A 72,089-nucleotide genomic window follows, 5' to 3' on the forward strand; every position below is an offset into this window, starting at 1 on the left:
TGTCGATGTTGATGGCACTGCTTTGCCTTTTATCTCCTTTGGTACCTCACTAGATTTGATTCTCTCTAAATAAGTACCAATTCTCTTCTTTTTGGGTTCCAGTGGTGAAGCTAGTAGGGTTGAGGCATATCCTATCAATATATCATTTACCACCTCATAGGCCATAGGCCCAACTACATCTTTTCTGGGTTTGACTACTTCCATTATGCATTCATCTATTTTGATGGTGAAAAAGATGTCATCTTCATATTTCTTAACTAAATCACCAGATATTCTCATTCTCTGGTTCATTTTTAGTTTGAAATCATCAAAATAAATGTTCAAAGTCTCCAAATATGTAGTTCCTACTGCTTGCAGACTCTCATTTATTTGTCTGGTAATCGGTATATCAGTTGACCATTCAACATCACCAACTCTAGGAAAGTAACTTTGAAAGTAGAAAAATAGACCAATAAGTAGTTGACCAAACTTAAACCTTTGAGTTTTATCTAATTTGATCAACTTCAAATTATCTATGAGTTGCTTCTACATACAGGTACATAGATCACATTCTACATTTTCTTTCATCATTTTGTAAGCGGCATGCACCGCAACTGAAGGACCAGAATTCATTATGCTAGCATAGAATATTTTGTATCCAATTACCATACATGCATATTTTACCAAATCATCTCTAATGGTGTTGATAGTCATTGCTCGTTGGTCACTCACTGAACCTGTGAGCTCCGTTACTTTAGATTTAGGGATTTTCTGAAGAACGGGAACTTCTCCAACATTATTGAATCCAGCCACAGCATGAATTGCCTCTGATGTAATGTCATGATTTTGTTCAAGGTACATTTTGTCATCATGAACCCTGCTAAGGATGATCCTGATGTGTTCCTCGGTAAATTCTTTGAGAAAGTAAACTGCATTGTGCAATTTCTTCTTCTCTATTATGCTATATTCAGGTTTAATCTTTTTATCCTCTCCACAGAACAGACTCAACTAGGAGTGAATTACTAGGGACAATGGGTCTTCTAGTTTGCAGTCAATATATCATGTAACATTGCCTTCGACAATGACTCCAGTGGGAATTTGGGATAGGGCATTTTATCTCATCTTAAGAAGCTCAAGTGTGTCCTCAGGTTCAGTAGAACTAGAGGGGACATTAGATGCAGATGCCATATCAAATAGATTCAAAATGATAAGAATGTTTCAAAGAGAAATACCTTTATTCTCCAAGCTTAGGGTTTGCTGATGACAAGAAAAACACACTTCTCTAGATGCTAGATTACCACTTTAACGTACACTCTAATAGTATGAAGTGGTTGCAAGATTTTGTGCAAGATTCCTTTCTCAATTCTTTCAAATATGAGATGAATTGCTCTAGTTGCACTTCTCAGCTTAAACAAAGTTTCTCAGAAACTAAGTAAGTAGAAATGACAACAAAAGTCACTTTTAAACACGCTCCCACCTACCATAATAAATGCATCACTATTAGGGTTCAAGCCCTAATTTTACTTTTTACCACTTCAATTCTTTAGTCAGTTGACAAGTAACAACTATCGATAAAAGTGTTTCACTGATATACTCTGGAGGTTTCTAAATATTTATACCGATATGTTCCCCCTAAGCTTTTTGAAGCTCAGTTTAGTGATTCGGGGATTTCCACACTTGGTGCAGAAATTGGTTCATCATGCGGCTTCACTTCAGATTTCTTTTTCTAGGTTTTGTCCATATCTGCCTGCATTGTTTCAACATCAATCTTCCCTTCAATGTTGATCAGTATGTCTCCCGATGGACTCTTTCTCAGTCTACATTCTTTGGCGGTGTGTCCCGATTTGTTGCAGTGATAGCATACCATTCCAAGTGTTCTCTGTGGTCTGGTATTTACATTTCCATTTTCTTTTTTGCATGTTGCAGTAGTGTGACCACTACCATGACAGATTAGATAGGTTGCTCTCCAACTGATTGCCTCTTCACAACAATTTGATCAGTGGTCATGGTTTCTGCACTGATTTGGGTTCCGATTCATGAGAGGTTTAGGGACAGCTCCATTGGATCTTGGTGGATAATTCCCAGAGTTGTTCATAACTGACCTGCACTCAAAATCTCTATGCCCAAACTTGTTGCATGTATAACAGTGACCATTAAATCTATTAGGTCTAGCCACATTATTTTGAAAATGAGAAAAATTATTGTAAGGCTTGCTCCTACATACATTGGCAGTATGTCATTCCTTAAGACAATTAAAGCAAACAGGTTTAAACTTTTTCTTACCTTTACTTTCGTTGTTGTCCTTAGGTGTTGATTGCTTCTTCGGTGCAACATTCTTGGTTCCTGAGGTCTCACCTTCCTCGTATCCAAAGAAACCAAGTCCAGTGCTATCCTTTGATGGCTTTACTGATTCCAGCTTTTGCTCTAGCTCGATAGTACTCCGGTTGAACTTAGCAAGTATTTCTTTTGTCTCAGCAAGTTCCTTGGAAAGAGCATCATTGGTCTTCACCAAGGTTTCATTTTGAGAGATAGTTGTATTTAGTTCAGCTTGCATTTCTTCTTTCTCTTTGTTACCCTCTTGTAGATAGGCCGTAATGGTACCAACTTCTTGCTTTAATTTAAAGATCTCATGCTCCTTGTCCTTTACCAGATCTTTAGCTTTTCTTCTATTTTCCAATTCCTGACTCATCCTGATAGTCAATCCTTCTAACTCCCTCCTTAGGTTAGTTTTGGATTCATTTAATTTCTCCACTTCTCCAACTAGGACATCCATGTCTGCTTCATCAGAAGATTTGTTTTCGGTAAGTTCCATCAATTGCTCAGCAAGATCTCTTCTCTTGGCTAAAGAGGCTTTAAACTTGACCTTGAGTTTATCATGGGCTTTCTCAGATTCAGCCAGATGGTGAGTGAGTTCCCTCATACTGTATTCCCCCATATCTCCTTTCAGTTGGTTAGACTTATGGAAAGGTTGGCCCTGGTACCAATTAATGAATACTAAGAAGGGGGGTGAATTAGTATACCTAACAATCTCAATAAACACTTAAACAGTTTAACTGTTGACGAGTGAAGCGGGTTAAACAATAACTTGATTAGAATGAAAACAAGCCAGATAGAAAATAAAGCATTCACCCACAAAAGTTCAATCACCATAAAACAAGATGTTTTTGACATGGAAACAAAAAACCACGGTGAATAAAACTCACAAGTCAACTATCTGCAGAATAGTAACCAGACCAGTTATGGTCTTACAATGTTCTTCACCAGAATAGATCCTGTTAGGAATCCAAATCTCTGTTAGGAGATAAGTCCTGTTAAAGACTACCCTGTTAAAGGATTTCAAATTCACAACTGTGAATCACCTTGTTAGAGGTTTTACAAAAGGCTTGACTAGGCCTACCCAGTTAAGGGTTTCAGACTTGTCGAAGATATTAGTAATCAACAAGTAAAAGATCTAGATAGTATTATGAAATGCTTGATTAGATCCTTGACGATTCCTTGTTAATGCATTCAAGCATTACTTCAGTCTTCTATGTTTTGCACTCTCAATCTCAGTCACGAGATATCTTTTCTTGATCAGACCTAATCTCTTTACAACAACTTCGCTCACAACAACTTCTCTCACTATATTAAAACCCTAGACATGATGTCCTTATATAGGAACTTGATTTCATGTCGGTCCAATAAGATTAGACTATAATTTCCTAGGTACATTACATCTAGACACTTTTGGCAACACGGCACAAAAACATCGCCATAGTGTCGGTGGATGGTAACTCATCACACATTACATGTATATCGGTTAATTACATATACCGATCGCTGGTTAAAAGTGAAGATTGGAAATCTTGAACATAGTTGTTCTGATCAAAAAGATTAACTGTCGCTCGGGGTCTTCTTTCAGCTTGAGATCTTCATACCAGTTGGGGTCTTCGGTCATACTAAGACTAGTAAGCATTTTCTGCATAATACCGATAGTCTTCAACAAACAAAGACTATACATTCAATACAGGTTTGAACAACTACCGGTTGAGAATAATACATTCATCAAAAAAGTGTGTGTCCATCAATGACAATCACAACTAAACATTGTCAAAATACCAACATTATTATCTCATTTCTATGTTTCTTCTAGTTTTGATTTGATCACTTCTTATCATTTTTCCTCTCTTTTCCTTAGTTTTCAAATTTTGATATTGTAAAAGGCCCGAAGCTTGTTGCATCCTCAAGTTTTCTATAAGAGGATAATCAAGGCCTTGTTTTTCCCTCTTCTTCTTTGACTTCTACGTATACTACAAAAGTCCAATAGAAGTAGATATACTAATTCACCAAGGGTGAATAATATACAAAAATACCACAGTTGTTATCCATAATCTTATATGAATCAATGAAATTGAGCATTTTTTGGTTAAGGTTCATATGCCTACACTATGTTGTTGAGTTTGAATGGGTTTCAGCTTCTTCTAAAGTAGAAGATTAAAATTGCTTACTCAATTCAAAGGGATTCTATGTAGAGAATAAGTAGTAAGTTGTAATTGGGAAAATTCATCTCATGCTATGGTCAATATCAAATATTAATCATTATTTTTTGATACTAATGCAATTAATTGTCTCCATGATCATAATGTAATTACTAATGTAAAACTACAATTTTTTTATACTTGAATGTTGAATCAAAATTATCAAATAAATAAATACTAATGCAACCTTATTCTTGAACACTGAAAAAATAGTAGTACGTTAATTTATTCACTTGTAAACAAAAATTTGAAAAATGCAATTTCATATCAAAATTAAATGACATTGATAGAAACTTAAAATATCATCAAGCACAATTAGGATTTTGTAATGTGACAGATGAAATACATTATGCAATATGCAACCAAAAGTTTAATAAATATCTAGTAACTGCTAGCGTTAAATCTCTTAAATTTACCAAATCATCTCATCATCCTGATCATTAAATCAAGAGCTTCCTTGATTATTGTATGTGTTTTCTTCAGTCTACATACCTTCTCTTGAGCGCATCTCAAAACTAGTAGTACATGTGTCACTGCCACTAGCATTCATTCGGTCACTGTCAGTTGTCCCACCTTGGTTTCATGTGTTGCCCAACCCTCTTCTTTCAGTTTTGGACTTCCAAATTCCTAGTTCCCTTTCATAGGGAAAAATTCAGACATTATACCTCGATGTATACATCCACAAGCAATTTTCCAAATTCTTGTTTAGTTTGTTCCTTAACTTTGATTTTAAGAACCCCAAAGCACTGAAAACTCTCTCATCCTCCACCAAACACAATATCATGTTTTGACATAAATCAACAAGTTTGAGATACTCTGATGATGAATTAGCCAATTGTACGCTCTAACTTATCTTTGTCCAAACCTTTGTTATTGATCTCTCTTCCAAGGGGTTCTCCAGTTTTTTCAATTCATCAAAATGATGCCTCATAGTTAATGCAAAACAGATTGATTGCTCTCTAAGAATTATTTCATTTAAAATTCCTTTATAGTTTGTCCATTGATTTCAACAGATTTGCAAAAATGGTGTACCAAAGTCATTATCCTACGACGAAAATGAGATGGATTGTTGAGTTCCCAATATTGAGGAAACACAATAGACATGGCTTCAAGTAACTCATCATGAGGGAATCATTTTCTAATTTTTGAGGAAACAGAAGAGGCGATTTTCTTCAGACTAGAAGTCACAAAATCAACAATCTTGCTAAATTCTTCCCTTGTGACACTTTCTTTTTAGAGTGCTTTCCCGATTCTGTGATTGTGGCAAGGTGGTGCATTGGTATCTCAAATCCACGTACACTGACACATAACTCCCCATTTGCATTAAACTGAAAAAAAATATTAGTATTGTTCAAATTTGTCAATGCCTACCAGATAGCAAATTTTAAATCTACAAATATTTGCTTTGATTGATAGAGATTATCGAGGGTCGTGCATGTCATTTTACATAGCTTGGCATATTCAGCAATATACATAGCTCTTTCTTGGAATTTTTTCACAAGATGATTCATTCCTCTAGCATGGGGAGAAGACCTATTAAAGTTAGGATTGTCTATATATCACATAATCTATGAAGCAGGTCAAGAGCTTTGTCTACTATGTGGCGATGTTTGTACATTACTCCAATCAAGGATCGATGTTCTGAATAAACTCGATGTGTTGGACCATGTAAGGAGATCCTTTTGGTATTGGTATCCTTCAAAAGATTGTTTCCATCAATTATTCCATTAGCAAAAACTTGAAATTCCAAAAACCATTTGGGACTTTGATAGAAGTATGAGTAGAGCTCTCTGATTAAATATTTAACATTTGTTACTACAGGATACTTGCTCACAATTTTACAAGCTATATTCATTTTGTGGGGCATACAATGAATGGCATTCATGTAGGGTAAACAAGAATTTTGTATCTTTATGCAAAGACCATTCTTATGACCTTGCAAAACTAAAGCTTCATCCGCTCCTATGCATACCAACTTTTTTGCAATTGTCAAGTTATCCATACCTCCATATTCAATTAATTAATTCTTAACTAGTTGAAACAGACTTTCTACTATCGCACTCTCCTTCAATTTAGAAACACATAGTAGATGAGGTTGGTGGACATGATTCTTTATGGTATAAACATGCATACATACCAAAGACATATTATCTACTGCCATAACTTCATCCAAAGACAATGCAATAAAGTTTGACTCTCTAATTTTTTCCTTTATATCTTATTTTTCAACCTCAGCAAGACAACTTGCCCATTCCCAACCACTGTTTACTAACCAGTGACAATTAGGAAAGTTTAGAACTCCCAAAAAGGATAATAAAGTACTAATTTCTGGGTAGTTTTTTGTAGGACGCCCTCTAGTCAAAATATGAAAAAGAACACTTAACTGAATAGTTTTTCCTAGTTGTGCGATGGACATTGCCTTTCTAAAACAACTTCAAGAGAACCTCTAGATTTAATGATCTTTTCCTATCTTTTCAAATATGGGTGTGTTCACAAAGATGGTGTGCAAAAAATTGGGCATGCCCCAAAAACATGAAAAAACACAAAACGTGCATGGGGTATTTAAAATTTAAAAAACCCTGTATACGTTTAGGCTTGTTTTGTCAAGCCTAACCCACGAAGCTAAACTGTGTATGGGGTTTAAAGTATACTAACCATGTATGCGGTTTTGAAACTAAAACCCCATACGTGGTTTTAGTTTGTAAGCCATGTATGTGTTTGCCTATCAAAAAAATTTAAATTGGTAATATGGACTTGTATACAATTCATTTAGCATTCCACTAGGTTTTTCGACAGGATATATACATAAAATATAAAATTTAAGTATAAGTGCAAAGAGAAATGCCACTTATACTTTAAGTTATATTTTATGTATACATTGTCAAGATGTTTGTGAGTGGTTCCAGATCTGTAAGAGTTATAATGCAGATTCTAGTTTTTTGAGTATTCTTATAAATCTCAAACAGTCAAATTTTAGTAGTTAGCATGCTTGTATCAGCATTATCTCTCTCATCTCTTCCCTACACTCCCCCTCTCTCTTCCTTAATCCCTACCTTTTTGTCTCTTATACCTCACCCTCTCTAATTTATTCCCTCTCTCAGGTGTCTCTCCCTCTCTTTCTCATCCCCCTCACCCTCTTTCTCTCTTTTTCCTATCCCTCTCTTTCTCTCCCTCTCTCAAATATCTCTATCTCTCACTCTCTCCCCCTCTCTTTGGTGTCTCTCTCTCCCATTCTCTCCCTCTCCCTCCCCCTCCCTTTCTCTTCCTCTATCAACTATTTATTTCCCTCTAACTCTCTTTTTGTCTCCCCCTCTCGCTCCATTTATCTTTCTCTCAAGTCTCTCTCCTTCTCTCTATCAAGTCTCTGGCTATCAACCTTTATCTATCTCTCTCCTCTTCTATCATCTCTCTCTCTCTCTCTCTCTCTCTCTCTCTCTCTCTCTCTCTCTCTCTCTCTCTCTCTCTCTCTCTCACACACACACACATTCTCTTTCCCTCTCTTTCTCTCCCATTCTTTCTCTCTTAAGTCTCTCTCCATTCTTCCCCTATCTCTTTATCTCACTCTCCTCCTCTATCAAGTGTATCTATTTCTTACTCTCTCCCTACCTCCCCCCATCTCTCTCTCTCTCTCTCACTCACACAGACACACACATTTATCTCTTATCTCTCCCTCTCAGTCTCTATCTCTATATCTCACTCTCCTCCTCTTTTAGGTGTATCTCTCTCCCATTCCCTTCCTCTCCTCCCCGTCCCTCCCTCTCTAGGGTCATATGGTATTCTTAGGGGTCATATGGTATCCTAGGGATCCATGCATATGTCCTAAGGGATCATAGGACACCATATGACTCATAACAACACATAAGGGGTCATAGGGAGTCCTAAGGGGTCATAGGACACCATATGACCCCTTAGCACACCATACGACCCAGAATGACACAAAATGGTGTCCTAAGGGGTCATATAACACCATATGACCTCTTAGGACAACATACGACCCATAATGACACCATATAACCCCTTTGAACATCATACAACCCATAATGACACTAAATGGTGTCCTAATGGGTTGTAGGAGACCATATGACCCCTTAGGACACAATACAACTCCTAACAACACCATATGGTGTCTTCAGGGGTCATAGGACACCATATGACCCCTAATGACATCTAAGGGGTCATATGAAGTCCTAAGGAGACATAGGACACTATATGACCCATAACGACACCAAATGGAATCCTAAGGGGTCATAGAACACAATATGACCTCTTAGGACACCATACAACCCATAATGACACCATATGGAATCCTAAGGAGTAATATGGTGTCATAAAGGGTTGTAGGAGACCATATGACCCTAAGGACACATAAGGGGTCATATGGTGTCTGAAGGGGTCATAGGACACCATATGAACCCTTAAGACATCATATGACCCATAACAACACCATATGGTGTCCTAAGGGGTCATATAACACCACACCATATGACCCCTTAAAACACCATATGACCCATAAGGACACCATATAACGACACCAAATGGTGTCCTAAGGGGTCATGGAACACAATATGAACTCTTAGGACACCATACGACCCATAATGACACTATGTCGAATCCTAAGGGGTTGTAGGAGACCATATGACCCTAATGACACATAAGGGGTCATATGGTGTCTGAAGGGCTCATAGGACACCATATGAACCCTTAAGATACCATATGACCCATAACAACACCATATGGTGTCCTAAGGGGTCATATAACACCATATGACCCCTTACGACACCATATGACCCATAAGGACACCATATAATGATACCAAATGGTGTCCTAAGGGGTCATAAAACACCATATGACCTCTTAGGACACCATATGACCCATAAGGACACCATATAGAGTCCTAAGGGGTCATATGGTGTCCTAAGGGGTCGTAGGACACCATATGACCCTTTAGGACACCATACAACCCCTAACGACACCACATGGTGTCCTAAGGGGTCATAGGACACCATATGACCACTTAGGACACCATATGACACATAACAACACCATATGGTGTCCTAAGGGATCATATGTTGTTCTAAGGAACCATAGGACACCATATGACCCCTTAGGACATAATATGACCACTAACGACACCTAAGGGGTCATATAGTGTCCTAAGGGGTCATAGAGAACCATATGGCCCCTTAGGACACAATACAACCCATAATGACACCATATGGTGTCCTAAGGGGTCATATAGCATCTTGAGGGGTTGTAGGACACCATATGACCCCTTAGGACACCATATGGTCTCTATCTCTTTCCCTCTAACTCTTTTTACCTCTCTCCCTCCCAACCCCTTTCTCCCTCTCACCCTCTATCTTTATCTCTCTCACTCCCCCTCTCTTATGTGTCTCTCTCTCATTATCTCCCTCTCTCTCTATCTCTCTCTCTCTCCATCTCTCCCTACCCCTCTTGTTCCCTTTCTCTATCTCTCTCTCCCTCTCTCTTAGGTGTCTCTCTCTAATTAATTTTCATTCTCTCCTTTATTTCTCTCTCTCCCCTCTCTCCATCTCTCCCTCCCCTTCCTCTCTCACTCTCACTCCCCTCTCCCTCTCTCTTATGTGTCTCTCTCTCCCATTCTTTCCTCTCTCTCTCTCTCTGGTGTCTCTCTCATCCATTCTCTCCCTACCCTTCTCTCTCTCTCTCTCTCTCTCTCTCTCTCTCTCTCTCTCTCTCTCTCTCTCTCTCTCTCTCTCTCTCTCTCTCTCTCTCCCTCTTTTTTCCTCTTTCCCTCTCTCCCTCCCATTCTTTCCCTCTCTACCCTTCTCTCCCTCTACCAAGTCTCTCTCCCCCCTCTCTCTCTTAGGTGTCTCTTTCCTATTCTCCTCATCTTTCCCTCTCTCCCTCCCCCATCCTCTCTCTTCCATCTCCCTCTCTCTTCCCTCTCCCTCTCACATTCTTTCCCTCTCTCCCTCTCTCTTTCTCTCTCAAGCATCTCTCTCTTTCCCTCTAACACTTTTTTTCTCTCATATTACCTTTCTCTTTCTCTCTCACCCTCTCTTTTCCTCTATCCCTCCATCCTCTCTCTTCTCTCTCCCTCTCTCCCTCCCAAGCCTAACCTAAGAGAGAGAGGAATAAGAGAGGTAGAGAGAGAGATACTAAGTGAGAGGGAGGAATGGATGTAAAATTAGTATGAGACTAGAGAAAGAGCCCAAGTGAGAGAGAGGGGTGGAGGAAGGGAAGGGTTGAGAGAGATAGATAGGGTGATGGAAAGAGAAGAGACTAGAGATAGAGAGAGCCCATGTGAGAGAAAGGGAGGGGTTGAGAGAGAGTTGAAGGAAGGGAGGGGTTGAGGGAGGGAGAGGGGGAGAGGGGGAGAGGGGGAGAGACAGGTCTCAAGTGAGAGAGAGGGAGGGAGGAAGGTAGAGCTCTCTAATTTTGTCTTTCTCACTTTGTCCCTCCTTCCTTCCCTGACTATTTTTCTTTATCTCACTCTTAAAAATCCCTCTCCTTCTCTCTACCTACCACTCTTTTCATCCCTCACTACTTTTGACTCCCCTAACCCTTTACATCCTTCCCTTCATACTCTCTCTCTCTAAATATCACCTCCACTTCTATCTATCTAACCTATATATATCTCTCTCTCCTTCTCTTTGCACCTCTATCTCTCTATCTATCTAGGTATTTAGATAAATGTTTTAAGGGGAGGTGAAAAAAGGTAGGTAGATTATGTGGATAATAAGAGCTTAGTGATTGCTGAAATTTGATTATGTTTGAGAAATTATAATATCTAAAGCTTGGGGAGAGAGGAGAGAGGGAGATAGAGAGAGGTGAAGAGAGGATGAGAAAGATAGGAAAATAGATAGTTCTAGATCTTAGGGAAAACAAATAGCATGAGATGGAGAGATAGCAAGTGAATGATGATACAATCCTACTGATTACTGAATTTTGACTAAGTTTGAAAAATTATAGGATCTCCTAAAATCTAGAATCTACATTATGACTCCTAGAGATGTGAAACCACTCTCAAACATCCTGACAATATATCCTGATGAAAACCCTAATGGAATGCTAAATGAATTGCATACAAGTCCATATTACTAATCTAACTTAATTAATTTTAACCCCATATGTGGTTTGTCTTCTTAAAACCCCGTACGCGGTTTTGTTTATTAAAACCACATACGTGTTTCATATTGAAAATACCCTGTACGCCATTTTGTTTATTAAAACCCCATATGCACTTCATATTTGAAATACCTCGTAAACACTTTAGTTTATTTAGGCTTGTGAATAGGCCTGGATGACAAAGTTGCAAGTTGGAAGTTTGGTTTCCCTCCTTTACGTGTTTTGTTTTATCAACTTGGTTTCTCAACTTTGTCATCATCAGGTTTACACTTCATCAATTGGGTATTTCTAAAAATGCCACCATATTTTCACCCATCTTTTGAGCTTTCTAACCATTTTTTTTTTTTAAATATGAACAACAATAACATATTATTCTTGAATTTCTTTTACTAGTGTCTCCATAGTTCTTAGAGACATATGTGCACAATTTTTTTAATAACTTTTGATCTACTTATCCAAATTTTAAAAAAGTTATATATTCTTGTAGTGCACTTGATTCTTTACAAATTTTTTTAAAAAAATTGCATTTTTTATTGTTTTGGTGCAATTTATGCTTCGTACATGAATAGGTACTTGATTTTCAGGATGTTCTCGATTCAAAAAATCATAAAAATAAATAAAATAAAATAAAAAACTCAACAAAAAATTACAAAACAATACACAACTTTTAGTGCTCACTCTTAACTATCTTTCTATCAAAGGATTTGTCAAAATACTAAATCTAACTATGAGTTTTTTGATGTGCACGTCAGACACTGTGTTATGTTTTTTAGAAAAAATCAAGATCTGTTTTTTATGCATGAAGGATTTGACTCCCTTAATCCTATCCAATTTTGAAAACAAATAGTAGTTTGGAAACTATATTTAGAGTACTAAAATATTTTTTGTTTAAGTATCTTCATATCTTGAGTGGATGACTCTCAACTTTATCCTCCAAGTTCAGGTTTACCTGATTTCAAAAAAAAAAAAGTCCACTTATACCCCACTTTTTGCATACCATCTTGGTGCACTTACTCATATGCATCATATTCCTTGACATACTTAACATGTTGATATTTCTCAGGATTTGTTTTCTATTGTATCATTGATTTTTCAATTCCATCTATGATTTTCTTTTCATAAACTTTGTCAATGTTTTTTTCAATGGTGTCAAGCTTCAGCTGCAACCTCTTATCCTTTTTATATTTCCAACTACAAATCTTACACCTGCATTCTATTAGAGGGTCACCTTTGTTTGGATTCTCCATTGGTTCAATGAATGGATACTTTGACACCCAATCAATTTGAAAATGCCTCACCATATCCCACTCTTGACTTGTTTTTATTTGGATTTTCTTTTCTCCTTTCTTGCATCATTATCATCTACGACATTGTCAACCAGGTTGATTATCACGTTCCTGCTATCCTATATATCTACTAGATCTTCTTCTTTTTTGCCATTTGAGATATCGCATTCGCAACCTTCTTCAATATTCAGTGTAAGTTGTGAATGTAGTAGTTATGACGATGTACCTTCATGGTCATCTTTTTTACCACAAACATTGCTAAAGTATGAATTTAAGGTTTTGTGTTTTGTTGACCTCTATTGGCCTTCACCACATTCAGGAGTCTTACCCTTCTTCCTATTTGACATCTCCGATGAAATAAAGGTAGCAAGTGCAAAAAAAAATTTACTTGTTTAAGAAGCAATAATAGACTATAAGATTCATTGCCCCTAGGGCCTTCAATCTAGATGTCGGAGGTCTCCCTACTCAATAAGAATGATCTAAAATTTGCTAAATAGATCAAGATGAATAGTATTATAACACATCAAAGAAACAATCACTTACCTTTATATTCTCATAGAGTAGCATAGAGCACTAGTAGACAGTAATGCATCAATGATTTTTCATGTCTGTAACTTGGCTATTGATCTAAATTGAGAGCTTTGAACCAATCAAATTGTCTAAATAAAAATTTGATCTTTCATACAATCGTATACCTATCCAAATTTGGTGAATATTGTGGAAATTTTAAATGGTATACCAAAAATTTGGTGAATCCCACTGAATTCTAACACGTCTTATAAAAAACATTAAGCGAATGAAACATTGACAAAACATATACATTGTAATTTACTAGGCGATTATGGACCATCCATTGGGATGGAATTATAATAATTTTGGTAAAATCAATCCTCCTGCAACATTGAACGGTTAATGGTTTTTAGGGAGAATTAAGACACTCTTCTTGAAAATACTTGGTGAATTAGGTCCTCACTCAAATTTAATTATTCATGGATATTGGCAAATTACATCAGTGAATTGACGCACACTTCCAAAAACTCGGGCGAGAATATTAAATAGACCGTTGTGATAATGTAGACTCTATTGGCGAAATATTTAAATCATTACAAAAAATTAATACAAATGAAGACGAATTGAAATGCATTTGATTGGGAATTGATAAAGTAGGGGCAATCCAGCCACCTAGATCGGTCCAACTTATTTGCCATTTTTGAAATGCCCAATACAAAATATTCGCCACTAAAGTTTTCTCTTCTATACTCACACATTTTTAGTGAGACCAGACACTTTCAAGATGTTGAAGATGTATGCAATGTGTAGACACCTAAAAATGTCTCATTAATTCTACACTAATTATTCGTCTATTTAATTAAGTAATCCATTAATTATTTGATTAAATTAATTGTTTCTTCTGATCATCACATCCAACATTTCTAATTATCGAATTTCTATCATTTCATCATTTAATTAATTAACCCTATCTCAATTATTAATTAAATATAAATTATCTAATTAATTGTGACATTTTCCTTAGTTAAATAATCTTTATTATTTAATTAATTCAATTTCCTATGATTAAATTATTTAATTAATTAATTAAATTCTTCCAAATCCCCAAATTCAAATTTCAAATAATTCCATCTAATTTCATTTCTCTCAAATTCATATTTCCCCAAATTCGAATTTCAATCAATTACATCTAATTCCAAATCATCAAATTCACATTTCACCAAATTTGAATTTCAGTAAATTTCATGTGCATTTCAGCATTCAAATGTTCAAATTCAAATCCAACTTGAAAATTAAAACCAAATTGAAGTTCAAAATCCTACAACACATGTTGAAATTGTAACTGAATGATCAAATTAGTTGACTAATTAGTTGACTCAGTTAACTCTTCAATCACCCCTTTCCACTCCAAATCAGCTTTTTCTGACTAGTCAATCAATTTAGTCTTCTAATCAATCAATTTAGTCAACTAACTAGTCTATTTAGTCTACTGGTTAATCAATTGAGTTAACAAATCAATAAACTTTGTTAACTGGTCAATCTAAATCAATTATCTATCAATCAACACTTGATCTTTATTTCTCACTCCCTTTGTGTTGAAAATCTATAAACAACATCATTTTCTCAATCAAGCTAGAATCGCAGTCTTCAAAATAGTTGTCTAATCGATTGAGGGAGTCTTAATTAGATTCATTTGTTCATTATTCATTTGGTTTTGCATTATTCGATTGTTATTTAGGATTAATTCTAATTAGATTAGAGTTTGTGATTCACTCTTATAATTTGATTAATTATGATGATTTTAACCCTGAGTACATTTGGTGAACCTGACATGAAGCATGCTAACCTTCACCTTTTGTTTTGAATGATTTTGCAAATCCGTACATGCACAGGAATCCTGATTTCACACTTGCATATGCAGAAATTCGCAATTGCTCATAATACTTCGCAATTGTTATCATATCATTTCGCAATTGCATAGAGGATGCACCGCAATTGCTAAAAGATCTTGCAATTACCTTAAGGGGTTTCAAAATTAAATAGTCTTTTGTCATTTCTTTATTGTGTAATCTTGCGCACCTAACCCAGAAAAATCATTAAATTCTAGAGATTTCATTTTCTGTGTATAAAATGTATCTAATCCAATGGCTAGAAAGGCAACATTCAGAATTTAAGGTGCAAGAAAGGCAAAATAGCATAGGAGAGAACAAAGAACATATCAAAGACTCCTAAAGGCAAAAAGGGAGCTTTGTGAGATTAAGGAAAAAAGAGGAGATTGCCCAGTATCATAGAAATGTCCACCGCTTCTTAGCCAAGTACAAATTCTACGACGATATTGATGTGATGGCTTGGGTGGTGTGGGATAACATAATTTCCAAATAACTTCTCTATCTTCTGTCTTTTTTTGATGTTTCTTAAAAATTCAAAAAAAGTTTTTTTTACTTATGAGCAATTGATCTTATATCAATTCGCAATTGATCAGTCATCACATTGCAATTGCTACAACAGTAATTCGCATTTGATGGTATATCAATTCACAATTGATCTGATATCGATTCACATTTGCTCAATAGTTAGTTCACAATTGCAAGTTTAGGTTTTTCACATTTTGTCTTTATTTAGTTTTGGTTTTTATCAGAATTGCTCTCTGTCTATGAAAAGACAAAGCTCTGTAACTGAGAAAAATTAGGCTAGATATCCCACCATGTGTCTACTAATGTTATTTTCTCTGCAGGGTTAGAATATAAAACTTCCCTTTGGTGCTCTTATAAAGAACAAACTCAATTTCCTTTTATCTTTTCTCACACATTGCTATGAAGGATAAAACTGAACCCCATGCCTTTTTGGAGCAACATCTCCACTTAGAATAGAAAATCATTTCAATGAAAGCATAAAAAGAACTTTGTTTGTTGTGTCTTCAAAGGGATAGGTATTATGCCCTCCTCTTCAATGGGTAATCAGAAAACCAGACTCTCTTCTTTTATGCTTTCAGTAATTTTTTGTACTTACATCCTTTAGAAGGCTTGCCCTCTCGAGTTGCCCTTAGGGCACCATTAAGGCTGATGAGAGGGGAAAGACCTAAGTGGCAACAGATAAAGACAAGTAATCCAAGCCACTATAAATAAATGCGTATGTGATGAAAATGATATGCGACGAGTGTTACATGTTGTCACAACGGCGTTATGCCTCCCTCAGTGCCTATATGGTACGTTAAAATCTATAGAGCATAACCTCTACAGACTGGGAGGCCTCCCTCAATGGAGTGTAACACATTGTTGATTGTGACCACTCGAACAGAACCCTTTCTAAATACTTTAGAAATTAGAAGCCCAACTAAGTTAGTGACCAGACACTTGGATTGTCACAGTGCAAGGGAGGGGAAGAATCAGCCCCCAAGACACTCACCATACATCTCCTAGGATAACGGGACAATTGAGGAGCAATCTTCTTTGGTCTAATTTTCGAAAAAAGCAAAAAAATGGGTGCACCCTAGGGTGTGACAGGGTTGTTTGAGCTGATAGGGTATCAAGATGTGGGTTGTAGTAATACTTGTGATCTTTTGACCATTAGGAGAGTTTCTTTAATGTGCTATTGATTGACCAATTACAGCGAAAACAAAATGGGGTTTTGAAAAAGACTCCAACATTCATGAGAATTTGAAAAAGTTCTTTAAACAAGTATTATTTCTATGTTATTATTCTTTTTGATGTGTCAGTTGTATCCTTTGCTACATTTCACCAAATTCAAACATTTTAGAAAATACCCAAAACAAAGTGGAATCTCAACCGGGTGTGGTCAACAAAATCAACAAGATCAAATCCCTCAACAAAGTCAACTTTCAACATCAAAAAGATCAAACCCCTCAACAAAGTCGAGTTTCAATATCAACAAGATCAAAACCTTACAGCAAACAAGCTTGTCAAGATCAACAAATCAATCAAACATTGAAACATTCTAGAAATGGAGAAAACATCTTACATGTTGTGATCCTAGGTCCAAACCAATCAAGAAAACATCATGGATTGGTGTTATGCATTTCATAGGGAAGGTGAAGAATTCATCCCTTCCATTCCTATTCCATCACCATCCATAGAAATCTTAGCTCAACAAATCAATACTTTGCAACAACAACTGAGAGACATGACTAGTCCTAGCAACCATAAGGGTTGGTTAGAAAATATGATGAGGGAGGTGATAACCACGAGGGAATCATTATTAGGCCAACTTTATTTTTCTTGTGAGACCATTCAAACATGCTAACCTTCATTCTTCAACAAAATCATTCCTACCTCAATTCAACCAACATTAGAGTCATGTCAACCTTCTTTCAACCCAACATATCTATCATACCAATCATATCAACCCAACATTCAAAGTACCTTTTTCAACCAAAACCAAACCTTTTTCAACCAAAATCAAACCTCTTTCAACCAAAATAAAACCCAATTCAATCAAAGTCTAAATCAAAAGTCACACCAACCTCTTTCAACCAAAATCAAACCCCTTTCAACCAAATTCCAAATCAACCATATCTATCCATCATTTCATCATCCCCTGAAGTCACACAAGACCAATCCATGTCATCTCTATCTAATAACACAATCTCCCAAGGTCTATCCATAGCACAAATCCAATCTAATCCAAGTCATGATTCGGAGAGTCTCATTCAAAATCCTTTCTCATCAAGTCAAAATGTTGAAACCTTCCAAGAATCTCCCATGAATATCCAAACTCCTTCCTCATGTCAAGAGGACAATCCAAAATAAAAAGAAATCAGACATGAAATAAATCAAGATCAAGAACAAATCTTTTCATCCTACCCAATTTTGATGAAGACTCCACCTATCAAGAATTTTATGATGATCCCATCATTCTTTTCTATTCCATTCATAATAGTACCCTTGTTTCTCAAGAGCACTATGTTCTTTCAAGTTTCATCCAACATCCACCTCCTAAGCAAGATCAGGACATCCCTTCCATCCTTCCTAATAATCTCTTTCCAAGTCAAGATCGAAGTATCCCTTCACCTTCATGTCCTAAACAAGATCTCGTTATTTCTCCAGATTCTTGTCAAGATCCCTCCATCCCATCATTTTCGTGTCATGATCCTCCATGTCTCTCACAAGATTCCTTCTCACCAAATGAATCTACCATATCTCCTAGTCTCACTCATGATCTCAATGTCTCTATACAAGTTGTTCATGAACCCCTCATCAATGAAATCACCAATCCAGATCATACTACAGAGAATAATTTATCAACAATGGTATGTGCACCATCATCAAATGCCAATGTAGTGATAGAAACAAGGATAACGCCAACAAATGAGATCAACACCTGGTTGGATTCATCATGCTCTTCAAGTGCATCAATAAAAATAGGCATAACACCTGATCATCTCACAACTTCGAAACCAAAATCTATTTGCCTCATACACCCACATTTGAAAGACTAGGGGCAAGAAGGTCTACCACAGTTGGATTGATTTGAAAATAAGGAGGCTATAGTAGACATTGCACATGAAAGACTCCTAGCTAACTATCCTATTGAAAAAAACAGGTTCATCCAACTCTTCAAACAAAGACCAATGAATTATCTACACAAAGTTCATACCAACTCAATAAAAACATGCACCTAAAAAGATATTACATTTAAGGGTGGGTTCATTTCAATTTTTAGGGTTCATTTCAATTTTTAGTACTGCATTGCATATCTTCATTTCAGAGTACATCATAGTTGCTTGCATATCACCATTGCACAATATATAACTACATATCATTATTGCTTTCTCATATGGTTGCATCAATAAAAACATGATGATGAAGTCTTTAGGAGGTCTCTAGTCGTTCATCTTCAATGTCACCTTTTGATTAAGCTTTATCCTTGGTCATAGTTTCACTATCAAGTCTTGTTACCCAAAATCTATCAATTGCTATATCTCACACATTAATCAATAGCTCTAAGTCATTACAGATACCTAGTTGGTCATGTGGCTAGTGAAAAATCCAATATTTTGCTTCAGCGCCATTGTAATTGTCATACCCAAGTAGGTTTCATTACTTACAAGTTAAGGCAAGAAAATAAAAGAAACAAGTGCTATGCCAATATCCATCTCAAAGCAAAAAGAGAAAAGAGATATAGCTGAAATATCATGCATACAAGTGCAACAAAAAGGTTGACTATGGGAACATGCAAATAACTCCATCAGGGCTATGGATGCCTATTGGCAATCGAGCAATATTCGAGAGATTGTGGTGTATAACCTCATTGGAGCCCTAAAAGCTTGTTGGCAATGAGGCTCTATCGAGGATGCTTTTGAAGTTAGAATAACTCATGTAGCTGGCCACATAGGATTCCAAGGGTCTTTCATGGTTATAAGAGTCAGAATAAACTCAAATGCACACACATGGGCAAAAGAAGATCAAATTTTCAAGAATTGATGGAGAAGTTTTCCACACCTCCATCCATAAATCTTGGTTGCATAGTGTGTTAGGTTGGATGGTCTAAGGTTTTCTGATAACGGATTGAACTCCTATCTCTGAAATGTTTCCTACCTTCAATTCAATTAGTTCATTTCAGAATGAAAGACACACACACTCATCCTTGTTCGAATAGGATCTACATTTTTGTCATGCATCCTGCATTAGCATAACTCATATCAAAAGTTCATTGTCTCCATGCGCATCACCTAAATCATTATGTCATCATAGGTCTGCATACTAAGGGCCTTAATGAAAACATCAAAAAATCACAAAAATGTCTTGAAAAAAGACATAAAAATCAAAATCACAAAATCAAATAACTAAAAAATCAAAGCAAGAAACCATAGACCATCCATCAAATCAAATCAATAATAGACAAACTCTCAAAGTCTACAATCAAACTGATCACATGTCTTGTTAATCAATCTATCGATCAAACTTTATCAAACATCAACATGTCTTATACAAGGAAGAGTATACTCGAAACCAAACAGATCAGTCTTATATGGGGTATCACTCTTTGAAACTAGACATCCCTATCAATGATCACACAAATCAAAACAACGACATAGATCAGTATGACTACTAGATTTTATCCAAGTTAGTCTTATCTTTATCAATTAATGGCAGTTCATGCTTCATCAATACCAAAAACATCAAAAAATTCAAAATCAAACAAAAACATTCACATAAGTCCTGAAAAAAATCAAAACTCTAGAGTCCTAAAAAAAAATCAAAAACATTCACAAAAAGTCCTAAAAAAATCCTAAACTTTCAGATTAGTCTTGAAAAAAATCATTCAAATATCAATTAAAAAATTTGCAATAAATTGTCTCACAAGAATCCAACACCTTAGCAGATATCTAGCAAACACTTCGATTGAAGTTAAACAAAGGATACAACTATCTTGTCAACACAACTGCAATCAAGCCGATCAACTGGCTAATCTATCAAATCACTATCAAACTATCAACGTGATCAACATCTTGTCTTAAACAAAATTGGTGCACTCGAAACCAGACAGGTCAGTCTTAAACGGGGTCCAAAACTTCTGAAATCAGACATTATCAAAATCACATCAAATGTATCAAAGCAAATACACAAATCAGTATGGTTGTTGCATTTTTGTTCTAGTTGGTTTTATCTTTTTATCAAATTGGTGAAGATCATTGCTTTTAGCTACTCAGGATGTCCAACAAGTGACTAGAGGAGTCGTGATGGGCATGATCCTTTTCTTTGTTTTCTATTTGTGGTGTGGGCCAATGAAGTTATGGGGCAATAGTTCCAGTGGGTGTCTATGATTGGTATGTTCATTCGACAAATATCCCATGAAGGATAACTATGTTTGTGACTACTGCAGATACCTCGACCCCTGTTGTTATTCCTAGAATGGAGGGTTCACTCCTTGTCTGCTAAGTGTTTGTTTCTTTGCAATGAGATATCTATACATCTTGGTTCCTTATACCCTAGTGTACTAAGCTTCATTGTTACATAATAAGGCTCAATGATGATAATGTGTTGCACTATGAATAAAGACAAGAAGACTATTCATCATCAATCATTTCAATTCATACCAATTATTTATGATCTCATCATGTTGATTGTATCAATCAAGATCACTCTCTCATCTAGCATCTTTTCTTCGATCAACTTGATGATTCTTTCTATCATTATTTCATCTAACATGATCTCTCTTATCACTTAATTCCAATCTTTTCATCTATGATTCTATCATTTTCTCATTTCAACTAATATATCTATCAATCAATTATTTTGCATTATTCATAATATTTTGATCATCTATCTTCATCTTACACAGAATGTATCCTTCCTAAAATCAAACGTTTTTTATCTATCTTTGTCTTATCCAAGATTTATTTTTCCTGAAACCAGACGTGATCATATATCTTTGTCTTATACGAGATGTATCCTTCCTGAAACTAGACGTTTTGATCATTTTTGTCTTATACAGGATGTGTCCTTCCTAAAACCAAACTTTATCTTTATCTTATCAATCTCATCAATCTTATCATTCAATAAATCTACAAATCATTCTAACCATTTCTTTTCTATAGTCAAACTCATTCATGTCATCAACTAACCATTCTTCCAACTATCATATAACATTATTCTTCTTTCAAGAGATCATTCATGCCTTTAATGCACAAACAATCTCTCAAGTAACCAAATATTTTCAAATGCGAACTAATATTTTCAATTGCCAACTAATATTTTCAATTGCTAAGTAATATTTGCAATTGCAAGCAAATAATTCAATTGTGAATTAATATTAGCAATTACGAATTAATATTAGCAATTGCAGATAAATATACACTCAATTGCGAATTTGCTATTTTTTGCAAATTTACTCATCGATGAAATTTTTTGGAAAAAATAGACAAAAAGTGCAAATTTTTTGAATGACCAAATTTCACATTATCGATTACTAGCACAATCTCAAAAAAATGGTCTTCGTTCCACAAATTTTCGACCACTTTTCCAAGGGGGCATTATACCCTAAGTGTCACTGGGGCATAGAAATTTTTTGTTTTCTTTGAAACAACGTTGTTTCGACATTGTATCAAAGAGAGGCAAATGTAGACACCTAAAAATGTCTCATTAATTTTCTACACTAATTATTCGTCTATTTAATTAAGTAATTCCTTAATTATTTGATTAAATTAAATATTTCTTCTGACCATCACATCCAACATTTCTAATTATCGGTTTTCTATCATTTCATCAGTTAATCAATTAACCCTATCTCAATTATTAATTAAATATAGATTATCTAATTACTTGCGACATTTTCCTTAGTTAAATAATCTTTATTATTTAATTAATTCAATTTCCTATGATTAAATAATTTCATTTAAATTATTTAATTAATTAATGAAATTCTTCCAAATCCCCAAATTCAAATTTCAAATAATTCCATCTAATTTCATTTCTCTCAAATTCATATTTCCCCAAATTCGAATTTCAATTAATTTCATCTAATTCCAAATCATCAAATTCACATTTCACCAAATCTAAAGTTCAATTAATTTCATGTGCATTTCAACATTCGGAAGTCCAAATTCAAATCCAAATTGAAAATGAAAATGAAAATCAAATTCAATTTCAAAATCGTACAGCACATGTTGAAATCATAACTGAACGATCAAATTAGTTGACTAATTAGTTAACTCAGTTAACTCTTCAATCACCCCTTTCCACTCCAAATCAACTTTTTCTGACTAGTCAATCAATTCAATCTTCTAATCAATCAATTCAATCAACTAGCTAGTCTATTCAGTCTACTATTTAATCAATTGAACTATGTTAACTGAAAAATCTAAATCAATTATCTATCAATCAACACTTTGCTTTATTTCTCACCCCCTTTGTGTTGAAAATCTATAAACAACATCATTTTCTCAATCAAGCTAGAATCACAGTCTTCAAAATAGTTGTCTAATCTATGCAAGAAATCAATGCAATACCTGAGAGCCAATTCTAAAATAACTAAGGAGAAGAGCAATGGAAGCTTTGTCAAATCGATTGAAGGAGTCATAATTAGATTCATTTGTTCATTATTCAATTGGTTTTGCATCATTCAATTGTTATTTAAGATTAATTATAATTAGATTAGAGTTTGTGATTCACTCTTATAATCTAATTAATTATGATGATTTTAACCATGAGTACACAATGATTTGAAGAACTATGTTTTATCTTATTGTAGTATTACAAATTCACTCTAAGTGTGTTCTCGCATGAGTAAAAGAGTTTAGATTTTTATACTTGAAGTACAATATTAGTTGCAATTTTAGAGAATGGATTCTACCTACAGTGGATCCTTTTATCATCTATTCATGTTGCCTTTAATATATAGGATGGCTCAATGAACATTTCAAAGTTACCTTAATGATTTCATAATTGTATGCACATCTTGGATAATGGTCTTTAATGTATGTTTGTGTTAATGAGAGGTTGAGGTGATATAAAATAATCCATATTGTGAATTTTGTGATTAGTGTAATGATATTTATAATTTTTTAACTATAATTTTGTTATACTCTAATAAAGGGTTGTCAACTAGTTTCTTTATTGTTGTATTGTTAAGTTAGTAACCTATGGGGAGGGGGTGATTAATAGAACCTCATATATTATCCTAAAAAGATTAAAATATGTCTAATAATTAGCATCATCATCATCATTATCACATATTTCATGATGTTTATTGTCATTTATTATTATTTCTACCATCATCTTTGTTTCTTAATTCGTTTATTTTGTGAAACTCTTATTTAGATGATCATTAGTTAGATTTGAGAGGGTGATTGTCATCCTCTTCTAGATCATCATATTTTACTTTAAGATTCCAATCTTGAAATTCTTTGAAGATTTGTCTTTAAAATCATCAGTCTTCCTTTTTCCCTCTTCAATTTTTTCTTGATTATTGTTTCTCACTTCATCTATTTTCTATTGTCATCCTTTTTCCCTCTTCATTTTTTCTTGATTATTGTTTCAAACTTCATCTATTTTCTATTGTCATGGTCTATAAAAGGAAATTGATATTTAGTATTTATTATGATAAGTTGTGTAGTTTCAATTATTTGAAATATGCAACTAGTAATTTTCATTTTTAATGTAAATATATAATTTCAAAATGTTGAAAAATTATAAAGTTCATTCAATCACATTGTCAAAAGAATCAAGAATCAAATAAGTCATAGATTGTTGTACTTGACATACAATATTATTATAGATGATTTGATAATTCCTTTACACTTGATTGAAATATTGTACATATTAAATTATTTGTAATTACACAATTATCACCATACATACGTACATACGAACGACTGCTGAGGTATGCTGGTTCATTAGTTTTTTAAATCTGATTTGCTATTTCCAATGAAGATTTATTCACTCTGATTTGCTATTCCCAATCATCACACACGCAGTTCACTCTTGGTAAATTAAATATTGCTCGTGAAAATTATAGAGGAAGTCATTCCACAGAAAGAACTCTTCAACAGAGACCTAAAATTAAAACACTGAAATTTTACAAAAGATGGGTATATGGGTATTTCGGCATCTGCATGTGAGGCTTAACCTATTTTGGGACCTGAAACAACCTTGTTGGTTTCGGAGTTGACTTAATTCTTACTCGATCTTGTCTGTAATCACAGGTGACGAAGGATCCCTCTGGAACAATTGTTGGGGTCACACTTGGATTTTCCTGCTTCACAATTGCCTTTGCATGTTCAACATCTGCTCCCACCAGCTCTGGCCAGCTTCTTTTTACTGCTCCTGCACTCCCTATTTCAATACCCAAAGCAAACAATAAAAAGAGGATCATGCATAGCTTCTTGGAAAGGAAAAGAAAACAGAATGATTTGTTATTCCTTGAATTACCAGATTTAGTAGCTCCGTTTTCCATCCTTGGATTGCAACTGAGATCAATATGAATATGAAGATGGAAAAGGGTAATGGGTTTCAAGGATATATAAAAAGAGGAGTAGCAGTTCAGAAAGGAAGCATTGCCACAGTTTCGTAGATGACCAAATTTGGATGCATTATTTTGGGGCTTTTTTTTCCCTTGGCATGGATGCTCCCGGCCTACAATCGATCCTTTTTATTGTCGCGAAGCAGATGTAAATGCCCTTTTTTTGTCTTCTCTTTCTTGGATGATTCAACCAAGTGGAACGTAGAAAAACAAGAGCTCTGAGAGAGCTAGAGTCCCTGCCAATTGCAAGAAATACGCTCTGCGAGAGCTAGAGTCCCTGCCAATTGCAAGAAATATTAGTGAATATATTGGAGTAAATCTGTTTTGTATAGAACAGCTTGCGCATGTGTTTTGTAAATATTAATGGAACTAAACTTATAGCATTTTTGTAATATAATGCTAAATGGATAGCACAAGCATCAATCAAAACTAAGAAACCAGTCATTATACCTGTGGCCAGATAGAATCAGAACTATTGGTGGAGCAACAGTGTTGTATACTGCTATGCACTTGCTGCACACATTATGCAAAATATGTTAGTAGAAACAAGGCAAATGATTTGTTTCCTGAATGCTATCTAGTGAATACAACGCAAAGAGATTCTCTTGATGATTGGAAGGATTTCTCTTGTAACTTTTAACAATAAAATTTTAAAAACGTTTATGGCTTTTTTATGAAAGAGGCGAGTTCTTGAAAATGGGAAAATAATTTGTATGAACATTGTGCTGTCAAGCTAGGCATTATGACAGACATCATACTTTTAACAGAATATACTATAACCTGTATATGAAGTTGCAGTACATAAAAAAAGTCTAGAATAAAAAACTGTCTCTAAAAATAATCTAAGTTTGAAAATGAAAAATTCTTTAATTTAATTATGAAAAGTAGGGGAAAAAAAAAAATTCACATTTGTTGTCTTCATAATACTTGCGTAGCTGCAGGTAAATGCCAGTTTATCATTTCTGATGTAACATTTAAGCCTCACACAGTATTCATACCAGAGTTTATTCTATTGGTATTTTTTTAAACTCTTATTGTTCTTTTGTTTGAATAACGATAAAGCAAACTATTCATAGAATTGTCTAATTTGAGAGAGTTTTTGATGCCATACCATCTTTAGGTTTTTAAAGTTTTAGCTTTACCTGTAGCATCACTTATTCTTGAAACTGTTCATTGTATGCCCCACTCTTAAAACAGCTTACAAATTCTTTAGTTTATGGAATTATAAAGCTAGGCATTCTAATAGGTACCATGCATTTAGGTTTGAAAAGGTTAGTCTAGAGCCAACTAAAGAACAAATTTTAAGCTATTTTATTTACGTGTGTATTCGCAATGAAGCAAGACATGGACTGTGTCATACAAACAATCCCCAGCTACGTAATTGAATAAGTTAATTTAGAAACATTGTGCACAATCCAAAGCTTGATAGATTGATATTTTTTTTTTACCAGTAAAGGCAGAGCCGAGATTTATATTAATTATGCATAATTACAGTTTTGACATAGCTGGTTGATGCATTATCAAAAGGCTTATTGGATGCTTTTGTAACCTTTCTCAGCATTCGAGAAGGGGAGCTTCCAAACAAGCAGACCATAAGCAACATATTCTATCCTTCCAAAATCTATCAATATTATGCAATCTATGATCATAAAAAACTATAGAAAGTCTGGGTGGCAGATTCTCTATTGCCAAATTAACAAAGACTTTACTAAAATTATATAGCCAAAATTGACCTTACGAGAGTCTAGAAATAAGCAACAAGTATCTTTAAACAGAACTAAATTAGAAACCTAGCTCACAGAATCGTTCAAAATTTCAGATTGAGGAGAAACATTTCTCGCTATCCCAAGACCTCTGCTCGGCGGACGGCCCCTTCTAGCTCCACCCCTGCAAACCTGCTCAGCTTGGAGCCTCTCATCTTCTGCTTTCATAGGCAGGAGTCCATTAAATCTTGCAAATTGAAGGAGGTCATCCTCTCTGCCCTAGTCTTCTGGATTTTCCCCTAAGAACCGCCACTTGAGTTATCTGAGGCCTACTCCAACAAACACCCTGTGTCTATCCAAATCCTTCCCTTTCAGGTCTAGCAAGAAGGGGTAGTAATTGATAAGCTCGTTGTGGGCATTAAACATAATTCTATCACTTGGCTAAGGAGCCCCTGAATCATGGAGAGCCTTGTTTAGAATTTCTTGGAACTCCTGGAGAGGTTCTTCTGGGAATAGCTTCTTAGTAAGACTCCATACAGCTTGCTTGGATAGTTTTAAATCCATCAGAGAAGCAACAAACCTGGAGGAAATGCTAGTGTTATCTCGGGGATACTCCTCCCAGTTCAAATGCCCACTTCCCAGAATCATTTTAACTGCCAATATAACAAGAAATTCCGAGTGGAGAAGGAGGCGCTTCAATCTCAAGTCTGTTATTCTTCTGAAAGAAACTCGGCGCGTCGAAGCCGAGAGGGAAATGGGGGTGTCTGCACCAAAGCAGGAAGTAGGCTTTGGGTAGACACTCATAATAAACCCATATGGAGGCTCAGTCAACATGATTAGCAGTTGCAAGGCAATCAGACAAGAAATGGAATGAGGCAGACTGAGCTTTGGAATGATTTTGGCAAGATAAGAATGATAACGACTTGCAGAATACGCTAAGGAAAGATAATCAGGCACTATCTTTAACACCTAATTATGTGGGGCAGTATTGCATTTAATTCGCCAACTAAGGTGGCGGAGTATGTTTTTGTCCCAGACAAGCCAAATCTACCTTTCGGACAACGCAAACCTTGAGTTCGACTTGACAGCTTTGCCAGCTAGGTCTCGAGAAGCAAAGTCAGGAAAGGCTTAGCTCAAGAATATGTTGAGATGACATCACTGGATCTAAGCCCACTATTGCCCGAAGAAAAGTGAAGTTTGAATTGAAAAGGTAAACTAGTCGTTACCACTAGAACGCCAAAGATAGACATTAGATGATTGCTTTGAGATGGGAAGCATCTTTAACTAAATTTCTCGCCTCGCTAAAATTTGTCTCTTGCATTTAAGCTTAAAGGACTTGAGGGACATATTCCTGCTCATTAATCCGATCTGCTAGGCCAAGAGGCTGGGCTCCCTGATCCCACCAATGAATGAAGGTTCCCTGGGCTGCAATTTTTGAAAGGGCATCTGCCACTGAATTTGCTTCTCTGTAAATATGCTTAGCTTCATAATGCTCAATTCTAGCCAAGTTTTCTATTATGTTGTCTAAAATTCCTTGCAATCTCCAATTTGGGGTTTCTTCCTCTTGATTGCATTTATTGCTATCTCTGAATCACCCTCCACTGTAATGTTTTTTAAACCATGCTTTATGCAGTCCGTCAATCCAAGCTGTAATGCTTTGAATTCTGCTATATTATTAGTGTCAGGTGGAATCGGCTCTGCCATTTTCCCTATAATTGATCCTGAGTGATCTCTGATTACATATCCTATGCCAGAAGGGCCTGGGTTGCCTCTAGAAGCACCATCAAAACTTAGTTTTAGCCAGCCAGGCTTTGGAGGGGACCAAGTAGCAGCCTTCCTGGAGTTGATTTTTTGCCCAAAGGATGAAAGGATCCTGATTCCATGCCAATTATTCCTGATGCTTTCATCCCATGAGGAGAAAACTTTACGTGGTTCCAAAGAGAAAGCTATTTTGCAATTTACTATATCCACTATTACCGATTCAATTGAATTTAGGATTGATTCTAGCCTTATGGATTTGTCTTCAAATAACCTGCAATTCCTCTCCTTCCAAATTTCCCAAACTAAGCATGATGGGGACACTTTCATAATTAAACTCAAGGTGCTCTCCTTAATTGGAAAATACTAGCTTTGAAATAGGGATTTAATGTCATTTGGCAGGGCTGTGATCAGCCCCAATTTAGAACAGAGCCAGCGCCAGCATTTGGATGCAAAGGGGCAATTCAGTAGGAGATGGTCCACTATCTCTGTCTAGGCTTTACACATAATGCACCTTGATGGTCCTTCATACCCCATTTTTGTAAACTTTTCTGCAGTTAAAATTTTCTTTGATAGGCTAGCCACGCAAAAATCGCTACCTTTGGAATGATATTGGAACTCCAAAACAGCTTCTTCGGAATATCCTGCTTGTCCTGATTTGAACTACTGACTAGCACTATGTAGCCATCTTTAGAGTTATACTGCCCTGTTTTAGAGGATGCCCAAATTAAAGAATCTTTTCCTCTTCTCGGATTGATATTTCTTGCTTTTAGAAGTTCTGAGAGTAGGAATCCCCTAGGATTGGCAATCCTTCCATTGATTTCCACCTCCAGCTTTGAGTATCAGGTGGGCCATCCTCTACCAGATAGTCTCTAACTCGGACACCCCAATGTTGCTTAAACCAGTTCTTTGTTATAGGTATGTTAAGGGAGTTCGCAACAGATGGATAGCCACCCCAAGAGTCCTCCCAAAAGAGACTTGATCATCCATCATGAATATCCCATGCAATCCGTTCTGAAACCAATTTTCTGCAAGAGATGATGAAGTTACAGGTTCTACATCACTTGGGGAAAATGCTTGTTCTAAGAAGATTGAGAGGAACCTGATCTGGTAGGTACTTGGTTGCCAGCATCCTGACCCATGTGATGTTAGGATTATTAATGAACTTCCAGACTAGTTTGGCCCCTAAGGCTTTGTTTTGCAGTTTAAGATTCTTGATGCCTAAACCCCCCATTGTCTTGGGCTTGATTATTTTATCCCAGGCAATTAGGGCAATTTTGTGTTTTTCCTCACTATTTTGACAAAAAAAAATTATCATCTTCTTAATTAAAAAGGCATTGGCACTTGCTGATAAGGATAAGATGGATAATAGGTAAATAGGAAGAGCCAAGACCACTACTTGTATCATCACTAATCTTCCAGCCCAAGAGAGCCACTTTCCCTTCCACGAGTTTGAGTTTTGTTCCACTTTTAACTTTAAGGGGTCCCAAGATTTAGTGTTCCTTAGACCTAGCTCTATTGGGATGCCCAAATGGATGCAAGGGAGAGATCCTTCTCTGCAATCTAGAATTCTAAGGATCTTGGCCTGCAGGAGATTAGAGGTAGAGAAGAAATAGACCTTAGTTTTATCCTTGTTTCTTATTTGGCCTGAGGCCTTCCCATAGGTTTCTAAAATCTGTTTTAGGTGGATTACTTCCTTGAATTTTGCAGCCCCCAAGAGGAGGTTATCATCTGCAAACTGCTGGTGTGTGACTGCAAAGTTCTTGGTTACTTTGATTCCCTCTAAAAGATTATTCAAATGGCTTGATTTGATTGCCCTTCCCAATGCCTCCCCCGTTATGATATAGAGGAACGGAGAAATAGGGTCTCCTTGTCTGATACCCCTTCTAGAAGAGAAGAAGCTTGTTGGCTTTCAGAATTGAAAATTTTGAAGTTGAGATACATTCGAACAGCCAGTCAATCCATTGCTTTGCAAAGTCGAAGGCTTGCATGATTTTGCATAGGAAACGCCAATCTACACTATCATAAGCTTTTGATATGTCTAATTTTATTATCATACCTGGTCTTTTTGTACTTTGGAGAGTATGGATTGCTTCTTGCACTATTATTACCCATTCAAGAATTGAGCGGCCTGGGACGAATCTTGTCTGTTCATCTGATATAATACTAGCCATGAGAGGCTCCATTCTGTTCATCATGACTTTTGAGAGAATTTTGTAAACTGTATTGCTAGGGAGATGGGTCTGAAATCTCCTAGATTTAATGCATTCTCCTTCTTTAGTATGAGAGCTATAAACGTATGTTGTGATGTATTCACACATCGCCCCATTGCAAATGAGGACCCCCACTTTTTCGCTTCCTAGGTTAGTTGTCCTAGTTTAGTTAGCTGTTGTCGAGTCTTTGCTATTAACCTTTTGTTCGTAGTTGCTCATGGACTAGCCAAGTCTTTCTCTTTGAAATGAAGTGAGGTTTAACATTCCCTTTTCCCAGCAAAGGCATAATCCCTTCCACTTCTGTCGACCCTGTCAGTGGGTGCCCAAACCCAATCACTCCCATTTCCATTTCCTCCCATTTCCACCTCCCCTAACACTCTTCACTTTCATTTACCATACCTTCTAACTCGCCTACCTTCCTATCCTCTATCCTCCATCCACCTTTCATACCCTAGGCCTCACCTACCTTCACATCTTAACTTAAACCTACCCTTCCATCTTACACCCTCACCTCCTTCCACTAACTTCCTTTCCACCTTACCCCTACCCCTATTCTATCCTAACATCTCCCTTCCCCTCATACCTTCTATCTCACACTCCCTTTAACCTACCATCCACACTACCTACCCCTTTACCCCTTTATTCCCCTAAAATCACCTATTCTAACCCACATCCCATAAGTCTTACTTTCTTTATTTCCCTAAGCTTACCTCTACCACATTAACCTACCCTTCCATCTTACACCCTCACCTCCTTCCACTAACCTCCTTTCCACCTTACCCCTACCCCTATTCTATCCTAACATCTCCCTTCCCCTCATACCTTCTATCTCACACTCCCTTTAACCTACCATCCACACTACCTACCCCTTTACCCCTTTATTCCCCTAAATCACCTATTCTAACCCACATCCCATAAGTCTTACTTCCTTTATTTCCCTAAGCCTACCTCTACCACATTAACCTACCCTTTTCATCTTATCACCAACCCCCATCCTAGCCTACCCGTATCCTATCCCTATCCCTATCCTAACCTACCACCCTACCCCCTTACCCTTTTTCCTTGCCCCTTATAACTCCCATTATAACCCACATCCCCTTTACCCTTTCATTACCCACTTATACCTCCCACTCCACTTTATTCCCCAACATATCCTAACTCCAACCCCTTTTACCTCCCACATCCTAAGCCTCATTCCCCCCCACGTATCTTCTACTTCCATCATTTATATCCCTTATGTCCCCCTTTCCTCCAACATCCCATTCCCCCCTCTTTCTCCACGTAGCAGCTACCCGTAAAATTTCCTACCACTCCCCCCTCATATGTATCATATCATCCTTTTGGGCCCCACACACTCAAAAATGGGCAATCAAATTTATTTTTTTTTAAGGGCCTTCCTTACTGGGACCCACCGAGCTTTAGCCTGGGGATTTTAAGTGTTTTAATTACCATGCCACATATTGCTTGGGCCCCACAAAATCTGAAATGGAGATTTTAAAAGCTTGTTTTAAGGCATAGTATTTCCTTTGACTTCCTTTACCACCGTAGCCTTGATTGGGCCCCACCAAACTCTAAGGTGAAGGAAAAAGTTTTTAAGACATTTTTTATTTTTATTTGTTTAAAGGAAAGCAGCCACCTCATCATTTTATTTGGCTCCTAATATTCCCAACACATGCCACGATGAAACACAATGTAAGGTGTGGCACTTAGGAAATAAACAAGCTGGCCTTTGAAGGGAAAGATGTGTCACATAAACAAAACATTGGGGGGATTTAAATTCAAAATCAAATCATAAGAAGAGGAGGGCAGGCCCGAATATGATCTACAGTAGAAGAGCATAAAACCCTCAATTTGAACAAGGCAGAGATAAAGGTAGTTAACTTCCAGCATGGGGGAAAGGTGAATCAAACTTATTTTGAAGGTAATCTCAATCATGTTGATGTGAATTTCACCAAGTGTCATCTTTCAGAGTCCAATCTGATGGAAGGTGAAGAATATTAGATTTCAAGACAGTAGTACCGAGAGATAATTCATTTCCAGATTGATAAAGCTAATAATGTTGTTAAGTTCTGTTTGATTCTTCTTGATTGAAATTATTTTGTTTTTTTACTTTCAGGTGAAAAAATAAAAGACTCAGGCAAATCAGAGCAAGATCAGACCTAAATGAATTCAGGAAGCAAGTGAACAAATCGACTTGATCATGATGGGAGAAGGATTCAAAACCTAAGTTCAAGGTGAAGTATTGAGGAATGGTGAAGGAATTGAACCAAAAGAAGAATTTCGCTCATGTCCCTCTCTAAGGGTCCAGAGCAAAATCTCTTGGAAGAACCTCCTATCTCACCTAAAGCGCTAAGAAGATCTTGTTTTAAGCAAAGTAGGGAGCAGATTGACTTGAGCAAAGTGATAGGAATGAAGGAATTGAATCGAAAGAAGAATTTCGCTCTTGACCCTTCCAAAGGTACGGGAGCGAAATCTCTTGAAGAAGAGTGTTTTGTTAATCAAAATATCAAGACAAGCCTTCTTTAAGCATTTGTTGCAGGATGAGCCTTCCAATGATAATGAAAATTGAGTATGTGAAAGAGAAAATTAAGATCAACCCTTAGTTCGCTCAGGTACCTTCCAAAGGTACAGGAGCGAAATGCATTGAGGATGAGTAATATGTTACTGATGGTGTGTTGTAAGTCTTCTTCATCGTGGTTTCAAGTGTTCAAGCATCCTAAACTACATGCACGTCGTGAGAACTAAGCTTGCCTTCATCAAATATTGATGAAAATTTGACTTACATCCTAGCTCGCTCATGTCCCTCTCTAAGGGTCCACAACGAAATTCTCACCAAGTTGTGTACCTTGCAAGCGACAAAGCGAAATCTCACAAAGCAAGTATTTTGGCACCAAGCGTAATTTAAAAGTCGAATTGATTGAAAGGAAAGTGAGCTTTACCAAGTCGGCCAGCATCAATAGGAGTAATTTACATTTTTTATTTACCCCAGATCAAGTCGGCCTTGCATCCCAAAGACATGTCTCTAGCCTAGGCCACACATATAAAGGAGTTCATTAGATCATTCTAACATCAAAACAAAACATCATCTTTTCCATTAGTAAATTTTGTAAGCAGCTCCAACTGTCGGCGAATTTCAAGTTTAAAACAGCGAAGTATATTGGAGAAGAATTCAATCATTAGCAAGACGAATTTACCAAGAAGCAATAATATCATTCTCACAAGGGCAAAATTGACATTAAAGGAGCGGACCTGATGATCAAGGAAGACAAATTAAGCATTGAAGATGTCGATCTGATGTTTAGGAGGAGCGAATTCATCAAGAAGACAACAAATTTGCTTCAATCACGGAGTGACCTCTTCTATAGATGCTCTTGTTAAACCTGCAAATTACATCAAACTAGGAGGTTATAAATCAAACTAGGAGGTTATAATTACAAGGGATATCATTTGATGCTTGGTTATTTGTTTTGCAGGAGATGAAGAAACAAATGGAGGAAGATTGGAGTAAAGACCTCAAGGAAAAGTTTCAACACCAAGAACAAGATATAAGGAAGACCTCTTCAAGAAGCTCCATGAGCGTCAAGAACACCTCAAGTGCATGAAGAAGACTTAGAGTACTAAGCACCTACAAGCAGTAGAGCGGAATATCTTCAAGGTTCTCATTCTATCACGTTGACACGAATAGATCATAAGATGGCAAAAGGGAGATCATATAACCATTCTAAGGCAAGATAGACAAGCAAGGATTGGAGGTTGACCACGATAAATACTTCCTATCACCACTACTTTGAGCAGGCTTGTAATGTCGAGTATCAAATCTTCCAAACCTACAAGTGCAAGTTGAGGTGGAATCCTAGTCATCATTCCAGTCACCACTCGCCAATCAGGGAAGGTCTACATCAGCATGTCTAGATACAATGTATTTGATTCCTCTATGATGGCACAAACTCCGATGTACCTACCCCTGACATCTATTGGTCCACAGTCATGGAATGTAATTTTCTCATTGGCTAAGGAGAGTTTCTTGTAACAAACCCTAATTAGGGTTTTCATTGTAAAATCGTGGCCATTGATCTCAAATTGATCTGAGTTATTGAAATGTAAAGAGCTTTCTATATAAAGCTTTGGCTCTTCATTTGTAACGGTTAATAGTCAGAGGATAGATAAGAGTTAAGAGTTAGTAGCTAGAATAGTGAATAGAATAGCAAATAGAGTAGATTAGGAGAAGGGAAGAAATTGTTGCCTAAATTGTAAATGAACTCCATTTTCATTGAAGTTATGATGAAATATGTCGTTTCTTTGCAATATGCATGGTCTCTTGTTGAATCTTCATTTTAGATGGTAAATAATTAGATTGAATTAAGGAAGTTATTGAATCCACTCGTGTGGAATCCGCCTAGTCCAAACCACTAGCCTCTTGCTGACTGTAAGAGCGCCTTGCGTGGTCAACTGGCATAGAATTAACTTAATTTCAAGTCATTACACATCTATTGTTCATGCATTATCTTGAATGGTGATTAGTGTTTGATGGTGTATGATTTGAATCTATTTGAAGTATCCCTTAGAAGATCGCACTGAGTTGGTGTCGGGTTGTTCAATCTGATGGTGAGACCCAGCCCAGGAGGACTCCACCTAGTCATTCATCCATCTTCTTACATTCTAGATTAGACTTTTTAAGCCTTTCATCTTTTGATATTTCTTTAACTCCCAGTTAGTGGATAGGACTTGTGATTCCAGCAAATCAAATGCTCAGGTCATCAAACGTAAGTCCCCTTGTGATTCTAGCAAATCACATCATACCACAAGAGCTTATCCACAAGTAGAGAACCTACATACAAGAACCTTGGAGTTGCCTCAATTGATCCTTCGGCGAAATCTTCAGCATTCGGGGAAACTTTGTTCAAGAGAGGATAAGATACCTTGGTATTTTATTCTGTGTTCGCACGTGCATGAAAAACACATCAACGTCGTATTATTTACTTCTTTGAGAATTCTCCTTGATCTTCTTGAGCATTCCAGTGCGTCTACAAGGTCCTGACCTAAAATATGTCAACACTTCTTGAAGAAATCCATAGGGAAACCATCTGGGCCAAGAGCTTTACCAAAGGGAAGTTGATTAAGAGCTTGAAATACTTCCTCCGACTTAATTCTCTCATTTAGATTCTGATTCTGCTCATCTGTGATAATCTTGGGGATCACTTCCAGCAACTTTTTTTGTTCAGGCAATTGAGATCCTTCTATGTTATTTAAGAGATTAAAGAAAAAGGTGGTGATCTCTTTCTTTATCTCATCAGGCTCCTCTATGGTTTGATTATGCTTAGTCTCCAATTTTGATATCCAGTTCTTACTCCTTCTAAGCTTTGTTACATTATGGAAAAACTTAGTATTTTTATCGCCCATTTTCTCTCTAGACTTTTGTTTCCAGAAGATTTCTTCTTTCGACAAAATATCCTCATACTCCAAGAGAAGATTCTTTTATTGATGAAATGATTCTCGATCCATTCCCACCAAGATGATCTTATCATTTAGTGCTGCCATTCTCTCTTCTAGTGATCTTTTTGTTGAAAAAATATTTTTGAAATGCTGGGAATTCCATTGGAGCAATTTCTGCTTTACAAATTTTAGTTTTGCAGTAAAGCAAAAGAGTTTTGAACCTTCAAATGATTCTTCCTTCCACCAAGTCTCTATCAAAGTGAGGAAGTTTGGATCTTTCATCCACATATTCTCAAACCTAAATGGGGCTCTGCAAATATCCTGATTGCCGAGCAAAGAAAGCAAAATGGGATAATGGTCTGATCCTGAGCAAGGGAGAACAGTACAAGAGGGGGAAAAGGGAAAGAGCCTCAAGTCACCTTGCCAAAAGAATCTATCTATTTTTTCAGCTATATTACTAAATCCTTTCCTTCTATTTGTCCATGTGTAGGTGTCCCCTGAATCTATTTGAAATAGACCATTCCTTTCAATCCAATCATTGAAGTCTTGTTGAAATCCACCTAAGCGGGTAATTCCTCCCCTTTTGTCGAAAGCTTTCCTGATGGCATTGAAGTCTCCTCCTATGAAAAGTTGTTCCTCAGTCAAAGAAGACAAGACTCCATCTAAAGAGGACCATAAGAGACGCTTTTTGTGTGGGGACACTGAGCCATAAGTGTTTATAACAAAAAAGGTAGTGTTTGTTTGAAGGTGAGTAATTTTGGCAAGAAGCCAATTTCTGTTAGAAGCAATACCCTCAACTTTAACTTGGGAAGGCTTCCAGATTATCATTAAGCCCCCTGAGGCCCTTTCTGAAGCCACTGTCAATTGCATAGATGTTTGAAATAAAGGGCTAATTCCACTTCCAAATGTGACTGCTTGCTTACTTTCCAATTTGGTTTCTTGCAAGAGGATGATGTCTGCACTGACCAAAAGAATCCTTCTTTTGATCACCCTTTGTTTGTTAGGGGCATTGAGACCCCTAACATTCCATGATAAGATTTTCATTGTTGTTCAGGAAGGGGATTACCCTTCCCTACTTTCCATAGATCTTGTAATTTTGATTGATTCTCCGCAACACCATATCTTGGGTTCTGGCTTCAATGAGGGATTTGCGACCCTTCTTAGGAGGGGAAGAACCAAAGTCTGGTTTCTCCAATCCCTCATGATTCTGATGCAGCCCTAGTTTCCTTTTTTCCTTAATCTGAGAGTACAGAACTGCTAGTGGTGTATCTAAAATTGATTCCGGGTCTTCATCCTCAATCATAAAGTCTTGAAGAAGTTTCTGAGCATTCTGATCTAAGGAAGAGACCGGGTCTTGAGGCACTAAAGACAAAGAAAACAGGAATGGATTAGGGATTTCCGCTGAAAGATTAAAATGTTGGTTTGATGGGGGTGAATCTGAGGAAGGATAAATCTCTCCATCAGATAGATGTGGCTCATATTCCTCCTCCAAGTCAGCTTTAAGATCATTTTCAACGACATCCTCTTCCTGCAGGATTTTAGCAAGATGCATAGGTTTTTTACTAGACTTTATGTTTTTGGTTCAGCTCTTCCCTATTAGTTTGTGCAAATTATAGGTAAATTTTTTGCCTTTTCTATAATTTCTAACATCTAGATTTGATAGATAACATTTTTGGTGATTTTTTGCTTTTTTTTAATTGGCTTGTTATATTTTTCATGGTGCTCATGAAAAATAAATCCCCCAAAACTTAAAATGTGTAGCTATTTAAGGTATGCTCACACATACACATTCATAATTGTAAACTTTATTCATTTAAGCTGAGAGTAGCTTCTGAGGTCAATTTATATAGTAATCGTAGCATTATATTATTAGAAGTTGTAAACAAAAGTTCTTGACTAACAATTAAAAATCCGTCATTTACTCTTCTTATTTTCTTGGGTTGCAGTATTAGATTTTATAAGTGAGGAGGCAATAGATGATGCTTGGATGCCATTTTCTTATTTGAGTGAATTAAATTGCCTTCTTGGTGCTAGTAATTGTCGTATTCAAAGAAGAGCCAAAGCACTAGTAGAATGTGTTGATTTTAGTAATCAGACTGAAAGAAAATAACAAAGAAAATATAAATGCAACACATAACACAATGCTATCCTGGGAAAACCTCCCTCTTGGAGGTGAAAACCCAGCAAGAAATCTCAGATCCGATTAGGTAATATAACAGCAAATCACAACATAGCTCCTCTAGGGCATACAAGTAACTTATCTGATTCACAACTCAGATTAGACTTGATCAACTTGCCCAGAATGCAGATTTCAGACCATATGGCGATATTCGCATGCCCTAGGATGAATGTCTTCAGGTCTGGAGCAGATTCAGCAACCTTGAATCAAGTTCAACACCCTTGATGCAGATTCGACACCCTAGGAGCAGGCTCGGTAGACTTAAGAGCGTATTCGGCAGGCCTGAGAATAAGTTCGCCCAATTAGAAGATGATTCACTGAATAGTTCACTGCCTTAGATGATTAATTTGTTGTTTAGGAAGTTCGCACAGCAGAAGTAGGAGTGTTCGCTTGGTTGATTGCATTTGTGATCCTCAAATGATCTTACTTATATATGAGTTCAAGCCCACAACAAACCTTGGTCGGCCTTATTCATTTTGGCACCAAGTCACAAGAATTTGAATACTTTATTTACAAGTTACATCGAATAGGCCTTGACCTATTTACAATTTACAAGTTATATATTAATAATTTGCCCTATTTAGGACCTACCCTTAATCGGATATTACAACTGAGATTTCTAAATGTCAAGGCACAGGCCACTTGACATTTTGTGCACTAGGTCGTCCCTAGAAGGGATCCAACCTAGCTACAGAACAACACTCCCACTTAGCTAGGGAGAATTCCTTCTGACTGACCAAGTCACATAGTGACTACCACCATGGCTACTCCCATGGATGAAAGACATAAGTGCTTATTGTCATCTCAACATGACGTTCACCACTCCCAAAAGGTGAACAAGCGCATCATGGAATTTTTTCCATGACATCCACCATTCCTACTCGCAGAGGGTGGAAGAGGGCTTTCACCTCAAACTTCTCCCAGAGAAGAATGCATCTCCACCATGCGTACTCGCAAAGGGTGGATCCACCATACCTACTCACAGAGGGTGGAACAAGGGCTTTCACCTTAGACTTCTCCCAGAGAAGAATGCTTCACCACAATGCCTACTCGCAGAGGGTGGATCCACCATACCTACTTGCAGAGGGTGGAACGAGGGCTTTCACCTCAAACTTCTCCCAAAGAAGAATGCATTAACCAAAAAATGTGGCTTCCTCTGAAGCTGAAAGAAACTAGCTCCCTCTGAGCTTGACAAGCTCCCTCTAACATTTCCTCCTTTTAGAAAAGGAAGTCTTCATTTGACCTTTGCTCCTTCTAAGATGTCCCTATGCCAACTTCTGCAGAAGAAGCAAAGGAGTAGACCTGAATTTGCAATCCCGAGCAAAATGACCATACTTGTCACACACTTAAAGCACTGGATGTCAGATAAGTCCTTCTTCCTTTTGATTTAGGGGCAGGATCTGAATCTTTGTCTCTATCCCACTTCCTTCCTTTGCCTTTAACCATATGCGAAGCAAGGACTTGATTTTCTACATCATAATAATCAAGCTCAATTCCTCTTGCTATCAACCATGACTTTTCTTGTATGCAATCTGCTCTCAAACAATCGAACTTGGGAAGTTCTAAGATTGCACTAATTCCTTGAATGTAAGACTCCCAAGATGTCGGAAGACCATTGAGAGCAAGAATGGTCAAGTCACTGTCATCAACAACCTTCCCGATGGATGAGAGTTGCTCTCTCAAATCAGAAATCCTCATGAAGTATGCTAGGACGGATTCACCTTTCATCATCTTGATGTGATGAAGTTGCTGCTTCAAAGCTAGGGCACGGTTGGTGTTGTTGATTTCGTACATCTCTTCCAATGTCTTGAACATTTCGCTAGCAGTCTTCAGCTTGGAGATGATAGGTACAATGTGATCCTTCACGAAGTCAACCAGCATTCTCTGAGCTTGAAAATCTTTCTTCCTCCATGAAGTCTTTTCCTCTTCTGCCTCAAGTTCAATGGATGATCTCTCCACAAAGTCTGCAAGATCACTTCCATTCAATGCAAGCATGATTCGGAATCTCCATGACGTGAAGTTGGATGCACCATCCAATCTATCTTCAACCCTGAGACAATTCAACATTTCGAATGAAGTGATAAGAGCAAATAGGAAGAGGAACAACTACAATCAATCTGATTACCCCTAATTCGAACCAAGCTCTGATACCATGTTAATTTTAGTAATCAGACTGAAAGAAAATAACAAAGAAAATATAAATGCAACACATAACACAATGCTATCCTGGGAAAACCTCCCTCTTGGAGGTGAGAAATCCAGCAAGAAATCTCAGATCCGATTAGGTTAAATATAACAGCAAATTACAACATAGCTCCTCTAGGGCATACAAGTAACTTATCTGATTCACAACTCATATTAGACTTGATCAACTTGCCCAGAATGCAGATTTCAGACCATATGGCAATGTTCACATGCCCTAGGATGAATGTCTTCAGGTCTGGAGCAGATTCAGCAACCTTGAATTAGGTTCAGCACCCTAGGAGCAGGCTCGGTAGACTTAAGAGCGGATTCGACAGGCCTGAGAATAAGTTCGCCCAGTTAGAAGATGATTCACTGAATAGTTCGCTGCCTTAGATGATTAATTCGCTGTTTAGGAAGTTCGCACAGCAGAAGTAGGAGTGTTTGCTTGGTTGATTGCATTTGTGATCCTCAAATGATCTTACTTATATATGAGTTCAAGCCCACAACAAACCTTGGTCGGCCTTATTCATTTTGGCGCCAAGTCACAAGAATTTGAATACTTTATTTACAAGTTACATCGAATAGGTCTTGCCCTATTTACAATTTACAAGTTATATATTAATAATTCCCCCTATTTAGGGCCTGCCCTTAATCGGATATTACAACTGAGATTTCTAAATGTCAAGGCCGACGGGCCACTTGACATTTTATGCACTAGGTCGGCCCTAGAAGGGATCCGACCTAGCTACAGAACAACAAAATGGGATGAAGCTGATTGAATAGTTGTTGTTGAATCAATATCTGGATCTGTCATGACTTGTAGAGTGGTGTTTGGAGATTCTCATGCTGCACCTCCCAGGTAAATCTTTCAACAAGAGAAGGAAGGTTGCACATAATTCCTATAAAATTATTTGAGTCATCTATATGGCAAAGAAATGAAATATAAATTTATGTTTCCACACCTTAACTAAATTGATCGACTGTCAGAGGTGCTTGGTATTAGCTCCAAGTTTCTAAGAGTCCAGATCTTGTTTTTAACGTTATGGCTTCGGCTTGCCAGTCTTGCACTGTGTACTATATCATTTACTGATATGGGAAAACTCAGTGGTTGAGTAATTAAAAGTTTTGGACTTGAATAAATCATAGTGAAATCAAGCCCATGTTAATTTATGATAAGATCCATTGCAAAAGCTCTTCAATTATATTGAGTTAGAAACTTGGGTGAGTAATACAACATGGCTATGTATGGCAATTTTCAATGTGTATTTGCAGTTTTCAAATTAAAAATATACCAGAAACTGGAAAGAGACTACTTTGGAAAATCGGAATGATTTCAACCTTGAACATAGAAAATACATTTGCTAAGGTTGATTTTTTGTATATAGATTGAAATGTTCTCAGAGAGATTGGTTTCCAGTGGCCTTCTTAAGACTACTTGTTTATCCGTTTTGGCTACTAAATACAAACTAGTTATGCAGATGTTGGGACAACCAGCTTTCCATGTGCAGCTAGAATCTTTATGAGTCTATAATGAAGAATGGGATAACCAACATTCGGATTATGTAGAAATAAAAGCACCAACCGTTTATAGCTTTGACATATATTTAGTTAGCGAAAATTGGAGATAAGAATAGAAAGTACACCTCAATGGGTGCTTAAAATTGTTTTTTGCATTGTACTGGAGGTTAATGAAGGAATAGGAAAAAGAAAAGCAGTAACCATACCTATAGCCAAAGATATGCGTTCAAAAAGTATTTCCTCAAGCATGAATCCTACTAATATTGTATATTGGTTGTACTTGTTGTGTACCTACACATATTATACAAACTGTGTTAGTAGAGACAAGGCACACCATTTGTTTGTTGAATGTCGTGTAATGAATAAAACACAGAAATTCTTTTAATTTTTTGGAAGGATTTGTCATCTAATTTTTAACAATAAATTTATAGAATGCCAGCAAAAATATAATGAATAAACAGTAAATGCTAGTTTGTTTGTTTTTTTATTGTTAAAAATTGATCAGAAAATCTTATGGCATTCAAACAATTAGTTCATGTGCCTTGTCTCTGCTAACACATTATGTATGACATTGGTAGGTATGGTGACTGATTTTCTTGTTTCTATTTCTTTTTCTAGCTCTATTAGATCAGTCCTTTGATTTCATAAGTTTGGCTCTATGACTATTTTTAGTTTTATGAATTTCTTCATTTGGCTCTTCCATGATCTATAGTTCAAACTCTACATTGTCACTGTTCTACTATCCAAACAACTTGTGATTTGTTTACAATATGAAATAATGCTAAAATGTAGACATTAGCTTGCTTCTACAAACAATACTGTTGATAATTTCAAAATCAGTTGCATTACATGTGTTGTACTTCACAACTACATTAGCTTGCTTTGTCAAACAACACTGCTGATAAGCACAGTTCAAAATCAGCTGCATTACATGTGCTATAATTCACAGCTAGATTTTCAAAATAAATGGTCATATTGAAATAGCCATGGCTAAATCGAGAACAAATTGGCAGTCATTTGAAAAATAAAACAATGACAATCGATGGTTTAAGCAGAAAGTCATGAAAGAACTAAACCGAGAAATTTCTTAAAACATAAACAGCCACCATATGTCAAAGTTATTGCTAAGCCCTTGCTTAGCCCTTGATCAAACACAGTGCAAATAATGCGAGTTAAACAAATCCTACGACTTTTAAAAAAATCTCATGAAAATAAACTCTGACACAAATACTGTGCGAGTCTTAACTATTACATCAAAATGGATGAACTAGCATGTATCTGCAGTTGTACAAGCATTATGAAGACAACACATGTGAAGACATTTATTTTCCCTATTTTTTAAATTAAAACAAGAAACACCACTGGTAAAAATATAACGATCAAATCAGGAAAAAGAAAAAAATGAGTGGAAATGCTATTTATGAAATCTAGATGTTAGAAACTATAGAAAGAGGCAAAAATTTACCTTTAATTTGCACAAATTAATAGGGAAGGGCTCAAACAAAAACATTAGTTCCAAAATACACAATCCCCAACTCTGTAATTGAATAAGTTAATTTGGAAACATTATGCATTATCCAGAACTTGATAAATTGATATTATTGGTGAATGACTTTGTGGTTTGTATGTTTCTACTATGATCGAGTTTTGTGACATATTTTGCTTCTTTGTAGCAACATTTGTAAGCATATTGATGGATTTATTAATCATTGCAAAAAGGGTTGTCTTAGAGATGTTTTGATTATGCTGTTAGTGAGAAATCAACTACCATGTTCCACAACCCAACAAGTCACATCTAACTTTTTATAGCTTTGATGAGTGCAAAAAATTGTTTTTGCATTGGACTAGAGGTTAACCAAGGATTTGGAAAAAGAAAAGTAGTGACCACACCTACAGCCAAAGATATGTGTTCAAAATAATTTCTTCAAGCACGAATGCTACTAATATTGTATATTGCTTGCAGTTGCTGTGTACCTGCACACATTATGCAAAATGTGTTAGCAGAGACAAGTCACATAGTCTATTTGTTGAATGTCATGCAATGAATAAAACACAAAGAAATTCTATGGACAATAAATGCTAGTCATTTTTATTTTTTTTATTATTAAAAATTTAATGGGAAAATCTGATGGCATTCAACAAATAGTCCATGTGCCTTGTTTGTGATAACACATTTGCAGGTCTGCTTTAAACCTGCTATAATGTTCCTCATAGATCTACCATAATTTTGGTTATATATCTACTCATAGAATCTACATAAAATGTGTTCTATTTGTTCTTTTCTTTCACAAATTTGCTGGTGTTTTCATGATTTATCTTCTACGTCTTCACACACAAGTCTGGTATAATATGCTTGAACAATTTGCTCATAAACTCCCTTTATATCTGGTACAAAACCTCTTTTAGATCTGCTCTTAATGTCTGATATATATATGTTCTTAATTCTGAAATAGATGGAAAGGATATATATCATTGGTTTCTCCCCCCATTCATGGGATTTAAGAGTAGATATATATTATTAAATGATCATTTATTGAAGGGTTGGAGTAATTAATAGATCATTGGTTTATTGGAGCCTCATCCTAAGGGAGTATGAAAACTTAATTTCCACGGTGCCTCAAAAAGGCACCCTAGCCATTCGGGTGTGGGTTATGCTTCACTAGATATTTATATTAATGAAAGAAATCCAAAATTTGGTAAGTTTCCACATTGTAATCAAAATAAGTTCATAATAGTGCAGAGAATTTAAAATATTTATTTTCAAAATCTAGAATCTTGAATCCGTAAGAACATCTGAAAGAACATTTGCTTTGAAACGTTTTGACAATGGCCTGAAAAATTCAAAACGGCTTGCCTCACATAAACACGAATTTGTTTTTTGTTTCCTATCTCAAACATCAGCAGTACTTTCAAGCCCAGAAAAGGGAAGGTTTTACTTCTTGTTCCAATCTTTCTAATTATCTCTAGTCTTGAAGACATCTTGGATTTTATCTAGAATCACTTTAGGTAGATTATGCAACCTTTTCAATTCAACTCACGGCTTTTCAGGTATGTTCAGAATCACACTTAGGTCCTTGACATCCTCATTATGACATATTCAATATACAACGCATTCGAAGTTGGTAGGTATCTTTACTAAAGGAAATTTCATAGATAGATATTTAGACTAGGTAACTTCATCACTTTTAACATTTCTGAATATATATGTAATTTTGGTTGTTTTTATCTAGAATTCTTTATCTATTTCAGAGAAAGAAATGATGGTATCTTTTAAAATAATGCAATGGAAGCCCATTGACTTCTTTATAGAAGTATTACTTTTCTCTCAAACGTTCTTATCAACTGCAGCTTGAAAACTAGTGGTAGTTATACCCGAGTAAGGGATTTTGCATCAATATATGCTTTAGGCCTCAACTAGCATCAAGGAACGTTGTAGTAATGTCAATGATCAAGTTAATTATGACCATGGGGATTGCCTATAAAAGAATACAGATGCAAGAATTTTAATAATAATATCCCCTCACTAAATAGGCGAGGCAGTCCTCTTCATTCTCAAAGAAAAAAAAGCGAAAATTATAGCAATGCTTCTCATGTCAATATTGTTGCACCAGGTGTTGAACATGTGTTCCTATCAATGCACTTCATAGCCATACTACTTTATCTATTCCAACCAATAATTATTTCCATGTCGATGTCTTTGAGCATAATGCTATCAATGAAGCTATTTTATAAAAATTAAATTTAGCGCATAGATTCCCGGTACCTATAACAAGTCTTTTGCTTTTGAAACTCGTGATGTCAACTATGTCGAAGCCATTACCTTGCATGCTGCAGCATGTGTGAGAGTCTTTCACGTCTTGAATGAAAATGACGTGGACACTGGAAATTATTTTCATCTATTCATCTTACTTCAACGATTCTGGTTTGTTAATAAAGATTTTAGAGTTATTTTAACTACACTTTACAATTCTAGAAGATGTCAAAATGTTGATTAAAGAGATTGTCATCAAGGAACATAAATTTCTATTACTAAACATTTGATGACATTTTCTCATCAAGGAACATAAATTTATGTTATAAACATTTGCATATTTCATAGGTAATCATAATATTATGTGTCTGCATACAACATTGTAAGTTTTATTCTCTTGTTTACAATGTTATAGTACAGAAAACTAGTTAAACAGATAGTTAAATAGTTGAGTACAGGATGGGCAAAGACTCAGTGCTCAGTAGCTGAGGAACATGATCAACCATTATAACCTTCAAACCTCTAAAATATTCATCAGATAGGTGTACTAATTTAGTAGTGGGCACATTGTGACTTATTAAGTAGCCAAAGACCACTTGTAAAGAGCTTGGTTTGATATGAAATAAAATTCAAGTGGAGCTGTTTGTTCAAGGCTATCAAAGGAACCTAATATGGAAAGTATTGCATTGATGAATTAAAATAGAATCTTTATATATAGAAGAAATATAGTATTCTTGATTAAATTCTTCTATTGTTATGCATGTGAGATCCTTGGTGGGAGATCACTTGTCGCTTATGTTGAAAGTCTATCGATAGTGGTTATAGAAAACCTAGTTGAATGGAATTAACTTAAATGAAAAATTATAGAGAACCCCAAAATTCAAATCTATGGAAGACATGTCAGATATTGTAAAGCTCAATTGACTGGAATGAAGCTGAATGCAAAAGTATAGCAAAGCCCAAAATTCAAATCCATAGAGGCATGTTAGATATTGATACTTGAGCTGATAAAAACTAAATGCAAAACTGTAGCAAAGCCCCAAATTCAAATTATCATAACAGATGTTTAGCATTGAAAGCCTACTTGAATGGTATGATATAAAAAAATTAAACATAAAGTTACGGTAAAACCCAAAATTCAAATCCACAGAAAACTTGTCTGGTATTAAAAGCTAATTGAATGGAATAAACATAAACCTAAAACTATGGCAAAACCCCATATTCAGATCTCCATAAGACATGTTATGTACTTGAAGAGCCACAGAATCTGTTGTAAATTAAAGAACCATTGCAACTTTATGTGGCGAGAAAAGAATTCTCCGGCTCTTTGAATCCACTCAAACATCAATTAAAATAAGTCGCCCTCTAAATATTTCATAATTTAAACAAATTTTCAAACAAAGGATCCAAATGCCGAAATTGTAGAAGACAAGGATCACAATATATATACTCTGTTTCTAAATCTTGGACTAGAAAGATTCCTGCACAACAAAGTCTAACATGAACGAATTGGGCGGATTATATATTCAACATAACTCAGAATTCGGACTCAAAATTGAATGTAAATGCACACATATTATAATCAAACTTGTAGATTTGCAGGAAATTAAGCTCTAGCAATGATATCAGACAAACAATAAACCTAACCTGTAGTCAAAGCAGGGTATCTAGCAAGCTCCTGTCGGTAGTTGTGGATGAAGATGGTGACGTATAGAGTCTGGTAACGGCCTTGAGCTACTGACGCCAGCAAACACAAACAGAAGAAGAACGTTAAGACAATACAACAACATCTAATGTGCTCAATGTTTTATCCTGATTCTAGTTGCAGGGTTTCGCAGACAAAATGCATAAAAAAACAAATTCTAGTTACCTGGGCATGAGGGGAAAACATTAAAATTTATTTTCCTAATTGTCATAAATCTACAAAACGAATTCTGAGACAGCACTGCGCATTTAATCATGGAAAGCAAAAATCCTAACTATAGGGTTTCGTTGATGAAATGGAGGAAGACAAACAAAAACTTACTTGCAACTGAAGGGAACATTAATCGCAAGCAAAATAATGCTATTTATCAAATCTGGAAGTTAGAAACTATAGAAAATTGAGAAAAATTTACCATCAATTTGCACAAATTAATAGGGAAGAGTTAACCGAAAATATTAGTTCCCTGCCTATATAGTAAGCAGGGACTAATAATTTGTTATTAAAAATGTAAGGCTTCTTTTAATAATCATATTCTGTCATGTGTAATTAACTAATTCAAAGATTGTTTTGAAGGTAAGTCAACATATATGGAGAATATCACGAAGGGAGAATAAGAAGATTCTTTTTAAATATTTTGAACACTTAAAATGGTGAAAACTGCATGTTTGTCAATGGGTCTTTGGTCTAGTGGTGAAGTTGAATGGCTCCAAATAAGTTCACTAGGGATAAAGTTTTGTTGAGTGCAAGGCTTTGACATCGTAAGGGATGAGGTCGGGATCGGGTAGACCTCCATCAAAAAAAAAAATTGCATGTTTAAAATGTAATAATAATTTATAAGTTATATATTTTTGTATGAATTTGGTTTCTGATATTATAATATATTTCAATTTTTAGATCTTTTGTCACCTTGTATTCAATTTATAGGTATGTATTTGACCTAGATTATTGATGTATTTGTATATTTGAATCTTGAAAGTGAAAAAATCATTTTTTCAAATTTAATTTAATCGGCTCTCTCCTATTAATTGTTATGAACAAATCTAGTACGTTTTTGTATTGATTTGCCCACTTCATTTTTTTATTAAAAGACACTCAATCATTTGCTTCGAGGGTATATAGGAGCATGGTACACTTAATTGACGAAGTTCTTAGATAGTATAAATGAAAGCACCATGAATATGTCAACCTCATGGTTGAAGGGGGCTTCTAATTTGCATTATATTGTTGAGAAGAAATCTGAAATGGAATCTTCAAAGGTAATGAAGGGTACTATGGTTACTTCTACGGTTGTTTCGGCTTTGGATGAAAGGGTTGTTGAGATGCAGGGTACTGCGGTTTCTAGTGTTGGGGTTGTTGACACTGGTTTGCTATCTCTTGCCCGTCAAGGTAACCTGTCTAGTACTAGTGTTGAGACTACTATTTCAGGATGTGCTAAGAATGATGCTTTGCCTGATGGGAATATTCGTGCTTCTGAGAAGGCAATGGTGTCCTCTGGTGGTGCTTTCTCTCTGACTCTAGATGCCAGCATTGGGCTCTTTGGATTGGTTTGACGTGGAAGCTAAGGTGGAAGAAGGATGGATTACTGTTAAGGGGAAGAAATCCAAGACGTCCAGACCTTCTTTTGATATGACTGTCTGGTCCCACAAGGTCAGCTCTAGATATTAATCTTGCGACTCCTTGTTTGTGGATGATCGGGCTGAATTTTTCTTTGGCCCTTTCGCTGGTTTTAAGCTGCATGTTGGTTGTGCAACTTTTGTTTTGGTAGTGGCTTTCAACAGTTGAACTACACTTCTTTTTGGTTGTTGTTTCTAATGTTCTATACTTCGCAGCCTGTCTTGTTTTGGGTACCTTTTTTTGCTTTGATTCTAAATCTGTTAGAATCCATTTTGTAAAGGGTTTTGGCACCCTTTCAAAACCTTTTTTTTTCCATAATCCAAAAATAAATGAAAGCAACATAACTACATTATCAAAATATCATCTTAGGTGTTGGGACTCAAGCTTTACTTCTAGTGCTTGATTCATTTGCATTTTTTGTAGTCGTCAAATCTAACTCATCACTAATATGAATGAATGAAAAAATAATAGGTGTTGGGACTCAATCCTATCATACTCATTTTAGCTTGAATTCATTCCCTTTTGTGTGCCTATTTTACAATCCTTCATGAATAACTGATTTGAGATCATTTATAAAGATCATCATGTTGAAATTGGGTCCTAGTTCTGCTTTCCCTTCCCATATCCTTGATCATTTATCCAATATTGAAAAATCTAGAATATGACTAATTATGAAAAGTACCTTTCAAATGTCAAATTTTTGAAATTCCATCTACCCTCATACCCCTATCACTAACTCCCTTTTTCCCTATCTCCCATTGAAACCTGCTATTTCCAAAAAATTTATAATCGATCCATTTATCAGTATACCACTAAAACCTATACTTCTCTACCTTTTTGTCATTTGCCAACCCTCATCATTGACACCTCTTCCCTCTTCTTTTAAAATTATCTTAACTCCATCGACGATCCATCTTTCATGTTACCTTCTACCTTCATGCCATGTTGGTATGAGGTAGGCATTGGGATTTAGGCTCACCACCTGACAAATGGAAGGCCCACCAACCACTTCAATAGGAGACACACATCGGACCTAAAGTTTACAGCTTGACAGATGGAGATCTTCATCATACTATCATTATATCCTTTGTTAATAAACTCAATTGGTAGGTGGTAGACATCAATCTTAATGCCCACATCTTGACAAAGACAAGTTTGTAGTAATATTGCATTGATTCTTTGACCATTTGTAAGACTGACATGACCTATGTTAGAATAAGTTAAACATAATTGATTATGAGCTATACGTATGTGTTAAATAGTTCTACTATGAAACAATAGCTAACTGCAGATTTATCCCTCAAGTCCAATTAGTTGTCAAGAGACCATTTACTTGTCCATCTTTATCAATGTTCTATCCACCATCAAGTAGTTTGTTGTCAGTCTATTTAGCAAATATTTAGGGAAGTTGTTTGACTCCACTACTATACAAATATATATCACTTGATCAATAAGAGTGAGAATCAATTTTATCTATTCTATATTTTTACTTCTGCTATTTTCTCTTTTTGTTTTGGTATCAGAGCCAACATTAGATGATTAGGAAAGTATGAGTCACATCACCTTGAGGGAGAGTTGTAGAATTTGAAAAGTTGGAAGATAGAAATGCTTTATAAAATAGGAGATTACATTTTATTTCAAAGGAGATGCCAATCATGTCAAAAAAAAAGCTGCAATTGAAAAGGAGCTAAGATATCATTGGTTTGGACTATTGTAGGAGTGAAAGAAGTCACTGGTGTGTATAAAAAAAGGTAGAAAGTTGCTATTGTCAAAGTTGTTAAAATGGAAAGTGTTTTTGTCATTGTTGTTAGCCATGTGTACAAGAGGCCATTATGAAAAGGATTCACAGTTGAATTCATAGTTATTTGCTAAAGAATTTCTATTTGTTGAAGCCTAAGTCAAATTTTGATACAATTGCAACTATTGAAAGGTTAGATACAGTATTGTCAAAGGCCATTGAACTGAGTAGTCATGTGAAGTTGTTGTAGAAGGTAAATTTCAAGAAAATAGATCATGGTTTGGAAAGAAACCAATGAGCACGAAGATCCAAAGAGATGGAGAAGAACCTAATGTAGCAGTTGAAACAAGTTGTTGCCAAGAGAGATCCAAAGTCTAAAGGAAGGTCTGTATTTTTTCATTTTTTTCATGTAAGACATAGATGTTGTAGTCTATTTTTTGGTGAAAGAAGATCATAACCATAAAACATCTTGAGAAGAGGATGCATGGATAACTGTTTAAGTTGACAAGAATGAAAGAAAATATTTTTGGTCTCAATTAAAAACCTTTATAAGAAGAGTTCATAAAAGAGATTAGAAGATCAAAGGAGGCTACCAACCATTTAAGGTTGAGAAAATATGAGTAAAGCTTTCAATAAATAATCAAAGGATATGGTTAAATGTTGTAGCATTCTATTTCTAGAATTTGTGTAAATAATGTTTGAGGCCACCAGGGCCCCCTAAAGCTAGGATTCTTGAGCACTAGCAGTGTGACTCAAGTGATCTATTGAGAAAAAAAAAATTGTATCACACTTAAACCTACAATAAACTAGTAACCAACTAGGTCAGAGCTCATGGTTAGAGAATCTCAACACAATCATTTGATTTTCTAGGCTTGATAGAGAACTTTGAATATTAAAGGAAAAAATTCGATATTGTTGATGTTGAAACTATTAATGGTAAAAATTAACGGAGAGTGTTGGAAGAAACTAATTTCTTCCACATTTCCCTCACATAGGAAGTCAATTGAAACTGAACTACAATTTCATTCTATCCTTTGAAAACTATTTCTCATGGTTGCTAAAAAACTTGTCATACTATCATCACGTCTTCAACTTCTTATCCATGTCTCCAATTTGTTGGGTTGTAGTGTTCTATTGAGCATTGTGTCCTAAGTCACGTTCGAGTTAAATTCTCTTTTATTGTAGAGGCATGTAATTTGTTCAAGTATAATACTTTTTTTACATATTTTGTAGCATTCAAGCTTTTTATGTTTTTGTTTCTAAAACTATGATTGGATTGATCGATACTTTCTCCTTGATTTGTACCTATTTTTCAAACTTTACCTCTTCCTCTTCCTTTGAAATTTGCACTTCTTCTTCCTCTTCTAGATGAAACCTGAGATCTCAAAGCATTCTCTAAGAAGAACTATTATTCCTATGTATTCTAGATTCATGAGATAACAAGGACCCAAATATTTCATCTACAGATAGTTGAGTTAAATCTTTTTATTCTTTAATGGCAACTACAATTGCATAAAATATACTAGGCAAAATTCTAAGAACTTTTTCAACAATTGTTTGATCATAAATGTTTTCCCCATGTGTCCTCGTTTGATTAACAATATTTATTTATAGATAGGAGGGTCGAACCCTGATCCTCATCTACCTTGCACAATTTCTCCTCCCTCCATCATGATTTGTTGCATGCGATGAATTATTTTAAAGGACGTTGACTAATAGAATTAGACCATTTTAGGGTGGTCACAAATTTAATATTTTTTATCTAGTAGATGAGTGTGCCCAAGCCTATTTCATGCCAAAAATAACTAGAATGTATTTCTCATGCCCAAAATATATTTGTATAGAATAAAATGCCTCTCCACCTACCCATATTTATGGTGACACTTTATTCAAATACTTGAATTGAATGCAAATTCTCCCCATTGATCTTGAGCACCTTATTTGGAGACATTAGTATTTGGTCTTTTATTTGAAACAACTATAGTATTTCATCCTAGGGTTTGGGCTTTTCCATGAATCTTTAAAAGGAAGAGACTTTCGTATTAAGGATATGTGTTGTTGTGTGGCCTCCAAGTACCATGGAAGTTGTAGGGTAATGATTGAACCCATGTCCATACAAACCATTGGAGTTAAAGAAGACCAATATTGTACACGTAGATTTTCCTATAGGATGTCCTCATGGTATTGGGTGTGTATCTAGGTAGATTATCATTTGTAGACAAGTTTTTTTAATTTTACACATTTTCTAGGATGAATGTGATGCTAAGTAAGAGAAGTGTAAAAACACTTTGAAAATATTGCAATCCTTGTAATAATATTTCTCTTTATATATGGATATATGTTGTTATGTTATTAAAAAATAAGTTATATTGTGATATTAATTATCATAGTTGTATGTAAGTATAAAGATACATTACATTTGTTTTTTAACTATTTGTCAATTTTTGAATTGTGACTTTTCTTCCCAACAGATAAGCATGAGTCTGGAACAATTCACCAATATACCATCATTCAAAACAAAACTTAAAATTAGTAGTTTATGATTAGGAGTAGTTCTATCTACTTATAACCTCAAGTAGTATAACTAAGGACTTACCATTAAGAAAAATTTAAATGACTCTATCTCATGTGGGTCATGATTGCACATTTCCATAAGCTATATAGGGTTTTAAGGATAGCTAGTTTCAATTGGTTCAATAATTTGGGGCCAAGTGGGTAGGTTGGGTTTAGCTACCATTTGATTAATTATTGTTCATTTTATATGATCCCAATACCTATTAAGGCAAACCCCTGGGAACAACCTCTCAATTTTAGGTTGAACTTGAAGCATATAGATCTAACCCACTCATGTTGAGTTAGCTACATATGAGTCCCCCATAGTTTGTTGATGAACTAATTTTATTCATTTTTCACTAACAAACCTAGCATTGTAGGTTAAATCTAATTCTAGGAAATGAGTAGTGATTTTGAGACCTAATAGAATGGTGTTATTGTGAAGGATGAAATATTTGTTTCTAAGTCTTAGGCAATAAAAAATATTTTAAACATCTCATTAACTGTGTTTATAGTTGTGCACCTTGTTTGGGTGACTTTAATAGCCTATCAAATCCTACCAATAGAATGACATTGTTACTAGGCATAAATGAGTAATTCTTGTGTCTTAGGCAATTGGGAATATTTTAAGCACCTTAGCAACAACATTTGTAGTTGTTATTTTATTTGGATGAGTCTAATTGCCTTTCCAATTGCACCAACAAAATGACATAGAAAATGTGGTGTTTGATTGAGAAGATTTTGAGGAATTTACTAGTGGTTGTAACCCATGATCAAATTTGTGTCTTGGATGTCCATTTACTTCAAGGGTTTCTTTAGTATTGTGAGGTGGTTATTTTTGTTATAGATATACACTTTTTGTCATTGATGTCAAATAGTGTGGTCTGGATGGGTTTTGGTCTAGACATCAGTAGAGTTAGCTTCTATACTGAAGTATTTGCAATTATGTTTTTGGACCGAAGGTCACTTTGTTTGGTTTTGTGGTTTGGACATGGACAGGTTGCATTGGCAATTGATTCGATTGATATTAGCTTATTTTTTATGATGAGGATAGTTGGAAGCTTGATCTTTATGGTCTGAGTGTTGCTTTTTTTGGTTCAAACTTTTGTAACTGTGCAATGATATGATTGGTACATGTGTTTGGTTATGATATTAGAGTTAGATGCAACATATATTTCTTGGTTCAATGATTGCACGTGAAGTATTCTTTTAGTCCAGTGTTGCTTGTTTAGGTTTGGCTTATGCTCTATTAGTTTTATATTTTGGTCCAGTTGTATACCTTGGGTCGAAAAAGTGCATACACATTAAAGTCATTCCTTTGGCCAACTTGAAGATGTTTTTTTCTGGTTTGGTATATATGTGATGATTTATTGAAAATAAATATTTATGGAGATACAAGTGTAATTTTTTTTTGTTGAATCAGTGTGTGACTTGATGTAAGGATGATAGTGTGAAGGAATTGTAGTGCAAAAGTGATAGTTGATAGAAGAGCAGTGATCCAGAGACATGGAGGTTTGTATGTTTTAGTAAGGTCATAGATTGTGTTATAATATATATTGTAATCAACATAATGAGGTGCTTTTACTCATACAATTCTATTTTTGAAAGTTGTAATATATTGTATCTTGCCCTGTTTTAGTTAGCTTCACTGTGCAAGTCTCCTTTTGTATCTTGCCCCAAGAGAAGTTAGCCTTTTTCTTCAAGTCTGGAGCAATGAGCTTCCTCTTTTTTAAATCATTTTATATAGTGGATTATTATTGTGAGTTATTGCTCATCATGGTTTTTCTCAATTTTGGTTTTTCACATATAAATTATGGTGTTCGTGTGTGATTGATGTGAATGATCTTAAGATCTTCATTTAATTGTTTATGAAAATTTGAGATCCATAATTTCTATTAATGCTAATTCACCCCCCCCCAAACCACTCTCAGCATCTGGTGTTTGTTCAATAACTTTTCTATCAAACAATTAAATTTTATTGTTTAAGTTTCATGAAGACATATTAGATGACTAAATCTAACTATTTCATACTTTATTTTCTTCCAATTCAATGTATGGCTTCTTTCTTGGTAAACTAACAATATTTTTTCTTCTTACTCTTCTACCCTTTATAAGTTATTGTAATCATACATGTATAGTTAGAATGGATGCATATACCCCATGAATACTTAATCAAATGTATCATATAATTCAAACTCTACAAACTATGATACAATGTATGTCTAGGAATGTTATAAAAATGTATCGCCCTACTATTCATATATCCCAACATGAACCAAAAATTTGCATCCCAACATATGAGCATCTATATTTAAAAAGAGGTTGAGGATGGATATGATCCTTGAGCTAGAAAAGGAATGTGAAGAAAGGATCCAGATACTATAATCACATAAACACCACATTGTTACACAAAAATGAATTTCATTATCCCTTATTTTCCCACTTGATTCCATTTATATGTATCTTGACTTTTCTTAGGTCGAATATGAAATGAAAATGATCAAATCTTCAATCTATATATTGATGTCAAGGTTTGACAAGTATGGTCATGTTGGGAGAGGGATGCACATGTTGGAGTCATTTTAGATTTTATTGGGAAGTGTTAGTTTTAATATGAAGACATGTAAATGAAATTTTTGTTAGATCAATGAATAAAAAGGAAAGGGATTAGCATAAAAGTTTTCTTGAGCACTATTTTTCCTCATGGAATTAACTTGTGATTGTACTTGTAAAGGCATGTGCTTTGCACTTAGACCCTGCTAATCTTGTAGAAGAATTAAAAGAATCATATGGTAAGAGAAGATTCCAACATGGACTTCAGTCATAGGTTTGATAGTGCTCTTTCCAAGATCCCAAAAAATTATAGACCTAAGATACCTTCTTGTATTGATATGTTTCTTGAAGCTTATGATGCTTCTTTAGGTTTTAGGTTGATACAAAAAGAGTATATCTTGATGAACATGCATAACAAATATGGGTTTCTTAATTTCGCTAATAGTTTAAGGATATGGTTGCAAAGTTATTGTACTCAAAAATAGAGTTTGCTAGAGGTGAACATTCTATTTTGGATAGTTAATATATGAAGATAACATGATGTGGAAGCACAATATCAAGTAATGATTGTTCTTCCAAGTGAGTAGAAGAAGGTGTTGTTGCACTATTTTTTTATAGTATAAATGATGATGATTGTGTATCCACTATATTCTAGTTAGATTAATCATTTATGGGTGTTTGTAATGAAGAGATAAATGATGATCCCTATCCTAAAAATATGAGATGCTCTTGTTGTTTTTTAATGGTGTGAATAATGAAGAAGATGTGCATGTAAGTGAACCATCGAATGAATCAACTCTAGTAGTTTATTATGTTGTGCATGCACATGGTTGTGATGCAAGTTATGAACAATAGTATTTTTTCTTATTTAATATCTTACCCCCTTTTGTCCTTGATGTTAGTTTTGAAGTTGTTGCTAATGGTTTTCATGAATATAGAATAGGTGTAGCTATACTTGAAGATGACAATACAGAGATAAGTATTTTTGTAGCTCGTTATACTAAAATTGAAGAGTTATCACTTGATAAATTTAAATTTGGTGATCATATGAGAACCTCTTTGTTTAGCGTGCAACATTTTGTGTTCCTCACATGTAATACACTTTAAAAGAGTCATTGGAAAGTGTGTGTTTTTATTTGACTGTGGAAGAAAGGGTATGCTATCAGTCTAATTTTTGTAGAATGTGGTTCACAAAATTCACAAGAGGAATGAAATACAGAAATCATTTTAAGTGTGTAGTTTTTCACATGAAGTTTCTCATGATCCAACTAGATATTATGATGATAATTGTGTCAATATAAGTGATTCCAAGGTATGTTTATTTCTTGCTATCTTAGAAGTTAGCAAGACTAAATATGAGGATTTTATTTGTGATGAAAGTACATTTATTTTCATAGTGTAGATGAAAGTGTGTTGGAGTTGAGTGTTTCACTTAGGATCAACACACGTCTTGTGATGGTGTTGAGTAGCAACAAGTTTCTAGGTAGATTATTATCCTACTGCTCAAGTTTCTTATATAGCTAAGTACATTTTTTTCATTTTGAGTTATTAGAGGATAAGCTTCCTTATATAAATTAGCATTATGAAGTGACATATTTTTCTTAACAATGTGAATTAGAGGTTTTCCTCTTTACCCCAATACATGTAGGGAGGTGAATAGGACTAAAAATACTATATTTATTTTTGGTGTTGATCTAAGTTTTTATTTGATGCACCTAACTAATATGAAAATAAAGGATGCAATATTGGTAATTTATGGCCTATGTTATATGGTTTTCATATAGTGGAAAGGTCAATGATGGAGAAAGTATGGAGAAAGTATTGACTTGTTTAGAGATGATCATAGGTTCATGTTTGAAAGGAGAAGGTTTCACTTGCTACATTTGGATGAAGAAGGCATTATTGGTTTAGTGAGTTGATTTCTTTTAATAGGATGTTATTTGATAGAGGAAAATCATTCCATCTTCCCTTTGTAAACTAACATGCTTTATGTTATAATTTTATTTCACAATCATAACTTTGTTGCTTGTGTTTTGTCATACTAATTGGTTGTGATCTAGTCATGTAAATATTTTTGTTGTTCTTTGTGAGTTAGTCTCATTCCTTGTTGTTCCTAATTTTTGTTTTCCCAAATATTCTTGATTCTCGTTATTCCTATGAGAGGCAAATGTCCCCAACTAGAGCAATTATTTCAGCTCAATCTTTTCATGACCAATTTTGGCTTGAGTTCCTTCTATTTTAGTTCCTATTTCATGATATTTCATAAATAATTAATGGTGCAAAAGTGACCCTGCAAAAAGAAAAATTATGTTCTCTTGAAAGTCAATTTCACAACATACATTCAAATATTTTCAATTAGTAAATCTCGTAAAGATATCTAATTACAAAAATGGAAAGAGAAAACAATAGAGAGTCTTCGGTCCAAATCTGAGTGTCTTGATCAAAAACTCAAAAACACAAAAACCCAACTCTGTGTTTTGATTAACCTACAAAACCTATTTAAAATAAAAATATACCAACAAATACTTTATGATAGAGATACAAGAAAGTATAATAAAGATTCAAATAAAAGAAATGAATAACAAATAAGTAAATAAAACCTTCATGTGATTGAATGCCTTCACAAAACCTACACACACACAAAAGAGGAAAAATGTTGGGGCTATATAGGGGTTTGCCTTAGTCAAACCCTCGCTTTAGTATTTCCACCTCCACAGACAACCAAATAGATAAATAGATAGAATGATAAAAGGATAAATTATATAAGGGATGTGATAAATCCCCAACATGCTGAAAGAAAAGATAATTGAAAAGATATTACCAAATAGGCTTGAGAAATCTAAGAGAGATAGGAAGATTATTGTGAGATCTTGAGTGTGTTGTAGTGAATTAGAGATATCGTAGCAAGTGAGAGAGAGAAAGAGAAAGTTGTGAGAGACCAAAGAATGAGAGATATTTCTTCAAAGAACAAAGAGAGAACTAGAGAGATTACTAAAAGTGAAAAGATAGATATAAAAGAGAGAATAGGAGGGAAAAAGAGGGTTGGCAAGTCGTTCTAGAATATTTTGAGTCATTTCCACCGACTTAGGAAGGTGACAAGTGGAAAAAAAATAAGAACCAACATTTGAATGTTGACATATCCTAGGACAAATGCATAATGCGTGGATATTTGTACAATGTGCTAGTGCCTAAACGAATGACAAGTGGAAAGAGAAACATTGCGGCTAACACAAAATTGGCGGTGAAAGGTAGCCGTCGAAAAGGAGTCCTGAGCATCCTAAGAGAAAAAGGTTGATGTAAGGGCTGAAATGAGCCTACTTAGATTCTAAGGATATGGACACTAAAGTGGGTATAAAAAAGGAAGTTAAGTAGAAAAACAACTTCCTATACTAACCTTGAGAGGAGGGCTATGCAAAAACTTTAATAGATCATTACAATAGTTACAAAAACTTAACAAAAATAGATATAAGTAGACATAAATAGCATGCATACCATAACACGCATACCATAACACAATGATTTGTGTGGGGAAAACCATTTTGGGAGAAAAACACCACACTCCAAAAGCTGCCTGATATATTATTGATCTCCAACCAGAGATTCAAAGGTAACTCAATAGCTATATGACTCTTACACACAACTTCCATCTCATGCACCTCATATATAGGAGATACAATACATGAAACCGTCAAATGATGTTATAAAACCATGGGCTAAAACCACCCCATAAAAAACAACCAATATTATTTCCAATCTTAGATGCCCTATGATGTGCTAAAACACACATCAATATGTGTACCTCCCTTTTATAGCTCATTTATGCATTTGACACATTTTTATATTTCCTATTTCAGAAAACCAAATTTGTGGATGCCATAACTTGTGAACTTGGTGTTCGATTGACGAATTGTTTGAAGCATTGAAAAAGCTCACGATATGCTCTATCACCTTGTAACCATCTACCCTAGTTATGATAATTTTTTAGGACGTTTCGAAGCCTCTAAATCACTCAAAATTGAATTTATAACTTTCATCACAACTTTCAAAAAATGAAACTTTAATATCTTCAAATCTAGTTATGATCTAGAAATGAAAATTCATTGGCATGCTTATCTAGCCAATCTACAACTTTGGGGAAAATTCCAAACCAATTCATACTAAAATGAAAAATTACTATAAATAGTAACCTTGTGTAAATTTAAGGTTGAGACACCATTTTCCCAACATTCTCCCACTTGTCGAACACCATGCAAGAGCAAAGGGAGTATCTACACAATAAATTAATTGCTAGGGGCCATGAGGCCCATACACTCAAAAAACCATCTAAACTTCTCCATGCTCACAACCTTAGTTAAAGAATCTACAACATTCATTAATGTCTCTACCTTAACTAGCTTCACCTTGCCATATTTGACCATATCATTGACAAAATGATATTGAACATCAATGTGCTTGGTGTGGGAATGAAATATTAGGTTCTTAGCTAGGTGGATCACACTCTGACTATCACAATAAACTCTCATTACACCTTGTTTTATTCTAATATCTAAACATAGTCTCTTCAGCCAAATCACTTCTTTACAAGCATGAGTAGCTACCATATACTCTTCTTTTGTAGTGGACAAAGTAGCTATAGCTTGTCGCTTACCCATCCAACTAATTACACCACCAAATAAAGTAAACACAAAAGCACTGGTGGATCTTTTGATATCAATATCACCTGCCCATTATGAATCCACATAACCTTGAATATCAAGGGAAATCACATCTCCTACCAAATTACCATGATAACACAAATAATACATTGAGGTACCATTAAAATATCTGAAGACTCTTTTAATTGCATCCCAATGAACTCTACTAGGATTAGACATATATATAGAAGTAACTTCCACTACTTGGGAAATGTCTAGTCTAGTACAAACTATATCATACCTCAAACTTCCAACTGCACTCTAGTAAGGCACTCTACTCATGTATTCCATCTCTAATGGGGATGTAGGACAACCTGAAATAGATAATTTTATTCCAACTATAAAAGGAACACACAATGGTCTACAATCTTGCATGTTGAACCTCCATAAAATTGAATTCTAATACTTACTTTGGCCTAGCCATAGCTTTATGTTCAGTCTATCTCTTCTAATATCCATCAGGAAGGAATGTGTCTTTCTACACCAAGATCTTTCATTTCAAATTGAGTAGTGAGTTGATACTTTAGTTCTGAAATCATACATGTCCCTTTACCAATGAATAACATATCATCAACATATAATGCAATGTACATGAAATGATCACCATCAAATTTACAATAAACAGTTTGATTTGATTTAGAAAACTCAAATCCTAAACTGAACACAAATATGCATCAAATTTTTGGTACAACATCTTAGGACTCTATTTGAGGCCATACAAATATTTCTTCAATTTATAGACTAGATTACATTTACCTTTTACCACATAGTTCTCTAGCCATGTCATATAAATATTCTCCTCCAAATCACCATGATGGAAAGAAGTTTTCACATCCATTTTCTCAATCTCTAAATCATAAGAAGCAACAATAGAAAGGAAAAATCTACTGGGGTTGATTTTTGCAATAGGAGAAAAGGTATCACCATAATCAACACCATCAACCTTAGAGTAGCCTTTCACAACCAACCTTGCTTTCTATTTCTCAATACCTCCATCTGAACCAATCTTTTTCTTAAACACCCATTTACAACCAATAGGTTTTCATCCTTTAGGCAATGGTTCAAGATCCCATGTATTGTTGTTTTTCAAAGATGCCATTGTTTCTTCCATAGCAATCCTCCAGGATTATGTATCATTCATATATAATACATCTTTTATAGATCTAGGTTCATCCACATTAGTATTCAAAGAAAAAACACATCTCCAATCATCTGGTGAATTCCTTTTAGGTGGTTATATATGTCTTGTAGACCTTTGAATTAACTAATTTGGAGGTTTTTCCTCCTCTTTTGAAGATTTAGATCTAGATGGGATCTCCTCAACTTATTGCCTATCTAGGGGTCTTGATTCAACTCTTTCAAGCATAGAAGGGAATTGAAAGTTTAGATTTTTATGGTTGTAAACAGAAGGGGATTTAATTTCTTTAAAAACAACACTTCTACTATGCATTATCTTTTGTGCAATAGGATCCCAAATCTTGTATCCTTTCACACCATAGTTGTATTCAATTAAGATACATTTCACAACCATGTTCTCTAACTTTATTCACTTCTTCTTTGGCACATGTGCATATGCCTCACAACTAAAAACTTTAAGATGTATCAATGGCATCTTGTGAATCGACTATGCCTCCATAGGCATTCAACAAGAGTTGATGTAGGAGATCTATTAATTAGGTAGCAAGTAGTGACAACAACTTCAATCTAAAACTTTTGTTCTAGACCAATACAACTCAAAATACTCCTAGCCTTCTCCATCAGTGTCCTTTTCATTCTTTCTACAACTCCATTTTGTTGTAGAGAATATGAAGTTTTGTTTTGTCTATTAATGCTAATGTCTTTACATAATCTATCAAAATCATTGGATAAAAATTCTCTACAATTATCAGTCCTCAAACATTTTATTTCCTTTCCAGTTTGGAACTCAACCATTGCTTTAAATTCTTTAAATCGACTAAAAACTTCATATTTACTCTTTATAAAGTACACCCATGTTCTTCTACTAAAATAATCAATAAGTGAAACATAATATATAGATTTTACAATGGAAGAAACATCTATAGGACTAAACACATTATAATGAATAAGATCCAAAAAACACCACAAAGGTTTATGAGAAATAAATAAAAATTGAATGTGCTTTTGTTTTTCATAAATGCAATGCTCAAAAAAATTGAATTCAAGATTGCAATCATTCAAACCTTCAACAAGATTTCTATTTTTCAAGGTCCTTAGACCCTTTTCTCTAACATGGGGAAGCCTTTGGTGCCATGACATAGTCTTCTCTATAGGCAACTTTTCTCCAAAAAGAAATAGCACACTTAGGTACCCAAAATCCATCTCCATTCATTGAAGGTGAAACCATCAAATCTTCTAATGAAGTATCCACATATTTACTTTTTATAGAAGTAATATTACACTCAATAGTGTATGATTCTTGCTTATACAAAGTGCCAAATATGACACCTCTAGCAATCATCATAGCACCCTTAACTATTTTACATCCTGCATAAGAAAAGGTTACATGCACATATACATCTATTAGTTTGGTCACAAGTAATAAATTTTATTTTAGGCTAGGGATATGCAACACATTGATAATCCTTTTTATTCTACCACCAAGAAACTTGATTCTAACTTTACCACAACTAAAAATATCTAAATGTGAATCAACATCCAAGTACACCTTACCTCCATTTAATTCTTTATATTCAGAAAGCCAATTTCTATGGGAAGTCATATAAAAAGATACACCTGAATAAATTAACCATACATCATTACCTGCATGAGTAGACAAAGATGCAATGAATACATCGCCATCTTCCTTCTCGAACTCACAATTAGAATAAAAAAAATAAAATTATTCTTATTTTCTTTTTTGTAGTCCTTACAAATGTGTCCTAATTTACCGTAATTCCAGCAAATGACTTTGGAATTTCTAGGAGATTTTAATCTCCCTCTAGACTTGGATTTTCTTTTTTGTAGTATTTGCCAAGCAAGCCACCCAATACATCTTCAAACTTAAAAATAATAGAATTACTACTGATAGCCATAACAAGAGAATCCCACGAATCAGGCAAAGAATAAAGTAGGATGTGACATTTCTGCTCTTTATCCATCTTGACACCAACAAATGCCAATTGAGCCACCAAGATATTGAATGCTTCTAGGTGGTCTGTAATCCATCCACCCTCTTCCATTCTCAATGAATACAATTTCTTCCTCAAGAAAAATTGATTCAATAAAGATTTGGCTTGACAAATTTCAACAAGTTTATTTCATAGCTTGTTTGCAAAGGTCGTACATCAAAATCTGATTAGACCCCTAGCTTTATGGTCCATAACATCAAACTGAGCAACTAGAGTAGGATTTGAAGGTCTTGAAATATTCATGATCTATTAGCAGATCCTCCATCTTCAACTTTTACATCTCTATTAGACAACTCAAATAACCAAAAGACAACTGAGAGAGGGGGGGGGGGTTGAGTTAGTTGTCATAGGCTACCGAAACCTTAAGCAATTAAAGATTTAATACTGGAACCCAAAACATTAATACCAGAATGCTTAAACCAAATATCAGAATAGCAGTTAAACCAATTAAGCATGAACAACAATCATAGAATAAATACCATCCACATGACACCAAGATTTATACGTGGAAAACCCGGTAAAGGGAAAAACCAAGGTGGGAAGCCTATCTATAGTTAGATAATACGTCTGTAGTAAGTATGTGAATTACAATTGAGGGGCCTGCACTTGTAGGAAGGCCAACAACCTAGAGCGTATTGCTCATCACAAAAGGAGCCTCACTGACTACATAGAAATCTAGACTACAATCCAAAAGAAGTGTTGAACTGCAAAGATAGCATCTCCTATGCCTAAGTACAATTTCAGTTAAGCTCAATACCAGAGGACTAAATCCTCTTACATAAATCCAATTTGATCTCTATTGATTGACCAAATCCTCAGTCTAAATGATATTACATTATTCGCACATTACATATCCATTTCCTATTCCTATATTTGATCTACAATGAGATCTTACATTTATATATACAAATCATCGACCGTGAATAATCAAGTCGGCTACTAAACAATAAACCAATTACATAATTACAAAACATGATGACCTTAGATCAAACAAATAATATCCAACACATAAGACATCCAAGAAACACATCGAGAGGTCCAATCCACGCGTTACATTAAGTCAGTCCAAAACCTAGATCAACCAGGACCCAATATAGGTCCACATGCTAAAGTAATGATCTCCATCCGCCAAGTCTCGAACATGATCATCAACAACATCCTGAAAATCCACCAAAAGCTGCACCAACACCACTTATGCATATAATCAAAGATCTTCATCAAAAGCTCTGTCGGTGAAACCCTCGCCAGAAGGACAAGCCAAGCTTCCAAGCAAACAGGGTAGCATCCGATCACCAGACCAAAACCAACTTACTAAATATGAATATGAGTATCATGAATAAGCCAATTCCATAACCAAACCATAACGAAGCCTAACGGATCATGTCGGATCCAAACCAACCAGAAACTAATCAACCTACCGAAACCAGAAGGGTGCCGATAAAGCATCCAAACTACTAGTGTTGACATCAATGACAAAACATAAATGCAACACATAATCAATTCCACCAAATGGCCAACAATCTCCCTCTTTGGCATTGATAGAAACACTAGATGTGAAAAATATCTAAGTACCAAGAAATTCCAAACAAGTCTCTCCCAATGGAAGACAACCAATAATGTCCTACATACAGATGTAGCAATGAAGTTCTGAAACAAAGACCAAACTCTCTTTGTGAATAATTTCTATGTAAATATCTGAATTATACATATATCTCTCCCCCTAATGTATACAACTCCTTAAGTTTTTCTTTTTCACATCAATACCCCTCCCCCTTTGACATCAATGGCATAAATCTGACAAAAATATCAAAGCAAAAACAAACCACTGAATCACAAAACTGACTACTCCCGCTGAGCAGTAGCATCCCCACATCAGTGCCATAATGAAAAATATCTCTAAAAATGCATACTGAACTAATGCCAAATCGCATCAATCAAGTCTCTATCGGAGGGGTAGAAACCCCTAATCTATCTCTGAAGTATTCAAGTGATTCCTTAGGCAAAGGTTTAGTGAAGATATCTGCAATATGCTATTTAGTGTTCACATAAACCAATCTAACTTCATTTGCTTCCACCTTTTCCTTCAAAAAGTTGTACTTGATAGATACATTCTTTGTCTTAGAATGAAATACTGGATTCTTTGATATATCAATAGCAACAGAGTTATCCCAGTGAATAACTATCGGTCCATCATAATCCACCTTTATATCCTTCAACATTTGCTTCATCCATAGAACCTATGTATAGTTAGTAGTAGCAACAACATACTCAACTTTAGTAGTAGATATAGAAGTACATGATTATTTCTTGTAGATCCATGAAACCAACTTCTTTCCAAGAAAGAAAGCTCCACCATAAGTACTTTTCTGGTCATCAACATCTCTAGCCCAATCTGCATCTATATATGCACATAAAGTAAAGTCATCATCCTTAGGGTACCATAAACCATATTCAGATGTACCTTGTAAGTATCTAAAAATCCTTTTCACCGCACTCTCATGATTTTCTCTAGGATCACTTTGAAATCTTAATACAATACAAACAACATTCATTATGTCAAGCCTATCTAGAGTCAAATTAAGAAGACCTCCAATCATAGATTTGTATCTTGTAGGATTTACCAATGCAGAAACATATTTTCTTGTCAATTTATCACTTGTAACCATAGGAGTACTTACTGGTTTAGAATCTCCCATACCAAATTTCTTCAACAATTCCCTAGTATTCTTAGTTTGACAATGAAAATACCTTTATCAGTTTGAGTAATCTGCAAATCTAAGAAAAATTTCATTTCCCCAATCATAGACATTTCAAATTCTTTCTCCATAATCTTAGAAAATTCCATGCATGACTTATCTTCATCTCCAAAAATGATGTCATCAACAAATACTTCAATAATCAGTATATCATCATCAATGATTTTATAATATAAATTATTGTTAGCATTACCCTTAGTAAAACCAAGCTTCAAAATATATTTATCCAACCTTGCATACCAAGCTCTAGGTGCTTGTTTCAATCCATATAAAGCTTTCCTTAACCTGCAAACCATGTTTGTATCATCTGATAGTGAAAAACCATCAGGTTTCTCAATATAAACTTCCTCATCAAGACCCCCATTCAAAAATGCACACTTAACATCCATATGATAAACCTTGTAGTTTTTATGGGTAGCATAGGCAAGAAATAATCTTACAGCTTCAATGCTAGCTACAAGTGCAAAATTCTCTCCATAATCAATTCCTTCCTTCCGAGAATATCCTTTACAAACCAATCTAGCCTTATTCCTTACAACTTGACCATCTGCATTCAATTTATTCCTAAAAACCCATTTAGTTCCAATAACATTCTTATTTTTAGGCCGGGGAACCAAAGTCCATGTGTTATTTTTCTCAATCTGATCTAATTCTTCTACCATAGCTTTCAACCAATATTCATCTTTACATGCCTCAATTATTGATACCGGTTCAACTTGAGAAATTAAACATACCTCTTTAGTTTTCAGTATTCTTCTTGTCATTATTCCATTGTTCTTATCCCCAATGATCTGATCTTCTGAATGATTCAATCTCACATACCTAGGAGTCTTCTAACTCTCTATTCCTCTTCCCGGTTCTTTAGTTACTGTAGAATTTTCTGATACTGTCAGAGTAACTGGTTCAACACTTTGTTCTCGTAAAGGTGCTCCCAGTTTAGATATAATCATTTCCACCGCCGATTCCTTCTCATAAACTCTGATTTGACCTCTATTTAGCTTATCCACTTTGACATTAGCACTTTCCATAATTCTCTGCAGTCTCTTGTTATAACATCTATATGCCTTTCTTTCATTAGAATAACTAAGAAATATGACTTCATCACATCTAGGATCAAATTTTCCAATGATATCATCTCTCCTGATATAACATTTACTACCAAATATTTTGAAATACTTAACTATAGGTGTATTGCCAAACCATAATTCATAAGGTGTCTTACCAATTTCTCCTTTGATATGTACTCTGTTGAATGTATAAACCGATGTGCTCACCGCTTCTCTCCAATAGGTATGAGGTAGACTAGCTTCCATCATCATTGTTCTAGCAACATCCAAGATAGTTTTGTTCTTCCTTTCCACAACTCCATTCTGCTGAGGTGTTCAAGGAGCAAAAAATTGTCTTCTTATACCATGCTTCTCACAAAAGTTATTAAACTCACCAGATGTGAATTCTCCACCATGATCTGACCTCAAACATTTAATCTTCAATCGTGTCTCAGTTTCCACTTTAGCTTTAAAGATTTTAAACTTTTCAAATGCTTCATATTTTTCCCTTAGAAAAGTAACCCACATCATTCTAGAATAATCATCAATGATTAGCATGAAATATCTATCACCTTGAAAACTTTTAACTCTAGTAGGGCCACACAAATCAGTATGAATAAGATCAAGAACATCATTAGATTTGTCTTGTATACTCCTAAAAGAGGTTTTGACCTGTTTTCCCATTTGACATTCTTTACATACCAGATTATAGGGCTTCATAATCTTAGGTATATCTCTAGCTTCCTTAGTTGATCTGATCTTCACAATGCAATCAAAATTCACATGACATAGCCTTTTATGCCATAGACTCTCATCAATTTGTGTAATCAAACATGTCTTCTCACCAGAATTCAAACATGAAATATATTACCTTTTGTTTGTGTACCAGTTGCAATCTCCAATCCAGATCTATTAATGATTTTGCATTTTCCATCCTTGAACTGTAATTTAAATCTCTTATCCACCAATTGTCCTACACTCAAAATATTATGCCTTAAACCTTCAACATAATAAACATTGTCAATATTTTTCTTACCATCCAATGATATAGTTCCTTTTCTTTTGATCATACATGCTTTGTTATCTCCAAATCTAACCAGACCACCATCAAATTCTTGCAAAGATAAAAATTTCCCTTTATCTCCAGTCATGTGATATGAACAACCACTGTCAATTACCCATTCATCCTTTTCTTCAATTTTAGTAGCAAGTGCCTTCTCTTCAGGTACATTCTCTTCCAATGCTGGAACATCTTCCTTGATAGCTAGGAACACCCATTCCTTCCCATTGTCAGAACCACTAGCAGAGTCTGCTATCGGTTCATCATCAGAATTAGTAATGCCTTCCTCATTCACTATGTAGCATGATTTATCTCTGTTTTTCTTGTACTTATACTTGTTCTGATATCCAGGGTTATGTTTAAAAGATCTTATAACTCTTTCTTCAAATCTTGAATTCCTTTTAGGACATCTAGATGCAAAATGACCATTCATATTACATGCAAAACATTTAAAAGGTGCTTTTCCTTCATACTTACTTCCTACCGGTCCTTTAGGTACTCTTCTAGAAAAAAGTGCTTCAAGTTGCTCAAACTCATCATCTTCTCTCTTCATATCATCCAATTCCTTTGCATACAAATCTTTCCAATCTTGCTTACCAGTGTTGATGCAGATGCATGAAAACCAGGTTTAGTCTTCACAGCTCCAGAAGGCCCAAATTCTTCAAGCTCAAAAGAAGATAATTTCCCAACTAAGGTATCTTTGTTGACAGATGTATTAGCCATTGTTCTCAACTCATTAATAGCAGTAGCCTTCATCTTGTAAGCCAGTGATAGGGCTCTCAAAACTTTAGAAACAATTTCATCTTCACTCAGAGTTCCACCACAACATTGAATTCCCATAACAATCTCATTTACCCTTTCCATGAATGCAGTAATCCTTTCATCTTCTTCCATCTTCAGGTTTTCATATCTCACCCGGTAACCATCAAGTTTAGCAATCTTCACTATAGGGTCACCTTCATTAAGAGTCTCCAACTTATCCCATATTGCCTTTGTAGATGATTTGTAAGTGAATCCCATTATTTGTTGATCAGAAAGTGCACATAAAAGGGATTCTCTTACTCTACAATCATTCTCAAGCTCCTTATCCAAGTTTTCTAGAGGAGGATGGCCAAATGCTGGATTATGAGGTGTAATACCATTCTGTGTGATCTCCCAAATCTCTTTGCCAAGACATCTCAGATGAGTCTCCATCTGAATCTTCCATACTGTGTAATTTGTTCCATCAAGCCTAGGAATATCCCTTCGAAAGATAGCTCCAGATGAACTTGAACTGTTAGATGCCATAGGATCTTCCTCAAGCGATTAAGCTTTCTACAGACAATACCAGATCTCTGATACCAATTGTTAGATAGTTCAAATAATCGAAAGACAACTAAGACAGGGGGCGGGGTGAATCAGTTGTCATAGATTACTGGAAACTTAAGCAATTAAAACTTTAATATCAAAACCCAAAACATTAATACCAAACTGCTTAAACCAAATACCAGAATAGCAGTTAAACCAATTAAGCATGAACAACAATCACAGAATAAATACCATCCACATGACACCAAGATTTATATGTGGAAAACGTGGTAAAGGGAAAAACCATGGTGGGAATCCTACCCATGGTCAGATAATAATTCTACAGTAAGTATGTGAATTACAATTGAGGGGCCTGCACTTGTAGGAAGGCTAGCAGCCTATAGTGCACTTCTCATAACAAAAGGAGTCTCACTGACTACATATAAATCCAAATTACAATCCAAAGAAGTGTTTGAATTGCAAAGATAGCATCTCTTATGCCCGAGTATAGTTCCGATTAAGCTCAATACCGGAGGACTAAAGACTCTTACATAAACCCAATTCGATCTCCAGTGATTGATCAAATCCTTTGTCTAAATGATATTACATTATTCACACATTACATATCCATATCCTATTCCTATATCTGATATACAATGAGATCTTACATCTATATATACAAATCCTCGAACATAAACAACCAGGTTGGCTACTAGATAATAAACCAATTACATAATTACAAAACATGTCAGCCTTAGATCAAACAAATAATATCCAACACATAAGACATCCTGGAAACACATCGAGAGGTCCAATCAACACGTTACATTAAGTCGGTCCATAACCTAGATCAACTGGGACCCAATATGATGATGAATACTAAGGGGGGGTGGGTGGGGTGAATTAGTATGCCCAAAAACTTAACCAAACTCTTAAGCAATTTTACTACAGACCGGTTGTGTAGTTTAAACAACAGACCAGTTAAAACATAAACAAGCCAAATAGAAAATAGAGCATTCACCCATAGAAGCACAATCACCATACCACAAGATATTTTGACATGGAAACCCAAATGGGAAAAACCACGGTGAGTAAAACTCACAAGTCAACTATCTGTAGAATAGTAACCAGACCGGTTAAGGCCTTACAATGTTCTTCACCAGAACAGATCCTGTTAGGAATCCAGATCTCTATTAGAAGATAAGTCATGTTAAAGACTACCCTGTTAAAGGATTTCAGATCCACAACTGTGAACCACCTTGTTAGAGGATTTACAAAAGGCTTGACTAGGCCTACCAGGTTAAGGGTTTCAGACTTGTTGAAGAGATTAGTAATCAACAAGTGAATGATCTAGAAAGTAGCACACAATGCTTGATTAGATCCTTGACTTCTCTTTGTTAATGCATTGTAGCATTACTCCAGTCTTCTATCATTTGCATGTTTTATCTCTATTGCATGATGCTTCTATATCAACTTCACTTCTTCAACACACATACACACATACATACATTACTATAAAACCCTATACATGATGTCCTTAAATAGGAAGTTGATTTCATGTCGGTCCAATGAGATTGGATTACAATTTCCTAGGTTCAAAGCATCTAAACACATTTGGTAACACAACACAAGCACCACCAAAGTGTCAGTGGATGATAACTCATCACACCCTACAATTTTACCGGTTAAGCACAGTATACCGATTACCGATAAACAAAGACTGGTAAACTGGAACATAGTGTTCCAATAAAAAAGATTGACTACCGCTAGGAGTCCTCATTCTGCTTGAGGTCTTCATACCGCTTGAGGTCTTC

The 72,089-nt window shown here is 35.4% G+C and overlaps 2 long non-coding RNA genes across 3 annotated transcripts; one reads left to right on the forward strand and one right to left on the reverse strand.

The window, feature by feature from the left end:
• Positions 1 to 25,314: 25,314 nt before the first annotated feature.
• LOC131040473 (uncharacterized) lies at positions 25,315 to 34,091 on the reverse strand. 2 transcript variants are annotated; one of them, XR_009359145.1, is made up of 3 exons: positions 33,995 to 34,091; positions 25,832 to 25,894; positions 25,315 to 25,658 (listed from the first exon to the last, which is right to left on the reverse strand). It is a non-coding gene; the product is annotated as an uncharacterized LOC131040473 (long non-coding RNA). The 2 variants fall into 2 exon arrangements; XR_009359144.1 differs by having other exon boundaries at positions 25,315 to 25,617; positions 33,995 to 34,068.
• On the forward strand, positions 32,678 to 33,664 carry LOC131040475 (uncharacterized). Its single transcript, XR_009104874.2, has 2 exons — positions 32,678 to 32,976; positions 33,172 to 33,664. It is a non-coding gene; the product is annotated as an uncharacterized LOC131040475 (long non-coding RNA).
• Positions 34,092 to 72,089: the final 37,998 nt, after the last annotated feature.

Source organism: Cryptomeria japonica, chromosome 10, assembly GCF_030272615.1.
Source record: "Cryptomeria japonica chromosome 10, Sugi_1.0, whole genome shotgun sequence".
Taxonomy (NCBI): Eukaryota; Viridiplantae; Streptophyta; class Pinopsida; order Cupressales; family Cupressaceae; genus Cryptomeria; species Cryptomeria japonica.